Below are 72,089 nucleotides of genomic sequence, written 5' to 3'. Positions count from 1 at the left end.
GGCCTGATTACAACTTTGGTGGAGGGGGTTAATCCGTCCCAAATGTGACAGATATCCCGCCCACCGTATTACGAGTTCCATAGGGTACAATGGGGACGGATTAACCCCCTCCGCCAAAGTTGTAATCAGGCCCATAGTCAGAAACTAAAAACATATGAAAACAATGCACTACCACATGAATGTGTGCGTGGAATGTAGGCATAGTCTGTAGTACTAACAATTTACATTGTCACACACAACACACAAGTGTGTTGGCTTAACATATGCCTGCAGCAATCCTGGAAATGCATGTGAAAACTGCTGTACAGATGTATTGCCCAGGTAGTGAATGAGTAGCAATTACCTACAGTGGCAGGTTTGTGTCTGCTATGTAACCAAGCAATGTCTGAATGTCACTATCACAGGTGATAGCTGAAAACATACTCCTCAGTGGCACTCTCATGTTTGACCAAGACAGACTGACATACAGGGACCAAAACACTTAAATGTCTAGGTCTCTCACACCCAAACCATTTTGGAATGTGCATGTATGTCAAGCAATGTCTAAACAAGTCACAGACTCTTTCCAAATTGTACGTGTGCTGAAGGGCACAGATAGGTTGAGTGTCGCATCTTCTCTACTCATAGTTGCCATGAGTAATCACACAATTTAAATACACTCATAGTGAATGTGACAAAGGTTGTAGAATGGAGATGTGAGTGTGTGCCCATGTTGAATAAATGATGTGGAAGAACAGCTGAGAGATGCGACTTAAGTCATTTTGAGATCCAATATGTGGAGGTCTCTCAGACACTAAACAAGTGCTGTGGGTGGTTTCTGTAATGCGTGGGGGTCAGTCATGTGATCTAGCAAAGCCTAGAAATGTGAGGGCAAATATTTTTAGCCTGTAGAAGAAACTATGGTGGTCATTCTGACCCTGGCGGTCTTTGACCGCCAGGGCGGAGGACCGCGGGAGCACCGCCGACAGGCCGGCGGTGCTCCAATGGGGATTCCGACCGCGGCGGTAAAGCCGCGGTCGGACCGGCACCACTGGCGGGGTCCCGCCAGTGTACCGCGGCCCCATTGAATCCTCCGCGGCGGCGCAGCTTGCTGCACCGCCGCGGGGATTCCGACCCCCCCTACCGCCATCCAGATCCCGGCGGTCGGACCGCGAGATCCGGATGGCGGTAGGGGGGGTCGCGGGGCCCCTGGGGGCCCCTGCAGTGCCCATGCCACTGGCATGGGCATTGCAGGGGCCCCCGTAAGAGGGCCCCTACATGTATTTCACTGTCTGCTGCGCAGACAGTGAAATACGCGACGGGTGCAACTGCACCCGTCGCACAGCTTCCACTCCGCCGGCTCGATTCCGAGCCGGCTTCATCGTGGAAGCCTCTTTCCCGCTGGGCTGGCTGGCGGTCTGAAGGCGACCGCCCGCCAGCCCAGCGGGAAAGTCAGAATTACCGCCGCGGTCTTTCGACCGCGGAACGGTAACCTGACGGCGGGACTTTGGCGGGCGGCCTCCGCCGCCCGCCAAGGTCAGAATGAGGGCCTATGTCTATCTACAAAGTTCACAATTCTGATTTAGTATGCTGTGCATGAATGAAGGGACAATGTTGATGACAAAGATAGGTACTAAAGGTAATCTGCAGAAGTTATGCCATCAATGTTGAACTAGAAGCATACCTGACAAAATACGCCATCAATGTTTGTGAAGGAACACACATAGACTAATACTCACTGTACAATACAACTTTGTTTGCATCTAACACCAGATACATATTCACAGAGATTGTGTAGGTTTGTACATATTCCACTCATATTGGCTACAACTACGTGCTTGACAGCACAAACAAGCGTGACAGATTCAAGTGACAAATGGCAGTATGTGTAGTTTGGATCTGCAGATATGACCCAGTTCCACAATCTATCAATGGCCTAACTAAGCATCATAGGAATCAAACCATAGGAAGTGATCTGACATGTTTAACACAAACAAGCTGTAAGTCCCTAGCAAATAATAGGGCAAGCCTGACATCAACAACCTCAAAGTTAACTAAACATAGTTTGCCATGGGACCACAAATGTGCAGGTGTACGCCTGCAGGTGACTGTGCATTGATGATTGATCTTGCGGATGGCAGATCCCCCCCAATATCCAGAGGAGAGTATATCGACTCTAGACGCAGTCAGGGGCCTGCTGCCGGTGCACAGTGAACTAAGCTAAGGTGACCACAGTCAACCTGTGTCAATACATGCAACAATGGGCCTGTGTGGCCATACATAGTGCCACTGGAGCACTGATGACTAGGGTGTCATCACTGCCTGAAAGCAGCCCTGCCATACAGATGGTATGCTAATAGGGAAATCTGGGTATAAAAAAAGGGGGGGGTCATTGTACATTCCAAGTGTATGTGATAAACATATAGGGGGTCATTCCAACCCTGGCGGTCGGTGTTAAAGCGGCGGCCAACCCGCCAACAGGCTGGCGGTCCAAAAAGTGGAATTCCGACCCTGGCGGGAACCGCCAACACAGCCCGCCACTTTAACACTCCGACCGCCACGGCGGTACAAACAAACAGCTTGGCTGTCACCGCCAACAGACAGGCGGGAGACAATGTACCGCCCACACTATCACGACCCACCAATCCGCCACCTTTTCCGGGGCGGTTGCCCCACCGATAAAAGCACGGCGGAAACAGATTTTTATAACGGAAAACGCTCACCTCTACACACTCCACGAGGAATCTGGACAGCATGGAACCGGAACTACACATCCTCCCAGCCATTGTCTTCCTGCTCCTCTACCAGGAGCACGAACGCCGGCGCAGACGACAACGGTGAGTACTGCACCTACGACACAGGGGAGGCAAAAAATTACGGGAACACACATACGCCACACACCCACCCCCACCCTCACCCACTACAACACACACATCAATGCAGAGCAACAAGTCAGAGTGACACCCCCCAAGCCCCCCGGAAGAATGCAAAGACAAAATAAAATGATCATTAAAATTGAAGTATAATATAGCATATTTGAAGTTAAGTGAAATATGAAATATATAAATAAAATATATTACATCATGAACAATATATACATAGGTCAAAAGTCCGGCCCATATTGGCTATCATCCATTGTTCGTGGGCCAATGGGCCTAAACACATGGGCAAAGCCCACACACGAAACCCGATTCCATTGGAGAGAACACTGCAGGGGCATCAGATAGTAAAACTACAGGCACCTCAGGGGGAAGGGAAGGGGGGGGGCACCTCTTCCAGTTGAGTCCACGACGCCAGATCCACGAGGGGCCTCCATGCCCACTGATCTATCCTGGGGAGTGCAAAGCCACAGTCTCACAAGTCTATACAGTGGATGGGTTGCCCACTGATCCATCCTGGGGAGCGCAAAGCCACAGTCTCACAAGTCTCTACAGTGGGTGGGTTGCCCACTGGACCATCCTGGGGAGTGCAAAGCCACAGTCTCACAAGTCTATACAGTGGGTGGGTTGCCCACTGATCCATCCTGGGGAGCGCAAAGCCACAGTCTCACAAGTCTCTACAGTGGGTGGGTTGCCCACTGGACCATCCTGGGGAGTGCAAAGCCACAGTCTCACAAGTCTATACAGTGGGTGGGTTGCCCACTGATCCATACTGGGGAGTGCAAAGCCACAGTCTCACAAGTCTCTACAGTGGGTGGGTTGCCCACTGGACCATCCTGGGGAGTGCAAAGCCACAGTCTCACAAGTCTATACAGTGGGTGGGTTGCCCACTGATCCATCCTGGGGAGTGCAAAGCCACAGTCCATCAAGTGGATTACAGACTCCACTGGTTCTGGAGGAGCCCAGAGTGCTTCGTGAAGCCCTGGCCGACACAGATCCGGCCCTGCCAATGGGCCAGCGGTGCTTGAGATGAAGGGCCCAGCGGAGCGGTTCAGAGACGGCGGTGCCCAGCGGAGCGGTGCTTGACAGGAAGGGTCCAGTGGAGCGGTTCAGAGACGGCGGTACCCAGCGGAGCGGTGCTTGACAGGAAGGGCCCAGCGGAGCGGTTCAGAGACGGCGGTGCCCAGCGGAGCGGTGCTTGACAGTAAGGGCCCAGCGGAGCGGTTCAGAGACGGCGGTGCCCAGCGGAGCGGTGCTTGACAGGAAGGGCCCAGCGGAGCGGTGCTTGACATGAAGGGCCCAGCGGAGCGGTTCAGAGACGGCGGTGCCCTGCGGAGCGGTGGTTGACAGGAAGGGCCCAGCGGAGCGGTTCAGAGACGCGGTGCCCAGCGGAGCGGTGCTTGACAGGAAGGGCCCAGCGGAGCGGTTCAGAGACGGCGGTGCCCAGCGGAGCGGTGCTTGACAGGAAGGGCCCAGCGGAGCGGTTCAGAGACGGCGGTGCCCAGCGGAGCGGTGCTTGACAGGAAGGGCCCAGCGGAGCGGTTCAGAGACGGTGGTGCCCAGCGGAGCGGTGCTTGAGATGAAGGGCCCAGCGGAGCGGTGCTTGAGATGAAGGGCCCAGCGGAGCGGTGCTTGAGATGAAGGGCCCAGAGGAGCGGTGCTTGACAGGAAGGGCCCAGCGGAGCGGTGCTTGACAGGAAGGGCCCAGCAGAGCGGTGCTTGACAGGAAGGGCCCAGCGGAGCGGTGCTTGACAGGAAGGGCCCTGTTCAGCGGTGCTTGTCACGGCGGGGCCCTGTTCAGCGGTGCTTGTCTTGAAGGGCCCAGTTCAGCGGTGCTTGACATGTGTTCCCAGGGAACCAGATCGGGCCAATATTTTCCGCTCAGTCGCCATCCGACCTTTCGCTTGCGGGGCCCTCCTCTGCTGGAGTCCTGGGCCCGTGGGTGTCCTCCTTCACACCCGAAATGGGGCTGGTGGGGCCCTCCTGGGCAGCTCGCCTGCTGCCGGACTTGTCCGCCCTGCTGCCCTTGCCCTCCTTCGCCGATTCTCTGGGGCCCTTGCCTCCCTTTGTGGATGTGCCAGGTGACGGTGCCTGGGTAGTGTCTTTGGGGGCTGCCGTCTCTGGCCTCTCGCGCCGGCCCTTCCCTTTTTTAGTTTTTTTCCCAGGGGGTGGGCTGGCTGTCCCCTTGCTGCTGGCCGATGTTGCTACCCTAGAAGCTGGTGGACTCCAATAGCCCTGGAATATGGTCCTTGTAGGTGCAGGGCTTGTGGTGGCTGAGGTGCTGTTTGGACTATGACGAGATGGAGGGGGTGGGTCAGGTGATGCAAAGAGGTTAATTTTGGAGAGGAAAAACTTTTTAGGAGCAGTGGGAAGGGTAGGTGCAGTGGGTATGGGAGTGGAGGAAGAGGATGTGGTTGTAGGAGAGCCAAGTGTGCTGTCTTTGGGTGCAGGTGCTTGTGACGGAGGCTGTCGTGAGGTGGATGGCTGTTGGGTGGGTGGCTGCCTGCGTTTGTGTGGTATGGAAGAGGGGGTGTCAGACACACTGGGAGAGGACACAGGGGACGTGTAAATGGCAGTGGGGGTGGTGTTTGCACGTGTGCGGAGTGTTCTGGTGGGTGTGCTGGTGATGGACGTACTGGCTGATGGTGGTGTGCATGCAGGTGTGAGTGGAGACGTCACAGGGAGTGAGGAGGGAGACGAGGAGGAGGGGGACACAGAGGAGGCAGTGGCTGTTGGCATGTCTGCATGTGGATGTTGCATGTGTGAATGCTTGTGTGGTCTGTGGTGCTTATGTCTGGATGAGCTGCCCTTGGGTGTTGATGTGTGTGCAGGCTGGTCTGTAGGTGTGGCTGGGATAGGCAGAGGAACAGGGGAGTGGGACTGGGTGGAGGGAGTTGGAGGAGGGAGGCTGGAGACAGGGACAATGGCTGCCGTCAGTGCTGAGGCCAGAGCGTTGAACGATCGCTGATGGGCAGCCTGACCCGAATGAATGCCCTCCAGGTATACATTGCTCCGGTGCACCTCCCTTTCTACACCCTGGATGGCATTCAAAAGGGTAGACTGCCCAACAATGAGCGTCTGGAGGAGGTCAATGATCTCCTCACTGAGGGCAGCAGGGGTAACTGGGGCAGGGCTTGAGGTGCCTGGGGCGAAGGAGATGCCCGCCTTCCTGGCCGAGCGGGCACGGGGCGAGCGCTGAGGGGCTGCTTGGAGGGCGGAGCTGGTGCGCTGGGTGGCGGCTGTACCTGTTGTAGCGGTGGGCACGGATGTTGCCGCCACCACAAGGGAGCTCCCTTCCGAGGACGTGTCTGTGTCGCTGACGTCTCCACGGGTCCCCGTTGTGGAGCTCCCCTCGCCCTCCGTCTCACTGGTGAACTCGGAGTCGGTTGCATGGCCCTCCGGGGCCATGTGATATGCAGCTCCCTCGTGCTCCGATGCCACTTCTCCTCCGCCTGATGATGCTAATGCACACATGAACAGGAAGACCACAACAAAAGGGGGGGGGGGAGAAACAAAGACATGTTGAGTGCATGCATTGGCGACACCGTTGGCGGAGAGGACAGACACAGAAGCCCCCTGCACTACGCCGCGCACTCAGTGTACACTACTCAATTATTGTGACTTGGCCTACAAGCCTATGGACGACAAATGCACACATAGGTGACCCAGGGCCATGGATAGCTGTACTTAGCACTCTACAGAGGTGGGGGGCGGGGGCACAGGGCCATGCCTTATGGAGGGGCCTAGCCTACTGAAATCGCCCTGGCCTAGAGATAGCCACAGCCCTCCTCCCCCACCCAGACACCTCCACTGTGCGCTAATATAGCAGAATTTGCTGGTACTCTCCCCCTTGTGTCTGCTGTGATGTCCTCACGCGCCCATCCAAATCGGGGTAGGCCACCGCCAGGATCCGGGACATCAGGTGAGTCAATTGCTGTGTGGCACCCCTCCTAGGTTGGGAGGCCATCCCCAGCAGAGCCTCCGCGGTCTTTCTGCTCCCGCGGCGGATGTCCTCCCACCTCTTTCGGCAGTGGGTGCCCCGTCTGTTGTGGACCCCCAGGGTCCGGACGTCCTTGGCGATGGCACGCCAAATGTCGATCTTCTGATGGGCGCTGACCTATGTGACATGCACAGGGTGGGAAAATAAATATCATCATTTTCTGCATGGTCGACGTGAGTGGCCCCCCCTCCCCAACCTTGCCATATGGCACATGCTCTCATCTGTCGTGCGATGCATGCCTCATTCGCTCCCCTCCCCACCATCTTTCATTCACCCCACTCAACCCAGGCATTGGCCACAAAACATGGTCCCAGTGTACTTACCTGTTGGTCTGGAGGACCGTAGAGTAGCACATACTGGGGGAGGACCCCATCGACGAGTTTCTCCAATTCTTCTGAAGTGAAGCCAGGGGCCCTTTCCCCAGTCGCAGCAGCCATTGTCTCTTCCAGACCGAGGTCACAGCAGCACTTGCAGTATAGGTCCTCTCCTGTGGATGATCAGGTCTCGAGTGATTAAGCAGAAAGAAAATGGCGGTCACGGCTGCGGCGGTGCGTACCGCGGCGGTGCGTACCGCGACCGCCGGCGCACATCCTCATTGGCTCCTGAAACCCATAGGGTTCAATGTTAACCAATGCGGCTTTGCACCGCGGTCTTCGACCGCCTACCGACACGGTGTGCCACGCCAGCGCATTGACCTCACATCCCACTATCACACTTCACAGGTCAGGCAGCCGCCATTTCAAGGGCCCACATGGCTTAATTTCTACTGCGTCACACAGGCCTAGGACTTGCATTGCCACTCATACAAGCCATTCAATGCATAGAGAATCGTGTACTGTGCAAGCTGTGTGAACGTACCTGTGGTTTGCTTGACTCTGTGCTCCATGTTGTCCTTCCTAGGCACCGTCCTCTGGTACTTGCGAGGAGATGGAGGAATCCTCCGGTGTACAGACCGCTAGTGGACCTGTCGACAATGGAAGAAAGACATGTCATACTCACATACAGACTTGACCGTGCCACTATACAGGAACTGTGTGCCCAGCAGGAGCCAGACCTGATGTCACCCATCTGCCAACCCACAGGGATCCTCCCTCTAGTGCAGGTTCTGTCAGTGCTCCATTTTTTGGCAAGTGGGTCATTTCAATCTACAGTGGCCATTTCATCAGGGATGTCCCAGCCTATGTTTTCAAAGGTGTTGTCCAGAGTGTTGTCTGCCCTGATGAAATACATGCGGAGCTACATTGTTTTCCCTGAGGTGGGCGATTTGGCTACAGTGAAGGGTGATTTCTATGCCCTTGGACATATTCCCAACATCATTGGTGCCATTGATGGGACCCATGTGGCTTTGGTTCCCCCCAGAGGAAGTGAACAGGTGTACAGGAACAGAAAAAGTTATCATTCGATGAATGTCCAGGTGGTCTGTTTGGCAGACCAGTACATCTCCCATGTAAATTCCAAGTTCCCTGGGTCAGTGCATGACGCGTACATCATGCGAAATAGCAGCATCCCTTATGTGATGGAACAGCTACAGAGACACCGTGTGTGGCTAATAGGTGACTCTGGTTACCCCAACCTGTCGTGGCTACTGACCCCAGTAAGGAATCCCAGGACCAGGGCAGAGGAACGGTACAATGAGGCCCATGGGCGTACTAGGAGGGTGATCGAGTGGACCTTCGGCCTCCTGAAGGCCAGGTTTAGGTGCCTGCATATGACAGGTGGATCCCTAATGTACTCACCAAAGAAGGTGTGTCATATCATCGTGGCCTGCTGTATGCTTCACAACCTGGCTTTGCGACGCCAGGTGCCTTTCCTGCAGGAGGATGGTCCAGATGGTGGTGTTGTGGCAGCGGTGGAACCTGTGGAGAGTGAAGAGGAGGAAGACGACGGGGACGACACAGACAACAGGGACAGAGTGATACAACAGTATTTTCAATAACACACAGGTAAGATTCAACACCGGCATTTTACGATTACTTACAGTCTCCTGCCTCTCCACTGTCTGGCCTATTCCCCCAGTGTATGTTAACTGATTTGTGACTTTCCCTTTAAATTTCAGAGATGTGGCCCCCACTGCGTGACCTCTGCTTTGTTTACCCATGGACTACAGCTGTGTGACAGTGGTATGTTCTCATCACTGTGTAACTGGACATTTTGGCAGCGTTATGTCTAATACATTTGTTCACAATACAGGCAGACTCCAGATGATTTTTGTGCAATAAGTGTTTTTATTAAAGTGCAGGAAATAGGGACATGGTTGCAAATCGGTGATGGGTGATGGTGGAGGAATGTCCATGGCAGAGTCCAGCTTTTCAGTCTCACAGGTGCATTGTCCATATGCCTGTGGAAGGTGGAGCAGGGGCAGTTAAAGGTTGGACAGGGTGACAATGTGGGACAGTGGGATGACATCAGGGGGTATCCTTTGCTGGCGGGGGTCTTGGCATCCTACTCTGTCTTCTTACGAGATCTCAGGCCCGCTTGCGGGGTGGTTCTTCTTCTGCAGGAGGTGGGGTTCTGGTGGCCTGTTGTTGTGTGGGGGCCTCCTGTCCACTAGCGCCGGCGGAGGTGGTTGCCTGTTCTTGGTCCATGCTAGTGACAGGGGCCCTTTGTGGTGCCACATGTCCCGCAATGTGGTGACAATCTGGTTGAGTGCCCCGACGATGGTGCCCATTGCGGAACTGATGCTTCGAAGTTCTTCCCTGAACCCCATGTACTGTTGCTCCTGCATGACCTGGATCTCCTGGAACCTGGCCAGTACCGTCGCCATCGTCTCCTGGGAGTGGTGGTATGCTCCCATGATGGAGGAGAGGGCCTCGTGGAGAGTGTGTTCCCTGGGCCTGTCCCCCCCCTGTCGCACAGCAGCCCTCCCAGTTCCCCTGTTTCCCTGGGCCTCTGTCCCCTAGACCGTGTGCCCACTACCACTGCCCCCAGGTCCCTGTTGTTGTTGGGGTGGTGGGTTAACCTGGGTGCCCTGTAGTGGTGGACACACCGCTGATTGACGTGTCCTGGAGACAGAGGCATGGGCCCGCTGGGTGGGAGCTGTGCTGGTGTTCCCAGAGGGGGTTGGGTCTGCTGTGGCCAGTGGCTGTGCGAGGGGAACCGACTGTCCCGAGGTCCCCGATGGGCCGGGCTGGTCATCTGGGTCCAGGGAGACAGAGCTGCTGTCATCACTGGTGGCCTCTTCTGGGGGTGGGATGGACATTTCTGGACCCTCCTGGGCGGTGTGGTGGCGTTCGGGTCCTGCAGGGGTATAGAGGTATGGTTATTGCTTCAGTGTGTGCCATATCGGTCAATGGGTGGGTGCCCGGGTACCCCAGTGCTGGCATTCCTGTGTGGGGGCTTTTGTGAGGGTGGCTTGTGGGGGAGATGTGTATGTGCGGTGGGCATGCTTTGGTGATGGGTGTCCATGCTTTGTGGACGCATGCAGGGCTAGGTGTTGGGATGGGTGGGTTGTGATGGTGAGACATTTGCAGGGAGTAGGTGTGATGGGGGTGGGGGTGAGGGTGGGGGTATGATTTGGGATGCAGGTGGGGTGGGGGGGATGAAGTACTTAAGATTTGCCTTACCAGAGTCCATTCCTCCGCCTACTCCTGCGAGGCCTTCAGGATGCAGGATGTGCAAGACTTCCTCCTCCCATGCTGTAAATTCTGGGGGAGTAGGTGGGGGTCCGCCACCAGTCTTCTGCACTGCGATGCTGTGCCTTGATACCATGGAACGCACCTTCCCCCGTAGGTCGTTCCACCGCTTCCTGATGTCATCCCGATTTCGTGGATGCTGTCCCACAGCGTTGACCCTGTCGACTATCCTTTGCCATAGCTCCATCTTCCTGGCAATGGTGGTGTGCTGCAACTGTGTCCCGAAGAGCTGGGGCTCTACCCGAACTATTTCCTCCACCATGACCCGGAGTTCGGCGTCTGAAAACCGGGGGTGTCTTTGGGGTGCCATAGGGTGGTGTGGATGAGGTGTGGGGTGGTGTATGTGTTGTAGAGTGTGGTGAGTGTGGTGATGTGTGGTGTTTTGTGCGTGGATATTGTGTGGGTGATGTGCTGTGTGCTGTCTGTGTCTTTTTCATCTAGTATTTGTTGTTATTGTATTGTCAATTTTTGTCCTGTTAATTTGTCAGTATTGTCAGATGTCTGTCTTGTGGTAGATAAGTTTCTTTGGGTAGTTGGGGAATAGGTATTTCCTTGTTTTTTGGTGTATTTAAGTTGCAGTGGAGGGAAACTGCAACATCTCAGGGAAAAGAAGTGCGCAGAGGATAACTGGGGATGAACTGGGAGGGTTCATCTGGTTAGTGTGCAAATACCTCTCAATGGGCAATGAGTGGCCACGTGATCACGGGCTACCCAACAGAGACACGGAAGCTGCACTTGGGGCAAGGTGTTGTACCAGCTCAGATGCATCTTCTCTGTAGAGCGCACTGACCATTAGTTGACATACCGGTGGGCAGACCTCATCCCCCATTGAAAGGGATCTCCTGCATCACCTTGTTATTTGGGTTGGTGGAATTGTTGGTGAGTACCTCTTATATATAGCTTCATCTTTATTAGCATTTGCCTGACTGTAGGACATAAGGATTAGCTCAGCATGTCACGACAAAGGTGAGGACAGCATGTTCTGTGCTCAGCCAACCTGCATTAATGAGAGGTCAGCAATGCACCAGTTGCTGACAATTTGCACATTCCTCTCTTTGTACCTTGTGCATTGCATATACATATTGTAGTGCCAAAAGCAAAACACACATGTGTAATGGTGCAAGGATTCATTTGTCCCAGGCACAACTGGCCATGTCCATCATTGGCTTGGCAACTGTGGAAAAGTGCAAGGTAACATTCAAATGATGACAAACATGGCGCTGCAGTATAGGTAGTCATGGATGTGTATGTTCCTTGAGTCACATATGTGAAGACTGGCACATCAAGAACATAAATGTAAGAAGGATTTATCAGCTCCTACTCCAACATTAGTGTCATAGTTTTCAATGTAAGTGTCCTGACATGCGCAATGGTGCACCGTATGTCAAATACAGCACACACATGGTGGAGTTATGTGGAGGTAGGGAACAGAAGAAAAAGTGGAGCATCTGAGTACGTGCTCCTTTTTCACATCACATAGATTTACTACAAAGTAATAAGCCTCTGACAATTGACGGTGTCCTGTCCCCAAAACATTGTTACATATGTATTTGAGATATGTACGTATGGGTGAGTCCGATATCTCTACGTGTTTTTGTGGGCTAACAATGCCTGTCTAGATGACATGTTATAGATGCCAGTTGCTCATTCCTAAACCTAAGATAACTAGGTCAATTAGCTAAACAAGTGGAATGTGTAACAGTCCATGTGTTTCTTTGTGCAACAATCATAAAGTTATGTTTTCCTGTCATGTCTTGTAAGTGGGCCTGCACCCTACACGATTGGTGAGGTTTCAGAATTTTAAGACCCTGATAAAGCCAGTAAGTGTTATCTTGTCTGTCAACTGTGTAGATCAAGGGTTGTGTGTGAGAGAATATGATGTGTGCAATGCCATGTTAAAATGGCAAATGTGTCAATTAAGACACCATTATCTATCCTTGGGTATCAACATCATGTCTGGTATTATGTTGATGAAGTGGAACGAGATAAAATGATTCACAAGTGCCAACGTGTGCTGCAATGGATTTGTGAGTTTTTGGAAAAGGTAAATATGAGCACAAAGACAGTGATTTCAGTCAAAATATCTGTCAGAGGTGCTAGGTCTCAGACAAATATGGATGCCAGCAACATATTTGTCACAGCACATTACTGCACTGTGTGCCACACATTGCACACAGTTACTCTGGACATGCTACAAGTTATATCCATGTGTCGAGGTCTCCAAGGGGCTTATGCATGAGACACTTGCACCACCGGTGCTTCACTACTCTTGATGATACACCGTGCAGGGAGCTTTTTGACTAGGCCAAAAGTATGAGTACACATTGAGATTTCATCTCTTCTCTGGACGATTGTGGTCCATGTCTATGGATTGTAGTAAATAAGATGTGTGCAGATGAACCTACGTGATGAGTGTTTACCTGGAACATACGAGATGTGTCAAGCTTGTGCACAGATAGTGTGCAACATTGGATAGCCGCTGTCCCTGCAACATGAAAATTATATCAAAGATGCCTGGGTGGCAGATTGGTATAGACTTTGGGCTTGATGTTATTTTATGAGGTCTGGTGGACTACATGAGTCATCTGAAGATGCTGTTTCCATTGCATGCTTGTTCTTCCTCTGTCCAAAGCAGTTTCTGATGCTTTGTTCCTTTCATGTTCTAGCGGCCTCAATGACTCCTGCACAGAAGCATGCCTTTGAAAAGAGGGCAGAAAGATTCCATTACATCTGTGAGGTCCAGAGAGGGTACCGCAGGATGGCTAAATGTTATAGGCGTGAGAAGTCATTGGGGTCGTGGGAGGCATTCCCTCATGGAGGACCAGGCAAACAGAGGTTCTGCAGGTTACGCAGGTTACGCCCACTCAACATCTACGGCCCCTATCACAACAGCTTACCAGCCACAGCCACCACCTGCTTCCACTGCCTCCAATTTAACCAAGAAATGCATAAGAACATGGCTGGAATCAAACAGAGGTTGGCCAAACTGTAGGAGGTAAATGAGAGCAGTTATAAACTTTTAAAGTTTTGAAAAAGAAGCTGAAGAAGCACTGACTTTGATGCCTTCCCTTTCCCAGTACCTTCCCTTCCCCCAGTTTTTATTATAAATAGTTTTAGTGGGTTTTAGATGGGTAAGCATTGGTAAGGTAGCATAGAGTAGGTTAGTTTTAGAACATAGTTGGTATAGTTGGGGGGATGGGATTTAGAAATATTTTTAGTTTTTGAGGAGTGTTGGGATGATTATGTATAGGGGTAAATGTAAACAAATATATATTTAAAAAAAATATATTTGGGCAACAGGTTTAGGTAGTCTATGTTTAGTTTTGGTACATGTTGTCCTTCTCGTTTATTGCCTCTTAAAGAGGGTTTGGGGCCAATGTTTGGCGTTAGATGTTCAAGACAAGTTTAGGTAAAGATAGTTAGCTGTAGGGATAAATTAGGATTAGTTAGGTTTGGTTAGGTTATTCAAGGTTAGTGTGTAATTTAGGCTTTTTGTTAGGTAGTGATTTTTAGTATTAATAACTCTTGTAGTGTTTCCTACAATATGGTGTCCATGATGATTGACTGTCTGGGTGTTATCATGTCTGCACTGGTCACGTTAGACAAATGCCTTTGGGTCTGCATTCAGAATTGATTTACATGTGTGACTATGTGTATCACCTATGACCAAGGACCTGTCTGATTGGCAGCGGTATGGCATCAGCTACTCAATATGCTATTCAGTGCAGTTTCTGACACTCTGATTGTGCATGGATAGAAATTCTTAGACAGGTAATCAGACATCTATTGTTTGTGGAAAATTATGTAACATTCGTTGATGGGAAGTTTCGAACATTGCAATCCACCTCATTTGGGGATGGATGCTGGCACACTAATGGCTGCCACTCACAGTCACAGTCATACATATACCTATTTTGTTGGTCACATCATGGTTGTAATGGTTGTACTGGTACAATCATCATGGATACTTGCAGACATTTGTGTTCTGAACCACACATGCCATATGTAAATTTGCATGATGCCCATTGCATATATGCTTGCAAGGCTCAGAAATTTTGTTGTGGTACACAATGCTTTCAGTCACCTTAATCATGTTTGGGTCTATGTGTGTGGCTTTGTGTTTGACAGAAAGCCACACATGTTCTTTTGTTCTGTAGTCATTGTCCTAGCTTCACACAATGCATACATTTGAAACATTTGAAGGATCACTGAAAAAAGCAGAACATATGTGATGGTAATTTTTTGCAGGTGCAAGTTTTGTATCATATGATGTATAATGTACATCATTGACCTCATAAGAGATCCCAAGCCATTGAATGTCCAGTCAGAGTCCAAGGGTGAGGAACATGTCATGAGATGTGTAGGAAAGGTGAGCATCAGTGAGAAGGCGTCCAAATTGACAATACCAAGGAATCAAGACTATTGCAGCCAAGGCATGATGAGTCAACTGTGGTAGAGTGAAGAGGGTACATGGACAGCTGTCACTACACTGGGGTGATATTAAGCAAAGAACTGTCCATGTGCCACCGACTGTCGCTATCAGGTGGTTTTTCTGGTGAATGTTGTTCCTTCCATTTCTTCATCCTTTGATGTGTGTGGTGCCTCCTGTGCCATGGCTGGCGCTGTTGTTGAAGTTGAGGGGGGCACACACACATCAGTGAATAGAGCTGTGGAATCAAAGGTCCCAGCAGCGGCCATTTGTGGAAGAGTGAAAGGCATCACTGCATCAAGGAGGAACTGCTGGTTTCGCAACACAGCAGCTATGTCACAGTAGTAGGCAACCATGTTTTCAATGAGGGAGGCCAGATTCCGTTGCATGGAATCCAGGACATTTTGGATAGCCCCCAGCCTGTTGTCAATCATGCTCTTGTTCCAGCCTCTGCCTCAGGACAGCAGCTATGCTGGCCAGGGAGTGCTGCAGTCCACGTAGCAGAGAGTGGGTGCCTCTGTTGGCAAAAGAGCTGTTCTTATTTGGACTGAGGCATCTCTGCACTCCCTCTAGGCTGCCCACCATGGTCTCCATCCGCACCCTCACCTGCTGTTCAAGCTCCCGCTGGACTCCTACCGCTGTCTTTTGAAAATTAATGTCTGGGTCCTCAGAGTACAGGGCTGTGGCTGGACTGGTCGGTGCTGTGTGTTGGCTGTTGGGTAGTTCATTTGGAGACCCCACAACGCTGTGTGTTCTCCCTGTGACTGGAGATGGTTTCTGGAAGGAACCCAGGACATCCTGAAGAGTGTCAGCATTGATGGTCGCCAGCTGGTCATCCAGTTCATCAGACAAATGCAGGACAGACAGCTCCTCTGGAGGTAAGGCTTCATCCTTTGCAATGGGATAGTGAAAGGTCAAACTTGGAATGTAGTGGCAGTTGACATAAGTCGTCATTTATTTGCTACAGATGGTTTAGTGACATGGTCCAGACCAACACATCAAGGCACACATTTATGGACCCCTAGTGGCACACTGTGCCATGTGAGAAACATTTCAATGGAGTCACCATTGGCACAATCTGTTAGTCCACATTTTCCAGTTTGTTATCCCGACCTTGATTGACTTATCATGGTCTTCTGCATATGTACCCCTTTCATTGATTTGACAGTGTTACATATGCCTTACATGGGCGTTGTTAGAGATTTCTGCACACACCACAAATGGAGATGTACAGAATACAATGCATTTGGTTTGAAAGATATTTGAGTAAGTAACTGACTCCTCTGCCACCCTAAGTATATTGTAAAAGTGAATGAAGGGTGTGAGCTGTCCACATGCATCCTCCTAGCCACTTTGAGTCACATGCCCGGCATCCCGCACCACCCATTGTGAGATTCAACCACCCCGTGTGCATGTGTGCAAACAGGAATGTCTCCCTCCCTACAGAACAACACTCATCCGTGCATCACAGGTTTCCTTGTTGCAGAGCTGCAAGGATGCCTGATTTTCTGTACTGAGTGTTGTTTTGCTGGAAGGTAGACCTTGTTTGCACACATACACACAAGATGGTTCATCATTACATTGTGTGGTGCAGGATGCTGAAAACGTGACTCTAAGTGGCTAGGGGTATGCATGTGGAAAGCCCACCCACTTCTATCCCTCTAACAACACACGTGGGTTGGCATAAGGACCTGACACTTTTTGAGGCTTGTTGATGTGTGGATGCATCATGTTGGGGCAACATATCAGGGGTGGCATTGAAGTTATAGTACTAAGGACTGGCATTGTTGTAATCGTATTGTGGACTACTTTCATTGTGTATTGCAATCATCATCAACCATTGTAAGTGGCAGACAGCATACCTGTTAGTTGAAATTGCGGGAAGAGTACCTTCCTGCACATCACATGTGCATTAGGACTGTCAAGAGGGACACCCCTACACCATGCAGTTTGTATGGCAAAGTTGGTATTGTCCGTCATATGTTTTGCCGTAAGCAAGGTTAATAGTGAGATGCATTGACTATGTGTGACAACTACACATGCCTGCACATTTGAAATGATGCTGCACAGCACAGCAAGCTGAGCTGTTGCACTGTGTCTTTCTTCATAAATAGGTAAATGTGTGCCACACTATCCAGACACAGACATCATACTGCTCTACCAATGCATATTGTTTTACTGTTCAGTCCAGTGGTGAATAGTAGTAGCTCATTGTAAAAATAGGGTCTCTAGTTGGCAGAGGTATACACCCTTGTCCAACTAGGGACAACAATCCTAGTCAGGGTAAGTCACACACAATCCAAATTATCCTGTGCCCACCTTCTGGTAGCTTGGCACTGAGTAGCCAGGCTTAACTTACAAGACAATGTGTAAAGTATTTGTGCAATAAATCATGCAATAACACGGTGAAAACACCACAAAAATACACCACACAGGTTTTAAAAAATATAAGATATTTATCTGAGTAGATTAGGGTCAAAGCAATCAAGATTTGCTAAGTAAAAGTTGAAATATGACTTTTGCCATGATAAGAGGAGTCTTAAGTCTTTAAAAATCAACAAATGTGTCTTGAGTGCACAAAGTAACTGGTATGCGTCAAAATTACATGCTCGAAGACCCCAGAGCAGGAGATGCGTGGAAAAAGGCAGGTGTGCGTCGGATTTCCAGATACGCACAGACAATGTTTTGATTATTTTCCACGCGGCAAGGACTTCGTGTCGAATTCCGGGAGCAGGCTTGAGTCCTCACTGCGATGCGGTGTCTTTTAATGCCCAGACACGATGCATGGAAATCCTGGGAGTGCAGGACGAAGTCACAGGTGCTGCGTTGATCTGGTGGGTGAGGTGTCGGAATTTCTGTCACACGGCAGGCACTGCGTCGATTCCTCACGCTGGAAGTCAGGCTGCGTCGTTCCGGCTCAGTGATGCATCGATCAGGTGGGCTGTGCACCGAAGTTCCGCTCACAATGTTTGTGCTGCATGGATCTCCACTCGGGGAGCCAGGCTGCATCATTCCGGTGATTCTTTCACCGCTAGGCAGGCTGTGCATCGATTCTGGCAGGCTGTGCGTCGATTTTCACCGCACAAGGAGTTCCTTTGTAGAGATGATGTCTTTTTGGCCCTGAGACTTCAGGAACAGGAGGCAAGCTCAATCCAAGACCTTGAGAGCACTTCTCAGCAGGGCCAGAGGCCATCAAGGCAGCAGGGCAACAACAAGGCAGCAGTCCTTCATACCAAAGCAGTCTAGGTGAGTCCTTTGGGCAGCCAGGCATCTCCTCTTGGCAGGTTGCAGGAGCTGGTTCAGAGTGCCTGTCCCAGGAAGTGTCTGAGTTGGTAGGGTCAGGGACCCAGTTTCTTTACCCAAAATTGCCTTTGAAGTAGGGGAGACTTCAAAGAGTGGTTTTAAAGTGCACAAGGTCCCCTTTCAGTACAACACTGTCTGCCAGGGTCTCAGTAGGGTGTTTGGCAGTGCATTGTGTGATAGCAGGCCACTGTCCTTTGAAATGTAAGTGGCAGGCCCTCCACCCTTCTAGCCCAGGAATACCTATTCAGTATGCAGATATGTGCAGGTGTGACTGAGCAGCCTGTGTTTGTGTTTGTCTGGCTGAAATGCACAAGGGAGCTGTCAACCAGCCGAACTCAGATGTGGATTGGAGACAGGCTGTAAGGCATAGAAGGATTTTAAGTGCAGAGAAATGCTCACTTTCTAAAAGTGGCATTTCTGAAATAGTAATATAAAATCCAACCTCACCAGTAAGAAGGATGTAGTATTACCATTCTGGCCATACTAAATATGACCTGTCTACCCCTTTCTGATCAGAACCCACCACTCAAACAGTACATGAGGGTAGCCTTAAGGTTAGCCTATTAAAGGAGCAGGCCTCACAGTAGTGGAAAACAAATTTAGGGTTTTTAGACTAACAGGACACACAAAACACATATGTACATGTCCTGCCTTTTACCTTCATAGCACCCTGCCCTATGAGTTACCTAGGGCCTACCTTAGGGGTGACTTCTATGTAGAAAAAGGGGAGTTTAAGGCTTGGCAAGTACTTTTAAATGCAGTGTCAAAGTGGCAGTGAAACTGCACTCACAGGCCTTGCAATGGCAGGCCTGAGACATAGTTAAGGGGCTACATGTGTGGGTAGCACAATCAGTGCTGCAGGCCCATTAGTAGCATCCAATCTAAAGGCCCTGGGCATATGTAGTGCACTTTACTAGGGACTTATAAGTAGATCAAATATGCCAATCGAGTATGAACCAATGTTACCATGTTTTAAGGGAGAGAGCATATGCACTTTAGCACTGGTTAGCACTGGTAAAGTGCGCAGAGTCCTAAGATCAGCAAAAACAGTGTAAAAAAAGTTGAGGGAGGCAGGCAAAACATTGAGGATGACCACCCTAAGGCTGTCAGGGCTGACACTCATAATTAACATGTCAAGATAAGGCACCTTGCATACCTTATCCTGTCCTAGATCTAATGTGCCCTTCTCACACCTGACACTGCATGTAGTATGCATTCCATGTGTATAGTTGGGATGTTCCCATGCAACACAGGTGTGACCCACCCAGCTTCTGATGCCTTTAAAATGATTGCACATCTGTATTTGGTTCAGTGTAGTCCAGGACCTCAAAGGTGGTGTGGGAGTGACAAGTGCTTGTGTGACAAGTTGTATTTCCAAAGAATGCAGTTGTTCATTGTGTGTTGCATTGTGCATCACACATAGGGCAAACTTTCTGTCTATTTGGTGCATTGATCCCAAACCACCATTTTCCTTGAATCCCCCTTGCCCCAGCCAACAACACCACGGAAGCACCTTATTTCCCTTACTGGTCTTCATGGTGGACATTTCCCCAGTAGCCTCATGAGTTTAGTCACTATATTTGTGCTTTACTGCGTTGGCCCCATAAATGATGGCACTAGTGTAGCGAAGAACAGGAAGTTCCATTGCTTAGAATGCTTGTGGCACTTTCACATCTGCCTTTGGCAGGCCTCACAAATAGGGGTAACAGATATCACAGTGCAATCTTTATGGAATGTCTGCCCCATTTGTTCTTGCCTCCCTGCATAAGAAATATTTCCTTGCATATATCATATGTGGCACAGGCATATAGTGGTGCAAGGATGTGCAAGGTGGATCTATGCATGCAATGTGTGACTTTGTTGATGTAGCACAAGGGGAATGGGTGGCTTGAATCCACATTGGCATCAAACGATCTGATGCTAATGTGGCAGTAAATATGGGCCCCTACTGAGACAGTGCGATAACTTGTAGCTGATGTTATGCATAGAGGTGCCCCTTTGTGCACAGCACCAACCATTCCCACTACACAGGCAACCTTGCTACATGGTGACATGGAAGCAACTTGTACAACAGCATAGATGACGATCACAGGCATGCCCCATATGTTGTGTATGTTCACTTTTGTGCCCATTCACAATGCGTCTCGCAGTTTTTGTTGGCCCACTCTGTGCAACAAGCATAGTACATGTTGCCCAATGAGTTTTACACTGGGCAGGTGGTTAAGTTGCAACAGTGAAGGGATTGATGTGAGGGTTAGGAAATGGTCTGTGCACATGGGTGGGGGAGGAAGGTGTGAGCACATTCAAAGTGTTTGCCCATTATTGTGTCCCAATGCGACCCTTTCACGTGAATTCAGTGTGTCCTATGTGCCTCCCCCTTCTGCCATTTGTTAGTTTCAAGATTGCCCCCACGGCAACTTACTCTGCATTTATGGTAGGTCTTGGAAGCCTGCTCTGTCCTGTCCTGAGACTCCAGTAACCAGCTCCGCCAGGATGACTCCTGCCACCATCTCCTTCAGGTCATCCAGGTCCTCCTGGGGTGTGGGACTTCAACCTCCAGTCTACAGTGCTGCAACACTGTTGGCTTTATTGACAATTGACTGCCATTTGGCCTCCTTCCTACCTATTGTCAATATCAGATGACAAAGAGCTGGTGTCGGTGCTCCGTCCCCTCTCTGACCAAGATGCCATTCTCCTTCTCACTGAAGCAACACTTTCACTTCCTTTTCCCCTTCTCCTGTGATTTTGTTGGTCCATCATGGCTTGTGCTGGGCTGATTTAGGTCTCTCTAGGGTCTCTCCAGACCTGCATTGTCCATCTTGGGTCCTTGAGGCTTGCTTGGCATGGTTGCAGGCTTTTTTTATGCTAATGCTGCAAAAATGGAGATAACATGATTAGCGTAAAAAAACATGCTGCTAATCATACTAACACCACCTTTGCAGCATTAGCGTCATTTTTCTTTACGATGTGTCACAATGGTTAGCTTAATTTTTTTTACGCTAACCCTTTCTTAGCGCTATGGCACGTCATTTTCTAAATACGGTGCACGGATGGCGCAAGGAAATGTCATTAGCCGGTGTCAATGTTTTTGACACACAACTGCGCTAGTGCAGTTGTGTGTAATTTTTCTTAAATTTGGGCCCAGAGAAATTCTGATCAATCCCTGGGATCTGTGGCACAAGAAACCGGCATATCTCAAATGCACACCAGATTCAAGCAATACTAGACAACATTAAAGTTCAAAACACAATAGAATAATATAAATACATAAAAATGGTTGTTTAAAAATTGAATAAGGTAACCAGAGATATGTGCTTTTAAGGCTAAAGTCAATGTTCCTGACAGACCCAGACCAAGGTATGGTTTTGGGCCAACTGTGATGAAGGATGGTCAGGTGAACCTTGAGGGTCTCACCAACGAATACTTTTAGGGATAGATTTAAGAGCCCCTAGCGCCTCCATGCGCAACATTAGCGTAATTCTTTTTATGCTAATGTGGCCATACAAAGCCAAAATCGCCATGCCAAATTTACAAAGTGGTGCAATGCCTGCATTGTGCCACTTTGTAACCCTTTGCACTACATTATGCCTGCACCAGGCATAATGTATGCAAAGAGGGCATTTCTCTTTTAGGGGTGGACAAAAAAATGGTGCAAAGAAATCTAAGATATTTCTTTGCCTTAATTTTTTCAGCCCTTTTAATGCCTAGAGCAGGCATTAAAAGGAGGCACACCATTGTTTAGAATGGGCCTCAATGGGCTTTGCAGGATTAGCGTTAACATTCTTGCAAAGCTAATCCTGCAGAGCGCCAAACTAGCTAGCCGAATGCTAGTTCCCTAACTACCACCATGGTGTGCTGTATGTTAAATACGGCGCACACATGGTGGCGTTAGGGGGTGCTAAGGGGTGCAAGAAAATTGGAGCTTCATTGGATGCAGTGCCCATTTTCTTAAATTCACCCGTAGGTCCACAGTTGCAAAGCCTGTGGCCAGAGAGGTTATTTCTTCCAGCATGCTAAGAGTTTCAGTTAAAGACTACAATAAAGCTGAACGTCGGGGTGCGCATGCAGCCCACATTATTTGGGTACCCTAGTGTAACATAATGCAGAATAGACACACATCTTTAATAGAGTCATGTCAAGTTTAATAAAATTACTCTCCTTAAAAGACAGCATATTGGTAATTTAGAAATTAAGTAATTCTTAGCTTGATGCGGAACTCAGCGAATGGGTTACTCCATCACAACAGTGAAGGCTATCCCATCTGCCGAAATCTAAATCTCATAGAAGATAACAGAATTTAGATTTCGACAGATGGGATATCTGTCATTGTTGTGACAGAGTAACCCATCCGCCAAGTTTTAAATCAGGCCCTCTGACTTTTAAACTCCGTTGATTTTATAGCAGTTGAGTATTTCACAGTATTCCATGAATTGCTTTCCTTGTCTCTTTCATTATTTTGTGATCTGTTTGGAACTTTTCACTCTGCAAGGTACATATATAAATGTGTCTTATAGCAGTGAACCAAGGTAGTGAACTTAAAGTATTTTAAGTTTTGTCTAAATCACTTGTAATTAAAAAAGAAAATACATTAAAGGGGCTTGCAGCCCGCCCAATACTTACCTTTACTTACCATTCATTATTCAAATGGCACTCTCATTTATGTGCGTCTGACTGGTCAGCACTGTCTGCTTTCACGTCCCAAGCTTCCTGCTCTGCTTTGCCTGTCCTTGCTATGGCGCGGAGCTGGGCCTAAGTACAGCTTCAGATCACTGGCTAGTGGCCAGTGTCCTTCCACTGTCTATGCACTATGAAGGTACTATTTTATTTTATTTGCTATCGAGCATGCCAGGCGAGTGCATCTGCAAGCCATCTTCTCTTCTCTGCGGCATGTTAACCCACCACACCCCACCCACAACTGTTGTTTTCAATGACCCTCTCTGACTATTTTTACCTTGCCCCCTCCTCCTTCCTGCTATCTGTTCTTTTATCCACCTCCCACGCTTCAGCCACCTCCTGCACCCTCACTGCAGTCCCCAAAGGCAGTGTTTCCCAAAGTGTGCGCCGTGGCTCCCTGGTGCGCCATCAGAACTCACCAGGGGCGCCGCACACTTCTAAGGAACACTGAAATGCTTTCATTTTCATACTACCGTAGGGCCCCATTCTAAAAATACATCACATTTAGAATGAGGCTTTACAGGAGTATGAAAACGAAAGAATCACAGTGGAAATAAATCAAACTTGTTAGGGTTTTGCAATGTTATGTTGTAAAGTGTAAAACCCATCAAGTTTGATTTGTTTCCACTGCGAGTCTCTCTTTCATACTACGGTACAGCTAACAAAGCTGCATGGTAGTATGACAGAGAAAGACTTGCAGTGGAAACAAATCAAACTTGATGGATTTTACAATAGACATCATAACATTGCAAAAACCTAACAAGTTTGATTTATCTGCACTGCAATTCTTTCTGTTTCATACTACTGTACGGCTCCATTCTAAGGACAAGTTACGTTTAGAATGGAGCCGAACAGTAGTATTAAAAAGAAAGAATCACAGTGGAAATAAATCAAACTTGTTAGGGTTTTGCAATGTTACATAGTAAATTGTAAAACCCATCAAGTTTGATTTGTTTCCACTCAGTGTTTAAATATTTATAAATAAAAACATGCCTGAAAGCTCTCCTCTGAAACATGTGGCTGCTGCAGTTAAATATGCATGCACAGAATATTGAGGCAGCAGTAATCCTAAAGCCATTTTGGGCCTCTTCAATCCATTTACAGCCTCTCCCTGCCCCTTCAGCTCACTCTTGCATCTTTCTCCCAATGTGGAGCTTTTACGTCCTTCTTTTTCTTCATCCTTCCCATATGTGCCTTTGCTCACAGTAAATGCCTGATGCAGAAAACTAAGGCCCATATTTATGAAAAGTTTGTGCCGCATTTGCGTCATTTTTTATGCAAAAGCAGCGCAAACTCACAAAATATAAGTATATTTTGTAAGTCTGCGCTGCTTTTGCGTCACAAAATAATGCAAATGTAGCAAAAACGTTTCATAAATATGGGCCTAAGTGCCAGTCCTTAAAAATAAGTGCTGTGCCCCCCACTGTATACCCAGTGCTTAATTTGTAGATAAAAATGTGATGGTGATGAAAGCTCTCTTTTGAAACAAGTGGATGCTGCATTTAAATGTGCGAGCCTTCTCGGGCCTCTTTAATCCATTTACAGCCACTCCCTACTCCTTCAGCTCACTCATGCAGCTTTCTACTTTCTCCCTTAGTGATGCTTTTTAGTTTCTCTTCCTCCATGTTTCCCATATGTATCTTTTGCTCTTCCTAAATGTCTGATGCAGAAAACCGGAAACCACCTGCTCAAATTAATCCCTGCGGAAAGTACTGGCTCAAATTAAGCACTGTTAGCACTGCGACTCTTTCTCTTTCATACTACCATACGGCTCCATTATAAAGATGTTATGCTTGGAACAGAGCCGTACGGTAGTATGATAAAGAAAGAATCACAGTGCAAGAATCAAACTTGTTAGGGTTTTGCAATGTGCATTTGCAGCCCTGAGTAACCCATGTGGGAATGCCATGTGGGGATGTTATGGAAGCCACAGCTGTCAGCGTCTGGAGTGGTTTGGACTAGCATATGACGTCTTGCCTAATAAATAAAGAGTATGTCCATTTAGGCAGGGTCAGGCCCAATCAGGACAATGATAGAGTGTCACTTCTGTCAGTGTTCTGCAGCTACTCACGAAAAGAGGGTAATCATGAAATTACAAAAATGTCAACATTTAAGAGGAAAGCGGGAAATTGAAAAAATAAGAATCGGGAGAATGTATTTCTCCCCTTGAGGCCTGAATCAGGTCTATTGTCATATATGGGACTTCCAAGTGTGGTGCTGGAGGATCTGAGATCAAAAATACTAATGTGCTTTTTTTTTTTTAACTTGCCAGGAACAAGGAGAAAGCGCAATGGCAGGCAGAAAGAGTGTGATAAAAATGTTGTGCACTGGCCTTCAGCAGCAGATTACTGGCAGTGCATACTCCAAGCCACTAAAGACAAGTCCCTATCGCAGAAGCCCTTTATCAGCTTCATCCCAATTATTTTTTAGGAAGGAAAATGGAAGTGCTCCCAAATCCTGGCTTACATCCCCCCACCCGTCAAAAAAAGTGACATAACAGGGAGCCGCAGCCAATGGCCAATAGGTCAAGGGAGCCACGGGTCGAAAAAGTTTGGGAACCACTGCCCAAAGGTATTGGAGTGCTTTACATGAGCACCATTTATATTGCACATGAACAATTTCTTTTTGCTTTATTGTTTTTGCACGCCATCTTCTCTCCTCCCTGAGTGTTAACCCATCACCTGCTTCCCGCCACTATTGTTTTCACTGGACCCCACCGCTGCTTTTAATTCCCCACATTCTACTCTTTACTCTGATTTTTTTACCCATCTCCTGCTTCACCCCCCTCCAGTGCACTCACCCATGTCCCTGAAAGGGTGAGTGTTTTACATAAGCACCATTTACATCACACATGCACACTTTAAGCTTTTTTCTTCTATTATATATGGGGGATTAAGTGATTTGCACAGGATCACAGGATGTTGAGCCAATGCTGATGCTCAAACCTGGTTCTCTAGATCCAAAGTGAGCCCTCAATTAACATTAGCCATGTTGTGACATCTGAGAGACATTTTCTCACAACATCGTGAAGCCTTATTGAGGTATCCATGACTTCTTTCGAATGTCTGTGCATCTTGTTTTCGTTTCTCCGATCCTTGTGGCAGTATCTGTGAGCCATGTTGTAATGTTTGTAAATCCTAGTGAGATATCTGTGAACTCTGTCAGTGTATCTGTGGGCAGTCTTCTCCGCTCCTGATGTGTTAATTCACCACCCTGCCTTTGTTTTTTACACCTCGCTGCTTTCAACCCACCATGACCTCCTCACTACTCTGTTGTTTTACCCACCCCCTGCTTTAGCCACCTCATACAACCTCACTTGTGTCCCAGAAGGTAGATTGTTTTACATCAGCACCATTTACATTTCACATAGACACTTTCAATTTATTTTATTTTTTTTCTACCATACATGGGGGGTTAAGGGGGTCATTCTGACGGCGGCAACCGCCAGAAGACCGTACCGCGGTCAAATGACCGCAGCGGTCATTCTGACTTTCCCGCTGGGCCGGCGGAGTTGAAGGGGTGCGACGGGTGCAGTGGCACCCGTCGCGATTTTCAGTGTCTGCTCTGCAGACACTGAAAATCTTTATGGGGCCCTGTTAGGCATGGGCACTGCAGGGGCCCCCAGGGGCCCCACGACACCCGTTCCCGCCATCCTTACCGCCAGAAACAGGATGGCGGGAAGGGGGTCGGAATCCCCATGGCGGCGCTGCTTGCAGCGCCGCCATGGAGGATTCCCTGGGGCAGGGGAAAACCGGCAGGAAACCGCCGGTTTCCCTTTTCTGACCGCGGCTTTACCGCTGCGGTCAGAATGGCCCCTGAAGCACCGCCAGCCTGTTGGCGGTGCTTCCGCGGCACTCTGCCCTGGCGGTTTTCAACCACCAGGGTCAGAATGACCGCCTAAGTCTTTTGCCCACGATCACAGGATGTTGAGCTGATGCCGAGACTCAAACCTGATTCCCCAGTTCCAAGGTCAGCAGCTCTGCCTTCCCCATGCATTAGATGTGTTAACCCACCACCCCCGCACACTCTAAAACATTAGTAGTACAAGCATTGACAAAGACAACAGGTCTTGCATAAGCGAAACGTAGTGGCTTTGCCAATGCTTGTTATTAATTTCACATCATCCACACCTCAGTTTCTTTTAGCTGTCGAAGACTTAATGAGAGATCACTGGAATTATTTATTAACTGTGCACAATGTTCTAATGTTTTTCTGGCTACGATTAATGGAAAAATATATTAATTCGAGATTTCATTTTCCATTCCATTTCTATTGTGCTAGTGTTCCCCTTATGTATTTCTGCTTTTGCCTTTTATATCTTTTCAACATCCTCTGCATAGTCACAGTGAGAAATGCTGATGATATAGAAGTTCTGCAATATGGTCAATCAATGCACATGCATAGCACCAAGTATGGTTATTCCACTAGAATATCGACAACAAAATATCATGGGGGCTAACTATCGAGACCCAGAATATCATGAATGTTTACTATGCTTACATTCACATGAATGTACCTTAAGAAAACCTAAATATATACAGTCCAAAGCTGTAATACTGTGCCTGGAGTGGTAAATGGCTTTTGTCATTTTACAGCTCGGCGAGGATGACACTGTGTCAATCCTATGCTTAAAGACTTTGCTGTACAAATGGCAAAAGACTTTGTCACTATCTAGCTCGGCGAGGATAGCACTGTGCAGATCCAATGCTTAAAGACTTTGCTAGATAAGCAGACATTTGAGGTGAGCAAATCTAGAGTGTCGCTGGTGTTGCAGGGTGCTCCTTACTAGAGCAGCTCTCCACCTAAAATTGGGAACTTCCCAGAGTTCTCCTTTGTTTTTTGCATTATATATATATATATATATATATATATATATATATATATATATATATATTTATATCTTTACGGTAGTACATAGTACATAGATGCAGAGTTCAAGATAGCAATTCTATGCAGCAATCTAGTTGTTGGGGAGGGGACTAGGTATTACTGTAAAAGTTTGAAATAATTTAGAACAGACTTCTCCAATGAGTAGCTCGTCAGCTACTGGTAGCTCTCCACCTACGTGTAAGTGGCTCTCCTCTGTGCAGCCCAGAGTACTAAATTAGAAGTAAATCAACAAATAGGCCTGTTGGGATATGTGTTGCTGCATTCTAGGAAGATGTTCCTAGAAAGTGGGTGCTCCACTAACCCAGGTCAATCATGCCAAAGACCTGCATATGAATTACTAAAATACAAAATGGAAGGGGCACACCAACGTTTTGTTATACAATTAGATAGGGAGCCATGATTCATGACTGGACTTCATATCTAATTCTATAATATATTGTTGGTGTGCCCTTTCCGTTTTGTATTTTACTAAATTAGAAGTGTGTGCTTGGTTGAACGAATATATGTTTAAGTTAATTGAAAAGTGTGTATTCAAGACTAGACCGTGTGTATTTTAAGAACTCATAAGCTGATGTTTTGAGAAAAATGGTTGAATTTCCAAAATATATTTAAAGATTGTATTTGAGTGATAAATCATGGAGTGTTGAGGAGACTCACTAATAACTTGATGTGAGTGGCTTTTATGTATTATCCATGCAGAGGCATTCCACATTGACAAAGCATTTTTTACATTACTGTTGGCAACAGTGTCTGATGCACTGAGATAATTGCCTTTTATCTTGCATATAGTGGTCACTAATGTAATCTTGTGCCATGTGGTCACTAAAGCAACTGTAATAATGTTAGCGGCTCTTGATGATTTTTATTGAACATAAGTAGCTCTTATTACAAAAATGGTTGGAGACCCTTGATTTAGACTAACTAGAATAACAATTCAGGACACCAACATATGGAATTAAAGCTGGAGGACACTTAGGGGCACATTTATACTCATTTTTTTTTTACAAATTCAGCGCAAAACTAACTCTATATTTATATTTTGATGCTAGACACGTCAAATGTCAAAATATTGGAGTTTACACAATTTTTTAGATGCGTGAACCTACCTTGCATCAATGAGATGCAAGGTAGGCATTCTCATCTAAAAAATGGTGCTAACCCCATAGCCCCATATTTATCCCCTGTGCTAAAATGACGCACGGGTGGGAGGAGGGGCTAAATAATGGTGCAAAGCTTGCTTTGCACCATTATTTAATGCCTGGGTCAGATCATGCGTTAGGAGACCTGTGGACCTATTTCCATGGTTAAACACCATGGAATGGGTCCACAGGTGCCCTCCTCAAGCCCTAGGAACACCCTCACCCACACCGGAGGGTCACTGGAGGATGGGGGAGCACATCCCAGGTAAGTAGGGTATAGGTAGGTATTTTTTTTTTATTAAAGTGCTTGGGGCCCCCTGCACGGCACAGGGAGCAACGGCCATGTCCAGGGGACACTGGTCCCCTGGCTGGCCATTGGGGTCGTGGGCATGACTTCTGTCTTTTCTAAGACAGGAGTCATGTGGTATGGATGGTTTTCCATCAGAAAATGATGCTAGGCTGGTTAGAGGCATTTTTTTTGCCTCTAATCAGCCTAGCGTCATTTTTTGGTGCAAAACCCCCTTCTCCCATCCAGCTAACGTCATTTTTTTTAACGCTAGCCCACCCTTTCCATGGGCTTGCATCATTCCATAAATATGGCATCCGGCTGGTGCTAAGGAATGGCGCAAGCCGGTGCTAAACTTTTTGATGCAAAACTGCATTAGTGCCATTTTGCATCAAAAAATATAAATATGCCCCTTACTCTCCTACTGAACTTGTGGCTCTGGGCATTAAACCTTTGGTCTCCACTCCTTGCTGCTGATGGTAACCAGGTGCATATATCTTAGAGTGCCTTGGCAGTTAATGCTAGAATAATAGACTACTGGGGAATATGGCCCCACTCTGAAAGCAATCGCTTGCCTCATAGAAACAGAACAACGAAAAACTGAGGGGCTGGAGATCATCTCTACTTTGTCTGATTGAAGTCTTGCTAAATGGACCAAATCTGAATGTTCTTAGAAGAATAATGTGATCACGCTCTCTTCCTGTTGCGCACATCAGCTGTAATTTTGGCTGCACAGTCCCCTCTCTACTTCCATAGTCCCGTTGTGTCTAAGCCTGTGCTACATTCACTGATTTCCCATTTATTGCTTTGGAATGGGATCGGCTTTAGACAGCGGTTTGAGTTTGTCCGACACTGGTGACCTTACGTGGGAACGTATCTTCCGTGAGCTCCTGGTACCTCAGGGCCAGGTACGCTTTTATTGATTCTTCTTCCTAAAATTGCCTTTTTGTGGCAGATTAGGGTCATTTCTTGAGTGCTACATTGTTGATTTGACCCTGTGGGGTCTGTTGCCATGCCATGGTCCTTTCCATCCTTCTTCTTTTTTGTTGATGAAGCAAGTGACTTCGGTTTGACCCCTGAGGACTACACCATTTAAAGTTTGTAAGTAATAGGCACCAATTCATTTCCCGATTCTGATATTTCATTGTTTTGTAACTTTACAATATATTGATAAATTTTTACAATTCCCCAGAGGTTTAGCCACATTACTTCAACAAGGTTTGCCTACAGCTGTAGTTTGCATGTATGTTCACATTGCTTCACACTTTTTCTCTTCTCACTTAGTCCAAATAAAACCCTTATTCCTTTTGTGCAATTAATTTAGCAGGTTTCTGCTATTGCTGGACATCTTGGTAACAATTTTGATATTTTTTTGGAGAGGAACCTGTTTTATATCAGTGCTACGGCGGTGCATTTCAACATATGTAATTTCATATTTTATTGGGTCTACTTGTGTTCTGGGTACTCCTGATTTTGGGACTGATTTAGAGTTTGGCGGACGTGATACTCCATCACAAGCATTATGGATATCCCATCAGGCGTGTTATGATTTCCATAGGATATAATGGAATCCTAATACGGCAGATGGGATATCCCTCACTTTTGTGATGGAGTAACCCATCCAACAAGCGCTAAGACCCTTTCTCCTGATACTGACCTTGTTGCCATACATAGGTCGAAATGTCGCCAACAATATTCGGCGCAAAGACAAAAAAAAACTATTTGGGCTCATATTGAAACTTATTAATTTCTGAATTAAAATTTTATTTTTGAGATAGTGTTCTGAATATTGATGTCTTAATTTGAGTCTATAGCCCTTTCGTTTTGGATCACACTTTCAGACTTTGGGGGTTATTACAACTTTGGAGGAGGTGTTAATCCGCCCCAAAAGTGACGGTAAAGTGACGGATATACCACCAGCCGTATAACGAGTCCATTATATCCTATGGAACTTGTAATACGGCTGGTGGTATATCCGTCACTTTACCGTCACTTTTGGGACGGATTAACACCTCCTCCAAAGTTGTAATAACCCCCTTTGTCTTGTGTTTTTGTTTGCCCCACTAGCAGCGGGTGATCACTTTTACACAGTGTACCTTGTTATTGTGTTTGTAGACCTTGTGTATATAATTGATAACCACAACTGTTTGTAGTATTTGAATATATATGCAATATATGTCCAGGTATACAATACAGTTGGGACCTCATTATCTGTACAATGCAGTTGCTTTAGATAGGATCCTTCAATATCTGCTGAAGACACCTAGTAAGACATCTGTTAGTGTTTTACTACATTTACCCTGTCTTCCCCCGGGGGTTGCTTTTACACACTCGCAGAAGAGTGGCAGCAGCATACCTGGGTAATCTTGTGAAGGCTGGCAAAGGCAATGATGCAGGTGGACTGTGTCCTTCAAGCACAGGACTGCAAAGGCGGCCTCTGTTGGCCACAAAAAGCCCTAACTCTTGTTTTCTCTAGTGGAAGCTGTCATGAAGATGTTCAATTCTAGAGCTTCAGCAGAGTAAAAAAGATTGATCTGCAAGATCGGCTCGATGGAATTTCAACCGTGCAATTTAACATGTTTATACACATAGCCATAAAGAGGGGACCGTGCTTGATAAGTGCAGTGGCTTGCGTATGCTGGTGTTGGTGAGTAACAAGGCTCCTTCCTCTTTATTACAAATCATGACTCTTTCTACCACCACCCCACACTTCCTGTCTCCTTTGCTCACTCTTGCAAGTTCTTTTTCAGCCTTGCTTTCGTCCTTTACCACTGTTTTCCTATTTCACCCTCTCACCTTCATTGTCCCTTTTCAGTCTTTCTGTAGACTGATGATTTTCACCACCTGTGACCACCAGCTCCGGGCAGAACAACCTAGTTCTAAGACTTTTAGAATAAGAATGTGCTATCTGGCTCTGCATGTCACAGCCTTGTGCTTCTTGTAAACTGTCTCAGTTGTACACTATGTCCATTGATGTCATGCACCAACGCTGAGCAGATCTTGCAAATGTCACCCTCAGTGGCCCCGGCTTTGCCCAGGGCACTTAATTTTCGTTGCAGCAAAGAGTTTGTAGGCATACCCAAGGCAGCTTGATGTGTCACCGGTAATACTATCTAACTGATGGCATCCAGAGGCACGGTCTGAAGCCAACACACGATGGGGACCCGAATGCATGTCTAGTAAAACTCGTCGATCCACAAAGCACAAGCCTGTACCAAGAGCCCTTACCGATCAGGCTGTGCATGGTGCCAAGTAAGGATCCAAACTGCACAGGAGCCAGTCAAGGATTTTGGGGGCCTTAGGCATGACATATTTTAGAGGCCCAGTACAAATAAATTTGAATTTTAGTGTCCCATTGCCCATTCCCTGCTAATTCAAGTCTATATGATGACAAACAATACTAAGTTATATAACAATCTTTACCAGGATCACTCAAAAACAGTTGAAGTAGGTGCCTGGGACGGCAGAAAACCTGTAAGATGACACTGGGTAGAGGGAATTGGAGGTAGAGAAAGGCAGAGAGGGAGAAAGGTACAGGTTGAGAAATATAACAGATGAGTCAATTAGAGTGAAAGTTCGGTTTTAAAGAAGGCGCTTTGGAAAGGTGAGATTCCCTGGACAATTGGCCACTTTGCCCATGCCTTGCACAGTCTCTGGCTGGAAATTGTGACTTGCAAACCGAGGTGCATATTTACGAGCCACTCTGCGTCACTCTTGCACCGCGCACCGTGCCATGCAACTGAAAAATGAGATTTTTGAAGCCACTCAAGGCAACCTCTTGTGGTCCTGATTGGCCTCATAACTCTCAAGAAATGCAACACAGCACAAATCGCTGCATTGGATTACTCTGCACTAGGGAGGCATTGCCTCGGTGTTCCCACACAGCATACGTGGATTTTGACGCATTCCCAGGTTTACCAGTAGTGGTAGACCTGGGAATGCACCTAAAACCTACGCCTCCCCAGGTGAGGCGTAACAAGGAGAAATATCTTTATTTCACCTAATTCTTTCGTCCTTCTATGAGTGCTGCAATCTGCAGAGGACGTGGAAAGAGGAAAAAACCTTGAGGGATTGTTTTTGTCCACAATAACAATCCTACATGCATCGGAGGCACGCTTGCACCACGGTGTAACGCTGCCTGCATTGGTGCTAGGCTGACAAAAGGGCACAAGTATAGGGGAAAAGGAAGGAATGCGCTATAAGGTGACTAGCTGTGCTGCACTGCGTGACAATCTTGTAAATATGCCCCTGAATGAGGGTCCTATGAACGCACCAACCAGACAGGAGGGGGTCACTGGCAGCACTTGGACAGCCTAACAGTGCAAGATCCTGATTCAAATAAATTAGGTGTTTCACTGCACATATTCTGTAATTCTCTAGCAGATGTTTAAGCACTACTCATGCACCACGGTTGTTTTTGCATCTCTTCTGCAATGCAGACGTGCTGCCTGCAGGCATCACATTTCATAAACCGACTGGGGAGTTTATTCCTAGAAATGTCTGTGCTGTAATGTGTTATGAGAACAAACCAGTTCATAAAATAGGCTGGTTTTCTAAGACTTTGACAGGCTTCTGTTTTTACTGGCTTGCTGTTTCTGCTCAGGCTCCTTATTCATGGCAACAGTGATTGCCACTTCTCTGTGCTCCTGTAACAGCTGTAAGGGCACAGTGTCTCAACTGCCACCTGCCAGACACTGTGGGCCAGATTTAGGAAAAGTTGTGCTGCACCCAGGGCGGCGCCAGTTTTCTTGCGCCCCTTAGCGCCCCCCTAACGCCACCATGTGTGCACCATATCTAGGATACAGCGCACCATGGGGGTACTTAGGTAACAAGTGTCAAAATGTTTGATGCTAGTTCGGTGCTTTGCAGGATTAGCGTAAAAAATGTTGACGTTTATACTGCAAAGTCCATTGAGGCCCATTGAAAAAAATGGTGTGCCTCCTTTTAACACCTGCTCTGAGCAGGTGTTAAAAGCGCCCAAAAAAATGACACAAAGAAATCTCTTAGATTTCTTTGCACCATTTTTTCTGCCTCCCCAAGGGGAAACGCCCCATTTGCATACATTATGCCATACACACGTATAATGTAGTGCAAAGGGTTACAAAGTGGTGCAATGCATGCATTGTGCCACTTTGTAAATTTGGCGCGTTGATTTTGGCCTCGGGACATACTAGCGTAAAAAAAGATTATGCTAATGAGGCACAAGGAGGCGCTAGGGTCTCTTAAATCTGCCTGTGTCTCTTCTAACCCCTGTGAGGGCCTTGTATCTCCTCTGATGTTAGTGAGCTGACTGTGTTCACTATCTGCGGGGAGCTTTGGGTCCTCCAAAACCTATGGAGTTACCATGGCTTCTATAACACTTGTGAGGACACTGTCTCAGCTAACATCTGTTAGGGTGTGATGTCTCCACTAATACCCGTGAGGTCTCTGTGCCTCTTTTAACAACTATGTAGGCACTGTACCTCCACTAACACCTCTATGAAACCTGTGTCTCCTCTGACATCTGTCAGGGCAATGTGCCTCCTGTCCCACCTGTGAAGGCAGTGTGCCTCTGTTAACACCTCTGCGGGAACTGGGACCATCTAACGCGTGGCGGCAATCAGTCTCCATCATTACCAATCAAGGAACTGTTTTGCCTCTACAATGTTTAATTGCACTGTCTCTTTTCTATTCTCTGATGTGGCTCTGTGGCTAACTTAACCATACTTGTAGACTTTAACATCCAGATTGACAATATGCATTGCTCATCTGCAAAACCATTCCTATCCTCGCTGGCAGCATTAGATCTTACTCAACATACTATTGGGCCTACTCACTATAAAAGCCACACCATTGACCTTATCTTTAGCAATCTTTCAGATTTCTCTCTCTACACTCCTCTGCCTCTTACTTGGACAGACCACTATCTACTGTCAATTACACCTCTCTATGAAACTATCTCCTGTCATCAAATTGTCACAAAAACTATCGGTCGTCAATGGTCAATACTTGACTCCAAAGAATGGCAGAACATTCTCTGTTCCTCCCTCCTCAATTATAATGAATCCAATCTCATAAATGTAGAGTCCTTTAACAATTGGATTTCCACCTCTCTAGATTCCATTTTGCCAATTAAGTCGAGAATAAAAAAGTCTACACACAAGCTTAATTCCAGGTTTTCTCCTCAATTGATACAACTGAAAAAAAGATGTAAGAAGCTGGAAAGAATTTGGAGGAAAGACTACAGTATTTCCTCCAAGAAAATCTATAGAGAAGCCATTAGAAACTACCATCACAATATCAAATTAGCCCAATCCTTATTCTATAGCACTAAAATAGAGCAATCAGCAAATTCCCAGAAAGAGATCTTTCATATCTTTCAAGAACGTACCCATTTACTCTCTGACGAGTCACCAATAGAGGCCTCTATTGAGCACAGTAATGAGCTGGCAGCCTACTTTCAGGAGAAAATGACTGATATATACTCCTCATTTCCAACTACAACCAATCAGGAACTCATGATGGAGCAGTGTGCCAAGCACCAGCACTCAAGGATTTCACTTGCAGCTTTCCAGCTTCTAACAGAAACGTCGGTTATGGACCTCCTCCACAATATCAAGTCAGGATCCCCTCTTGATCCCGCTCCTCCCGCTATTAGGATGTTGGTCTCTGACATTATTATTCCGCCATTAACAAGGATTCTTAACTATTTTTTAACTTCAGGATTTCTGCCACAACCCCTTAAATATGCTATCATTAAACCACTTTTGAAAAAGCCTAAACTCGACCCTACTCTGCTCAGTAATTACAGGCCCATCGCTCTTCTTCCAATTTTAGCCAAAATCATGGAAAAGCATGTCAATAAGCAATTTACATGCTTTCTTGAGGACCATTAACTTTTACACTCTTCTCAAATGGGATTTAGACCCCAATATAGTACTGAATCAGCCCTTCTGGCAGTCACTGAGTCCACCCAGCAACTTTTAGATCAGGGAGGTCACGCAGCCATCATTTTATTGGATCTCAGTGCCGCCTTTGACACCGTGGATCACAACACCCTCCGTCATAGGCTCTTCAGTATAGGGATAGAAGGCACAGCATTAGCTTGGTTCTCTTCTTTCCTTACCGGAAGAACCTTCCAAGTCCTGGACCGTTCTCTCTTGTCTTGTATATTTCCCTTGACCTATGGAGTCCCTCAGGGCTCCTCTCTGAGCCCTACTCTTTTTAATATCTATCCTCCTTAGCTAAAATTGTCAAACCATATGACCTTTCAGTAGTGGTCACATATGCTAACGACACTCAACTAATAGTATCTCTTTCCAATACCAAGGATTCTCCCTTAACAAATCTTTCCCTCTGTCTAGCGGACATCGGTAAATGGATGAATATGTCCAACTGAAATTTAATGATGCAAAATCAGAGGTGATGATTGTAGGCAATGGTGCCCCTTCTAATCTTTCGGCACTGTCCCCAGAGGCTCTTATACTTTCCTCCTCCTAAGGATCATTTAAAGAGCCTTGGCTTCTGGCTGGATTGTCGCCTTACAATGGAACAGCAATCTAGAAACATTTCTTCCTCCTGTTTTGGTCTCCTTAGAACCCTAAGCAAAATCCTTAAGCTACTATCCCCTCTGGCCAGAAGAATTCTTATTCAGGCCATGATACTCTCTCGACTGGAATAAGGCAATTCTCTTTTTCTCCGTTCTCCTGACTATGTAGTGAAAAAAAAACAGGTCGTACAGAATGCGGCCACAAGACTACTGATGAATTTACCTAGACATCATTCAGCCAAATCATCCTTAGCGTCGCTTCACTGGTTACCAATAAAACAGCGTATTCACTTTAAAGCCCTATGCATGATACATAAAGCTCTGCACAACAAATGACCTCACTTTCTCAGACAAAGCATCTCTCTTTATGCCCCTACAAGAACGCTGAGATCCTCCACCACCCAGCTAGTTCATATATCACGGTTCAAGAGGTCTTCATGGGGAGGTAACTTCTTTTCAATCAAGGCAGCGAGCCTTTGGAATTTCCTACCTCTAGAACTCCGGCAAGAACCCTTGCAACTCACGTTCTGGAAAAAATTAAAAACTGTCCTTTATTCGATCTAACTTTCTCATCTCTTGTTAGTCAATATTTTCTGCATCAGAGCTGTTACTGCCTTTACAGCGCTGGGAGGCCTTTATGTAGCTATGCGCTTTATAAATCTTTTAAACTAAACTAAACTGTGGCTCCTCTAGCATTTGTGTGGAGAACTGTGTCCGCTTTAACATGTTCTAATGCATTGCGTCCTGCCTACCTCCTGTGAGGACAATGTGTCTACGTTAACTTGTGTGATTGGCCTGTGCCTCATGTCACACCTGTGAGGGCAGTGTGTTTACGTTAACTTGTGTGGTTGGCCTGTGCTTCATGTCACACCTGTGAGGGCACTCTGGTGGTCATTCTGACCCTGGCGGTCTTTGACCGCCAGGGCGGAGGACCGCGGGAGCACCGCCGACAGGCCGGCGGTGCTCCAATGGGGATTCCGACCGCGGCGGTAAAGCCGCGGTCGGACCGGCACCACTGGCGGGGTCCCGCCAGTGTACCGCGGCCCCATTGAATCCTCCGCGGCGGCGCAGCTTGCTGCACCGCCGCGGGGATTCCGACCCCCCCTACCGCCATCCAGATCCCGGCGGTCGGACCGCCGAGATCCGGATGGCGGTAGGGGGGGTCGCGGGGCCCCTGGGGGCCCCTGCAGTGCCCATGCCACTGGCATGGGCATTGCAGGGGCCCCCGTAAGAGGGCCCCTACATGTATTTCACTGTCTGCTGCGCAGACAGTGAAATACGCGACGGGTGCAACTGCACCCGTCGCACAGCTTCCACTCCGCCGGCTCGATTCCGAGCCGGCTTCCTCGTGGAAGCCTCTTTCCCGCTGGGCTGGCTGGCGGTCTGAAGGCGACCGCCCGCCAGCCCAGCGGGAAAGTCAGAATTACCGCCGCGGTCTTTCGACCGCGGAACGGTAACCTGACGGCGGGACTTTGGCGGGCGGCCTCCGCCGCCCGCCAAGGTCAGAATGAGGGCCTCTGTCTCCTCTAATGTCTGTATGTTGTATCTCAACTAATATTTGAGGGGTCACTGGGCATCTTCTACCACCTGTGGGAGCACTGTATCTCCACTAACACCTCTGTGAGCCAGGTGGATCCTCTGATGTCTGTAAGTGCACTCTGTCTCCTCTAATGCCCCTGACAGCACTGGTATCATCCACATTTTCAGGGCAATGTGTCCTGTTTACTAACAGTGGGCCCTTTGTGTCCTGTGACACATGCCGATGCACTGTGTCTCCTCTGACGTCTGTGAGAGCAGTGTATATCTACTAATGTTGTAGGGGTGCTATGCCTCTTCTAACATACTTGTGAACACTATGGGGGTCATTACAACATTGGCGGGCGGCGGTTGTAACCGCCGTGTGGCCGCCAATGCAGCCGCACTCCTGCGGTGCCCATTATGACATCCCCGCTGGGCCGGCGGGCCGGCAGAAACTGATGTGGGCCACAACATGGGAGCCGGCTCCAAATGGAGCTGGCGGTGTTGCGGCGTGCGACGGGTGCAGTTGCACCCGTCGCGCTTTTCACTGTCTGCAGAGCAGACAGTAAAAAGCTGCATGGGGCCCTGTCTGGGGGCCCCTGCACTGCCCATCCCAAAGGGGCCCAGGGGCCCGTGACTCCTCTTACCGCCAGCCTTTTCCAAAAGGCTGGCGGTAGGGGGACTCGTAATCCCCTGGGCAGCGCTGCTAGCAGCGCTGCCCTGGTGGATTACTACCGACGGGGCCATTGTGGTGGGAAACCGCCGGCTCTGGCGGTGCGACCGCGGCGCTTCCGCCGCGGTCGTAATGACCAGGGGAGCACCGTCAGCCTGATGGCGGTGCTTCCGTCATTTCAGCCCTTGCGGTCCTGTACCGCCAGGGTTGTAATGACCCCCTATGTATCCCCGAAAATGTCTGGGGTTGCCACAGATCCCCTACATCCTGTGTGGCACTAGATTTCCTCTGGCACCTGCTGGGGCACTATGTCTCCTCTAACACTTGTGAGAAGACTGCACCTCTAACATCGGTGAAGACACAGGGGGTCATTCTGACCCTGGCGGTCATGGACCGCCAGGGCCAACGACCGCGGGAGCACTGCCAACAGGCTGGCGGTGCTCCCATGGGCATTCTGACTGCGGCGGTACAGCCGCGGTCAGAAACGGGAAACCGCCGGTGTCCCGCCGGTTTCCCGCTGGTTTCCCGCTGACCAAGGGAATCCTCCATGGCGGCGCTGCAAGCAGCGCCGCCATGGGGGTTCCGACCCCCTTACCGCCAGCCTGGTTCTGGCGGTTTTGACCGCCAGAACCTGGCTGGCGGTAACGGGTGTCGTGGGGCCCCCTAACAGGGCCCCACCAAGATTTTCAGTGTCTGCCAAGCAGACACTGAAAATCGCGACGGGTGCAACTGCACCCGTCGCACCCCTTCCACTCCGCCGGCTCCATTCGGAGCCGGCATCCTCATGGAAGGGGGTTTCCCGCTGGGCTGGCGGGCGGCCTTCTGGCGGTCGCCCGCCAGCCCAGCGGGAAACTCAGAATTACCGCGGCGGTCTTTTGACCGCGCAGCGGTATTCTGCCGGCGGAACTTTGGCGGGCGGCCTCCGCCGCCCGTCAAAGTCAGAATGACCCCCATAGTCTCTCACTAGTGTATGTGGGAACATTGGGTCGCCTCAAATGTCCGTGATGGCAATGCACCTCGTCTGCCACTTATAGGGTCATTGTGTTTCCTCCAGGGGAACAATGTTCCTATATGGACCCCAAGCTCTAGTGTATACTTCAAGTCAATCATGTTTCTCAATGAAGATTTTACATGATCAGAAGCTGTAGCAATTCTTCCTATACCTTCGTTTCCCACAAAACTATGGAACCTATAAAACATCATTCTGCATGAAGAAGAAAAATTACCCAATATCTCAAATTCCAGATGACATAAAAACAGCACAGCAAGAAAAATCCTCCTCTTCCAATCTACACAGTCATGAGACATAGGCAAATAACTATGGCCCTCATTCTGACCCTGGCGGTCTTTGACCGCCAGGGCGGAGGACCGCGGGAGCACCGCCGACAAGCCGGCGGTGCTTCAATGGGGATTCTGACCGCGGCGGTAAAGCCGCGGTCGGACCGGCACCACTGGCGGGGTCCCGCCAGTGTACCGCGGCCCCATTGAATCCTCCGCGGCGGCGCAGCTTGCTGCACCGCCGCGGGGATTCTGACCCCCCCTACCGCCATCCAGATCCCGGCGGTCGGACCGCCGAGATCCGGATGGCGGTAGGGGGGGTCGCGGGGCCCCTGGGGGCCCCTGCAGTGCCCATGCCACTGGCATGGGCATTGCAGGGGCCCCCGTAAGAGGGCCCCTAAATGTATTTCACTGTCTGCTGCGCAGACAGTGAAATACGCGACGGGTGCAACTGCACCCGTCGCACAGCTTCCACTCCGCCGGCTCGATTCCGAGCCGGCTTCATCGTGGAAGCCTCTTTCCCGCTGGGCTGGCTGGCGGTCTGAAGGAGACCGCCCGCCAGCCCAGCGGGAAAGTCAGAATTACCGCCGCGGTCTTTCGACCGCGGAACGGTAACCTGACGGCGGGACTTTGGCGGGCGGCCTCCGCCGCCCGCCAAGGTCAGAATGAGGGCCTATGTGATTTCAATTGTAATTGTGCCCAAATCTCTCTATTCTAACAGTCTTATGCTTATGCAGACATACACCACGCCTTGCTTGAGGCATGTTTTTGAGCCTCATGGACGTCAACCAACAATTCTCACATACTACATTCTGCATTCAATATCCTTTTAAGCATACACTCAGAAAGGTGGCCAAGACCTACTGCAAATCAACATGCAGGAGTGCTGGGAAGAAGGCAGGAGTAACAGCGAAAAGTTGTGAAACTGGGTTCTTGCAGAAGATTTCCACCAGTTATTTTTTCTCCTGAAACATATAAAAATTACTCTCACACAAGGTAACTTGTGTCTATGTATTTGCTTGTCTCTGTAGCACTTGAGAATAGAGAATTACTGCTAATGGCATTTGTCTGTCCTGTTTTATAGAGAGAAACAGCCAGATTTATACTCCTTGCCCCTTAGCCACACTGCCAAATGCTCCCAATATGTGCACAGCTCTAGTCATGCCTGTGCAGGTGGACCTAAGGTGAGCATCAGTCAGGGTGAGACCTAGAGCAATGAAACTCTAGGGCACGCCAGCCAGAGATAAAAACAAATGTAAGGTCCTGGCCCTTAAAACCCCTAAGAAGGCCTTCCCCCACCCCTAATGTCTCTCTCCTACTACCTTCATAGCCTCTTAGGTAATCTAGGATGTTTGCATCAGTCATTCACCTCTGGTATCTCCTCATCTAACTCTACAACTCAAGGCTCTGCTTGGAAATATATTGGTCAATGATATGGATTCTTCCCATACAGGGTTCAGGGAACAAAGCAACAATATGAAAAACATAGGTTGACAACAGTCCTATTCTTTACTTATCACAGAAAGCAGGGCTCCGCCCTGCATTTCTGGCATATCACACTCCAAAGGCATAAAACACACATATCGCTCTCTTGTGACCTCCAGCAAAGATATCCTTTGTTCAACTTCCTTTATATATCACTGAATGCAGATAGCAGTGCTATCCCTCATTTGTGACAGACAGAAGAGTTATCATTTGCTCAGATGGTTTGTCCATATCCAAGTGGAGCACATGATCCATTGCTCATGGGAGACCAGTTCCTCACAGATCGCATACTTTTCCACTTTCAGGCACACAATACTTAGAAAATATATCTCTTCCTCATTCTATCTGCCACCCACCCATTGGTTCTTAATTTAGGGACTTAAACGTATACTTTTGTGTGACTTTACACTTGCTGTAGCAATTTTACTATATCTTGTATTAACAAACTAAAAAGTGTCATTTTACTTGTAGTAAAATTACTAGTAGTAAAATTACACATGTAGTTTGTAAACAATAAAACTGTAGTAAAACTAACACTTTTGTGTAAGTTTACACTTGTGGTAGTAACTTTACTACTTTTTGGCATTCACAAATTAGGGCCCATATTTTCAAGGAGCTTGGGCCGTCGCTGCAATTTTTTTTTTGACGCACCAATGGTGCAGTACTGTTCCATATTTACAAAGTGATGTAGTTCTAGAAATTTGTCACTTTTCTTCCCCGAGTGTCTTTTTCAGCCTGAGCAACAACCTGTTGCATCAGGTTAAGTTAATCATATGCAAGGTAGGCATTCCCTCTTAAAATCCCACGCAAAACTGACGCATTCATATTTACAAGGTTTTAGGAAAGTGACACATCTTTGGGAAATGTCCAAAATATGTCACAATTCCTACGCCTACTGAACCCAAGCATAAAAATGACACAGTGGCTGTGGCAGAGGAATTTGACCGGCTGAAGTCACTTACAACGTTGGAATCTGTGAGGAAATCACATCCCCCCAACAGATAAGTGAGTACATAAGTTAGGTAACAGAGTACATGTTACACTACACTACATCAATGTCTTATGTCACACATACGTGGGCATAGTGATACACATAAGTACACTATGCCCTCTGTATGTGTAACATACAGGACAGATGTAATAGAGTGCAAGTCCAGTTTTTCACCTTTTCACACTCTATTACATTGGTCCCCATACATTAGTCTATGAATCGGCCAAAACGTATGCATCGCTTCTGTATTTCGACGCATTGCTGTAGTTGCGTCAGTTATCTGATCAACTACAGCAATGCATCACTTTGGCACCGGATGCCTTGTGCCATCCTTCCCATAGATGCATCAGAATTTCTGAAGCATCCTTGGGACCTTGTGCAATGGGCTGCCATATTGTAAATACGATGCATCCATTGTGGCGTAAACTTTTACGATGCAGCACAAGGAAAACTGATGCTTCGCTGCTCTAACGTAGTGATGGGTAACATAGCGATGCATCAGTTTTTGTAAATAAGCCCATAGGAGTGTAATTTTACTAGCAGTGAATTACTAATAGCAAAATTGCACTTGTAGTTTGTGAATACCAGAAGAGTAGTAAAGTCACTACAGCAGTGTAAATGGACACAAAATTGACGGTTTACCCTTGAACCCTTCGAGTTTAACCCAAACTGAGAACCCTCCAATTTCTGGCAGAAACTCTAAATACGGAGTAGCATCTACAAGCTGAATTTCTTCCCCTATACTTCGCTTATTTTGAGGAATGTGGATTAATAGTTGAAGTGGATGTTAGTCGTCTTCAATTAATGGCGGTACACTTCTTTACTAGGTCCAGATAAGTCTCTGTAATATAAACCTGAGCTCAACCTTTGGCAGATGTAACACAAACAGGCAGGCTTAACTTAGGAGAAATGCTTACAGCCTTTATCAGTACCAAAACAGTTAAAAAGTAAAATCCAAAACAAAACAAAAATCCTACTCTAATTTCTAAAAGTAGAATACATTTTAATGAACAAATAGACAGCAAAACGACAAAAATCCAATGTAGGGAGCTGGGGATATGATTTTTCACATTTTTAAATAATTCTAGTGCTAAAAAGCACAAGGTGCCAACCGTGGGTATCTGTTCCCGCCAGACAAAGTCAAAGTTAAAAGTTAAGGCCAATCATGATGGAGCGCGGCTCAACTACAGGGACCAGGTTCATTCTAGTGGAAAGTTTACCTTTGGACTTAGTAGTTTTTCTGGAGAAAAGTCCAGTTTGAGATGTTGTTGGCGGGTCGAGCTGCAGACTCGATCCAAACAGGGATTTGTCAGTGGTGGCTAACTGGAGACATGGGATCGTGCTCACTATGCCACTGGAACCAAGGAACACCCAACTAATGAGCCCTAATCACGGCAAAACCGGTCTTTGGTTGTCTGTGTTCAGGTTCGGTGAGGACTGTTATGTAATTTGGTCTGGACTATTGGAGGAGGGTCAAGACTGATTTGCATATGGCTGGGTCCAAATTGAGGTGGCATATTGTGCAAAATAACTTCCGACTGGGATGCGACCTGAGCAATTACCACTGGCTAAAATTAATTCAAGCACTCCATCCATCACTTTTTATGCAAACTTTCGAAAAAGTGGCCTTTTCAAAATAGTAATTTAAAATCAGACTTGACCATTAGATTGGATTTCAAATTATTTTAATTTGAGCCCTTGTATCACTGTTCTAGCTATTAACAAACTAGAATATAAGGTGTTAAAATATAACCCAGTGGTTTTCTATGGGAAAGACAGCATTGCCACAGTGAAAAATTACTTTGGAGATATTTCCCTGCCAGGAGGTGTAAAACTTAAGTATACATGTCCTACTTTTTAAATACCATAAGCCTGCCCTGTGACTATTTGGGTCTTACCCGAGAGGTGAATTAGTATTAAAAAGCCTGGCAATATTTTTTTGTCAGGTCAAATTTGAATTTGCATTTTTAAACATGCACATTCAGACTGCAGGGGCGTGTGTGGAGTAATGTTTTGCATTGTCGCTTAATGGTGGTACAATCAGTGTTGCAGTCCACTTGTGAGATTTACCTCACAGGGCCTGGGTACACTGGGTAACAAATATTAGGAACGTATAGGTAGATTAAATGTGGCAGTTAGGAATTGACGGGTTTTTGAGGGGCAGAGGGCATGCACTGGGGCCTGATTGGCAGGGATCCATTGTACAGAGTGTAAAAGACAACAGCATCAGTTAAAAAACCGAGAGTGATCATACACAAAGAGGCATTTTCTTACACATATGGTGGAGCAAATTCAGTGTGTGAAAACTACTCCATATTAGTGGCAGCTCGCAGGAGGGAAAAGGGGAGGGGCGGCGTGGTGCATGGCGGGGGGGAAGGGACGACAAAAAATATATATATATTTTATTTAAATGTACCTTTGTCGCCGCGCCTCTCCATCCGCTCCTCAGTCCTCCATTGCAGGCACAGGCTCCCAGCCTGACCTGCGTCCAATCCTAATGCTGCTTTCATGCAGGTAGCTCCGCCATAGCGGAGGAGCCGCCCTTGGAGTCCCTTAATCGTTTCCTGTGCGTCTTCATTCAGTTTAGTCACCAAACCCATTTTTCTGCTCTTTCACAATCTTTTTTAACAGATTAGTCCATTTCTCCTTCACCTCCATTTTTACCAACCTTGGTTTGGCCCCTTCTACAGCTCCAGTTCTCTTCTACGCTTGCCCTTCGGTGCTCATTTCGGTGCAGTGTCCAATCCCACTGATTGTCTGCCTTTTGGAATTTTAACTTTAAAACCCATAATACTGAGATAATCTCACTCAACCTGTCCACTTCTTACCTATTTTGTCACGTGGCCCCTCATCCTGACCTCCTTTGCTCACAGATGTGATATGCAGTGTATTGTTATGTCATGCAAGGTTAGGTTAATTGGCTTGTACAAGGTGGATCTTACCCTGAATAGGTTCCTTCTTACCTTAGAGAAACCAGTTTATACAAAAACATCATCAACAGGTCGGTGGGGTGGCTAGAAATAATTACATATGCAAAAGTCCGGTTTTTTTACGGAATGTTTAGTAACTTTCTATTTTTCTAATATCCAGGGGGCACGCACAAGCCCTAGGATCCGAAACAACAATGTCATGTTTGTAAAAAAAAAAAACTGTTTCTGAAAATGTTACCACTACTTTTCAAGTTTCAGTGAGCCTGCATACATCAATGTATATGCAAAATAGGGTGGAAATTAGCATAGCTGAATCCCAGTGGTGCCAACTTGGGCTTTCATACTTCTCAAGGTATAAAATGAGTACCACTGAGCTGGGTAGTGATAGAAACTCTAGCTGGTAAACATTCTACATTAGGGGGGGGCGAAGACTGTGCTGTAATATATTTTTTTAGGTGAATTCTACTCAAGAGGGTGAGAAATCAGTACGTTCCTTTGTATCAAGGAGTTATCCTGCTGTCCCATACCGCAGGGTTTGCCCTTAACCTTTTCTTCTGTTGTGGTGACATATGAGGTCGCAAAGGGTTTTTAAAAGCAAGGCTTAAATCCAAATGATTAACTGCAGGTCAGCTGAGGTTACAGAGAGTCAGCTGGAGGTGCTCCTGCTGCTAAACCCCATCCAGGAAAGCACTCCCTGTCTGGCTCTGCCAGATGTTCGTGCTGCGGTTTGTTTTTGGGTTTCCATCTGTAGGGTGTTCGACCGCAGATTGGAAGGGCTGGGACCTCTCTGACTTGAGGCTGGTGTTTGATGGATCTTCGGGAAGGTCTCACATGAATGGAGGTCATTAATCTCAGTCTTCCACACCAGTGGCCAGCTGGTGGGGTGGGAAGCCTGACCCTGTGGTCAAGTCACAATATGACAGTCAGATGTGTGGGGCTTTGTGGTTCCAAAGCAGCTTACTGATGCTCTCTTGGGGTTACTTGCAGTGTGTGAGCTGGAGTCAAGTAGGAAGGTGTTTGGTTCTGACCTTGAGACAACCCACAGCTCTTTGAGTGCAAGATGTTGAATTTATTGAAAAGTGTCGGCAGGGTGGATAGAAGAGGTGTGATGTTGGTGTATTTCTGGTGACCAGTCATTTTTCCTGAAATGAATAAGAACAGGAATCATTTTTCCATAGCCTCGGTCCCTGGACTACCAAAGAGCATCTGCCTTTTTGTTTCAAGATTATTCCGTACATGCAATAGTTTTGAGTTCTTTTGGTTGAGAGCATGTCCCGGAGCACAGTCTATACTTTCAGTGCAGAGATGTTTGAAGGCCTTTCTGTGGATGAATCAATGGAGAAGACCAGGGGTGTTTAGGCCTGCACATTCATGGAACGCCCTTAGAGGGATAGTGACTAGGTCTGTGCAAGTTCGATCTGCACAATATAGTCCATTGGCCTTTGGCTGTGGTGTAGGGCTGATCCTTCTTCTATGATTGCCAGGATCTTTCAGTTATTCATGCTGTAGGCCTCTTCTTCTATCACTGGTTTCTCACCATTGCTTACGTCCAGTATAGAATAGCCAACTGTTTAATGAGAAAGGAGTCAGTCAGAATTGTCATTTGATTAGGAGGTAAGAAGCCGCTTTCCAAGGCTGCTAAAATCTGAGGGGCTCATTTACGAGGCCCTAGCTACACACTACACACTCCCGAGCAATTTTTTCTTTGTTTTTACGCTCCAGGGGCGCAGTGTGCCGGCCCATATTTACAAAGCCACGCAAAGACATCTTGAGTGGCTTTTCATGGCCTTGTAAATATGTCCCACTTTCACGCACAACTCTGCATGACAGGGGCATTCCATGGGTGTTGCGGTGGTGGTACCCACTCAATACCCATGGACCCTGATAGAATCTGATGCATTTCTACATTTACAGGGGTGGCATTAAACTGGTGCAATAACATTATTTCTCCCCGTTTTCTCCTCTTTCTATGTGTGCATTCTGCAGCACACTTCAAAGAGGAAAACACCATTAATGATTGTTTATTTTCAGGAAGGTGTCCCTTTCTGCACATAAACAATCATCTCTGCAACGAAGGCACCCTTGCACTAGGGTGCAAGGTACATGCGTTGGCTCTAGGCAACAGATTGTGTGCCAGTGCTGAGGAAAGTATAGAGATGCGTCATATTTCTGTAAATACAACACATCCTTGCACATTCCAAATGATTCAGCGTGGCGTAGCAAGTTGGCTTGCAGTGCCACGCTGCGTCATTTCCTCATAAATGAGGCCCTGAGGATTCAGTAGGGGATTTGCATCAAAATGGATGCAGAGATTTCTGACTAATCTATTGGTTTCAGAGAAGAATCCACAAAGTTGGCCATATACTGCATTCTTAGTGAGGGTACCCAGTCACTTTTAACTTTAAGTTAGATTTGACAGGGTTGAGATTCATACAATTTTGATCATTATTGCAAATAGTAGATGTTATACCTGATTACGACTGCTCAATCCTCTTTAAACTAAAAACATGGATGCTTTCAGTCTGTGCACGTGAATAATGAAGGACAGATATCTCTGATAATAGTTCAAAAGGAGTACTTAAATGACTGCTCCCTGGGGGACTTCATGTGCTACTGATGTGCATGGAGATTGAAACAAGGTTTTTTTTACTGATTGCATTTAGCGCTTTTAAATGGATTTTCCAAAGGAACACTTACCCCTGCTCCAGCCTCAAAAGTTCTGGTTGGGACCTATGGAAAATAAGAAGTACGATAGAAAGTGAGGAAAGACTTCAGGCAGAATATTGGCAAATATGACAGAGTAGAGGGCAGGGGAGAGATAGAAAGAGAAGCAGGAAGCTACTATAAAAAGAAGCAATAAAGAAGTGTTTGACTCTCTTCAGGAAGTGAGGTCACGGAAGCAGTTCCCATAGAAGACGCTATATAGGAATGCCAAAGGAAGGAAAGCCAGAACGCTAACAGAATCTTCACATCTTACCTTCCAAGGCCAAGGGAACCTTGCAAAGCACACAGAAGACAGGATATACTGAACTGGAGACTCTGAACTTTCAAACCAGTTGAACACTCAACAGCCCACCATGGCTTGAGGACCAGCTGTGGTTACCAGGTGACTGAATGCTCAGGGGGTTGAAAATGGAACTGGAGTGGGCCGCTAACTGATCTCAGGTATTTGAAAGGAGACGACATACCAGTTATTTTTTTCATGCCTCCTTTTGCTTTTTTCTCATTTTTAGTTAATTTGGCGGTGTCGGATTGTGGATGAGTGAGGAAGTGGAGGGGTGGGGAGATCAGCGTCGACATCCGTCATGCAATTATAGTCCCCTCCACCCCCAGTATCCACGTCAAGTGCGTCCCATGAGACAGAAGTGGTGATGGAGCGGTGAGGAACTACATATATACTGCCTAGACAGGCTATGGAATCAAACCTTCCCTGAACGAACACTTAGCAACCCTCTCTGTCTATGTGTACAGAGGTTGATTTGAATGGTATTCCCACCCCTACCCAGATGAGGGAGCCTCTTGCATATAAGGACAAACCTGTTGCATAGATCTGTCCCCTCCATCTCTGCTTTAGCTTAGGAATTTTGTGGTGCATTAGGTGTGTCTCCCAGAGGAGGACTACCCCCAACCTATGCCACTTGAGGTATGCCAGAAATTTGTGTCATTTGGACAGTGTGTACATACTACTGACATTCCAGGACAGGAATCAGTAGTTACTTCTGTGATATGTCATGATATATAGTGTGTTCTATCTCTTAACACAGTCAGCCGAGGGTCCCGTGCCATCACAATCCCAGACATCACAGCTGTGCATGTGTGTATGTGGTCAGACATTATCTAGTGAGGTGTAACTGCTACAGAAATGTGGATTCTAATGTGTTTGGGCCAGATATAAACAAAACAATGAACCCCATCTCCCTCTTTCACGGGCAGAAAGGCAACGGCCATCCGCCCAACAACTACAACAGGTATGTAAAGTAAAAAATGTTCTTCTATATTGTGTACAAACATGGAAGAAATTAAAGGAACGCAAAGCTGTATTTAGAACATAAGACCCCCTCAACCACATTTATGGAAGTAGCACTGGGGATTCACCCCACGTCAATCCCTGGGTGTATATTGCAGAGTTACTTGCTCGCAGGAAGCGCAGGTGTCCGATGAAGCCAGGTTGCCCCTAGGCGGTCCGCTGTCACAGGCCATCTGCTCTCCTCGCTGTCAGTGGCGGGCCGCTTTGGACCTCTTCCAGTGGATTGTCTGAGTCCATGTCACTACTTGCGGCATAAGAGGAGTACTTACTCGGGCCCTGTGACTCCAGTGATCGAACGGCATTCAGGTTTCAACTGCGGCAGGTCTTTCCCTTTCCACCTGCTGCTTCAAGGGGCCCATTGCTGTGCGCAACTGCTGTCTACATCTCTTGGGTGGTGGGGCTTGGGTCCCAGTTGTGGCGTTCCTGCCTGCTCCATGTGTTTCCAGCTGGTCCCAGTTACTCTTGGGGTTGTCAAAGAATAGTGTGTTACCGTCCACCATTACTTTCAGCCTGGCTGGGAATAGTAGTCTATACTTCACCACAGCGACTCAGAGCTCTCTTTTAACAGCAAGGAAGGATCTTCTTTTGAATTGCATCTCCTGTGTATTGTCCAGAATGATTGCGACCAAGGTGTTGTTCACCTATAGATGCCCTCGTCTGCAGGCCTGCTACAAGATCAGATCGTGGTCTTGAAAGCGGAGCGTGTGGGCCACTTCTGGTCAGGAGAGGCCCCTCAATGGGGCTGCTGTGCTGGCACTCTGTGGGTGCGACCTAGAGCAAAGAAATGAGACAGTCCTTAGTGCCACTTCAGTAGACAACCATTTCTCCAGGTAAGCCATGACATCAGCCCCATCTGCCCCTCAGGTAGGCCCACAATTTTGATATTGTTTCTCTTTCTGTGGCCTTCTACATCTTTGGTTCTCTTATCCAGGTTATCCACTCTGTACGTTAGTATCTCCATCTACTGTTGAAAAGTGACCATTGATGGGCATGTTTCTTCCAGGGTAATTTCATTTCTCTTGACCTTGTCTGACAATTTCCTGTGGACCTTATTTGTTTTCTCCTCCACAGTGTCTTTAGTGGAGTCAACCACTTCCAGAAATTGGTCAAGTTTGGAGCTCAGAGGTGCTTGTTGCGCACCCTTCTTTCCATCTTCCATATCCAGAGTCCCAGGTTCCCCATCATGTAAAGGGGTGCTGTCCCACCCCGACCTATGGTTGCTGGTCCCTACCTTTGTTAGGTGAGCCTGACCTTTGTTTGTTGACATCTCAGGGGACCCAACGGGGATCCATGGCATAATCTCCAGTTCCCCTTCATGCCGCTGACGATTGCTGGGTCAGGTAGAGTCCTTCCCCTGCTCCCTCACAACTTCAGACTATGCCTCATGAGGGTCATCTTTAGGTCCTAAGCAGGCGAGGGTCTGGTGGGGGGAGCACAATCAAAGAGGCACAGCAGCCCAACTCGAACCCGGTGTGAAGGGGTCCTCACTGCAGCAGGCCCACAAGGCACTCTCATGGAAGGGAACAGTACAGAGGGGCCCCCCTCCCACAGAGTTGGTGGTGAATGTGGCGGAGGGAACCTTCACCTTGTGACCGTGCATAGAGTTCTCAGGTGTGGGAGTGGGGTGGTAGCATGATCCTCTCATAGAGGCTTGCAGTGGGATGATTGTACAGCCAGCCCAGCCTCCCTCCACTTTATTGTTCATCTCGGGCTGTTTCCCCACAGCAAAATTAGCATCTGCTCTCAGTGCTACCAGGTGTAGCAGCTTCCGTCAAGCAATATCAGGTGATTATGGGTTCATGCCACACAACGGCCAGCAGGTACCATATGTTGCAGATATCACCTCTCCTTGTTCTCCGCTCTTTCCTTTTTCTCTGCTCTGGAGGCTGTTCCAGGTGCGCATCCAAGTCGAGGCCCACTGCAGCTCATATGGTTGCTACAGGTGGTGACAGGAGGTTCCTCCGCACAGTATCAAGCGTATTATGCCCCTGTCAGGACACCCTAAGGTACACTGTATGCCAGGTGGGTGGGTCCTTTGTACTGTTGCAGCACCCTTAGAGGACTCTCCACCCCCTTTGGAGTACTCTGCCCTGCTGCATGCTGGGGTATGCCAGTTTGGATCCAGACCCAGGCAGTCCTCAAGGCAAGACCGTACACGAAAAATGTGGCGGGTCCTGTATCCCAGCCACTGAGCTGCTAGGGAATTGAGAGTTCACTCTGCTCCTTTGGTGATGTGGTGGTCATGGAGAGCACCTAAAGTGCTCAAGAGAGCTTTGGTGAGGCAGCATGTTGATGGATTGCGAGCAGGGGCCTGGGAGGTTTCTAGAGTGCCTCCAATTTGCACAGCGTCAGCCACGCCCCCCTTCTCAGCCTTTCTTTGATGCTGTGGTCTTTCCTGCCTTGTCTCTGGTGCCACACTCCCTTCCACTGCTAGCTCGCTTTCCCTGCCCATCTCGCCAAAGCTATTCCCTCTTTCACTCCTACTTAATGGTGGCTACAGTGTGGGCATGCCACTAATGTATACAAAATGTAATCCCATCTCTGCCCATTAGTACCCCGCTTGTGCCCAGAGCCAGGACTTCTGGTCCTCTTCCAAACCACTGCCACTACTTCTACTCTTCCCTCCTTGCCCTGAACCCTAGACATACCTCCCAGCATTGCTGATGAGCATCCTCAGCTGACATCATAGATTCCTTCTCTGGCTGCACCTGCCACCTTTCCTGCACCCTCATGCCACCCCTGCACATAATGCACACAACACACACCTCACACTCACCCAAGCTCACCTGAACTGTACCTCTCCCATCACCACCCTTTCCAACCATGCTTCCTCCTCAACACCCGCTCTCTCACCAAACAACCCACCGAAATATGGAATCTTTCACACAACCTCATGACATTACCTGCTTTCCCTGACAGAAACTTGGCTGCCACGTCTGCTCCAGACACTGTCACAGCTATCCCCTGGATACCCGATTCAAGGTAATCAGACAGGACAGAGCTAACAGACCTGGAGGAGAACTTGTCATCATTTTCCAAGAACACAATCAGTACTCCACTACCTCAACTAGCACCAACAGCAACATGGAAAATCTGACCTTCAAACTCTATATCACTGCCAGCTACACACTAAGGGCCACCCTCATCTACTCACCTCCTGGACCACAATCTAACTATGGAAGCACAATCGTTACCCCTCTGATACTCTACTCCAGTGTCTTCATCCTCCTTGGTGATCTCAAACATCACCTTGAGGACCCCACTGACTCCAACACGGCTAACCCCTGGAAGGACCTGACAAACGTCAGATTTAGTCAGTGAGTGAAAGGCCCCACCCATGCCGACGGCCCTAGAACTCGTACCCCACACCTCAATGATGACCTCCCAAGATCCAGCTCCAACTTCAACGCTTGGACCACCTCCTGCACAGACACCATGGTCCAACTCAGGAACATCCAGATCACTAAAACAGACCACAGGAAACTGGTACCCAGAAGAGCTAAAACTCACCAAACACCACTGCAAGCAGCTAGACTGCATATGGAGACAAAGACAGCATGACACTCACCATGAGGTCTCAAACCAACATAGTGTCATCCTCTGTTTTTCATCTTCCATATGTTACATATGATTTTCAAGTGGCTTCCCCAAAATGCAAGACGCACCATCACCCAAGCCCTCTTCGCCAGTTGACTGAACTACAGAAACACCTTCTTTGTAGGAATTGAGGCCCACCTAGTTCAAAGATTACAGACCACACAGAATGCTGCAGCAAGACTCATCCAGAATCTCTCTCATCACACACACATCACCCCCACCTCAAAAAACACACTGGCTCCAGGTTCAGAAGAGATGCCAGTACAAGTTCCCACCCATGTGTTCAAGGTCGTGCATGACTCTGGACCCCCCTACATCAACCTCCACCTGATATTACGCAGTCCCTCCAGACAACTCCACCTCCCTCGTGCTAACCCATACTTCCCGCAAACAGTGCAGCAGAGGACGCCCCTTCTCCTACCTCGCAGCCAAAGCATGTAACCACCTCCCAGTGCACCTCAGGACTCCCCTACTCTATAGGAGGACGCTAAAAACCTGGCTCTTCAATTGAGACCCAGACAGTGCCTGGATCCCTTCACGAGTGACAAGTCACGCTCTACAAGTTGACTGATTGATTGACACCAACAAGAGGAACTACAGATCAGCCCTGATACTAACAAATCAGAGGCACCTAACACTCCGCTGTCACAAAACACATCTAAAGCAGCTCAAACAGCATCAAGGAACTCTTCCCATTGTGAAAGAGGTCACCTCTCAGGAAGCAAGCTCCACCAGTGTTACTCTATCACAAGACGTCTACACCCAGCTGTCCCTCATATTTAGCAGGAAGATCTCCATCATTTACAACAACTTCAAGTCCAAACCTGACCTTCCACCCTTGCTGCTGGCCCACCCATCACTTCCAGGGCCCAGAGGACCACCCTTGTCAACTGGACCACAACCACAATTCACAAACCTCAGTGACCATGGGCAAGACATATTTTGGAGCACCATTGGACCCCTGCCCTCATCTTGTATTCAGTTACCCAGTGGACCCCATCAGCTCAAGACTCACCCAGATCCTCCACGACTCGAGCAACACAGTTTCCTGTATCCTGTTTGATTTCACTACTGCTGAAAGTCAAAGCCTGAAGAAGGTGTAGTTTCCAGTTCATTGAGCTCCTAGCAGTACCTGATTGCTGTGTTTCCAGTCACAGTGGCAATATTTGTCCCAAGGAATTCCTGGTGCCTCCAATGACACAATTACCAGAGAACGGGCGTGAACCACGGAACCCCTGGGAGATTATGCTAATGATGCAATTAGAAAGCAGTAAAACCACACCACTTGCACAATAATAAGGGTGACCAGATTTTGAGAAGCAAAAACTTGGACAGGCATAGAAGTAGGACTGACAAGTCTGAAAATGATCATGGTTTAAATCTGGCCTGTCGGATTTTCCAATTTTGGCATAAACTTGTAAATAAATTATATACTATATACAGTTCGCACAAAGCTGCAAAGAAGAATTGAAAGGTAGTCTTGGTGCCTTTAAAGTCTCAAATAACATATTTAATGTAGCTTTTTCTTTCAGGCAACATAGGAAGAGGTCAGATGTAAATATTACCTTGCAGAGTAAATGTGCACCTATATACATATATATTTGGCACATGTTTACAAGGCTACATCTACATACCATCACCAAGGGCAGGTCGCGGCCTGGACAGCTCCTGCCTTCTTCCTCTCTCTGCTGGGTGCAGGCGGCTGACCGCCTTCTGCACCGCCTGAAACCAAAAGATAAATAACTTAAGCTATTTCAATTTTTAGAGATGCTGAGCCAGTGGGGGGGGGGGGGGGGGGGGGGGGGCGAGGAGAGAAAGAGGGGGCAGAGGGCAAGCGCTCAATGTCCTCAGCACTTTACATTGTGCATGGACGGCCGACCCCCTCCAGGTACTTTGCGGCGGTCTGAGGGCTCAAGTTTCATTATGCCACTGTGTCGAGCATTCCTTTCAATTCTCCTGTCCAGTATGAGTTGACATTTGCCCCGAAAACCGGGACAAGCATTCAAAAGTAAGAAAAGTGTCGGGACGCCGGGGCAGTCCTTCAAAAACCAGGACTGTCCCGGGAAAATCCGGGACGCCTGGTCTCTGTAACCACCATATACATATAGCACAGTAGTCCCTACCAAGAAAAATGTTTCTCCCACGAGCTACCAGAAAACTTTAGTGTTCCGGGGACATATGTTTTTAGTGGAGGTGGAAGGATGCGTCAGCTGCCAATAGCATTAGGTGAGCGATAAATACTCCTCTGAATTTATCCCAATGCTTGATTGACAGCGTTTCTAGCCAATGAATGAAAGAGACTGGTTGGAGAAAGCCAATGGTTAAAAATGGTGGACCCGTAGGTCTGTTTGACAATTGTTCTGTGGAAACCCAGACATAATAAGAGCTGACAAATCCTCCATGCTGTAGTGTATATAACTGGGCGCCAATATATTTTTCCGGCAAAGTGGCACCCACTGCTGTAGCAACATAAGGCAGATGATTGACCAGCTAAGTTTAAATATTGCTGGGCGGGCAAATGCTAAGCTAAACGATGCCCTAACAACTTTCTTCTGGCTCATTTCTGCCAGTTGACATTTTTAACTCCGTGTTAATATTGCTCAACATTTTGCGGTTGACTATTTCTTTGGGGTAAATGGCCATGATGACTACGCTTCAAAGACTGAGCAGCCAGGTGTGCGCTTCAGTGCTCAATTTGTGCTTGTTTTTGAGGGCCGGCACTTATGTTTTGTGTCTTAAGCATTTTTTTGCCTCAAGCAAAAGATGGGAAAGAAGGAGGAAGAGAAAAACGAAAAAGCGCCCCGAGAAAGCAGTAAGAATGAGCTGAAGGGGCAGGGAGTGGCTGTAAATGAATTGATGAGTCCCGAGATGGCTTCAGGATTACCCTGCCTCCGTATTCCTTGTCCGCACATTTAGTTACAGCAGACTCGTTTTTAAGAGGAGGGCTTTGGGCACCGGCACGTTTTTATTTACAAATTAAGCACTGGCGGTGACCACAACAGGAACTGAACCCAGCGACCTGCAGGGGTGGCCCGGTCTGCCCGCAGGCCCCCAGGCCCACAGATTGCCCGATTGCCACCGCGAGGAGCTGGAGGCCTGCACCCGAAGCTCGGCTTTCTGCAAGCTCCGCTGATCCCTATCACTTTGGAATCGCCGCCCGCACATGCCCCAGGACCCGAGATAAGGAGCGCCAGCAGGTATTAGCGCGGCGCGGCGCGCGCGCCAAGTTATATTTATCTCGGGACAAAGGAATCTGCTGATGCTTGTCGCCTGCCCGTCACTATTTCCTGGGCAGCTCAAGAGGACGCCGGAGATTGTCCGTCCAAGAGCACTTGTCAGCGAGGCCTGGTTCCGGCTGCCAGACACACAGAGATGGACGAGCGCAGGGTCTTCATAGGGCAAAGAAGATGCCCCCGTCACGTGCTTAACTCTTTCAGAGTCAGGCTGGTGTTACACTCAGATGCCTACCGAAAACCGACTCTCAGCAAAGTGAGCAGAGATTGTATGGTCGGTGTAAGATGGTGCATATTATTCTGAAGGAGATGCACAGCCCAGGCGTTGCTATCTCCGTCACCTTGCTGGATCCCGAAGGATTGCCGAGCAGCCATGGCATCACCTTTGAAGCACAGTGTGATCTGTGTAACCTAATGCCAGCCCAGCCGCCTATGGTGTTAACTTAAGAGAGTTGTATGATCTAAAAAGTAGTTCTTATACTTGTTACCGTAGGGTCAAAAGCACCGGGAAAGCCAATAGGTCTCATCATTGGGCCCATTGGATTTGGCTATGGTTTTAGCCCAGTGCTGTGCCGGATTGTTCAAGAATGCAAGAAAATAATGACTTTGAAATGAACAGGCCGCTTCATTTTGTAGGCACAGACTGGACAGACAGTAACATCTAGGCGAGCTTAATTTGTAAATAAAAAGGTGCCGGTGCTCAAAGTCCTCCTTTTAAACACGCGGCTTCTGTAATTAAATGTGGGAACACGGAATACTGAGGCAGTGTAACCCTGAAGCCATCCCGGGCCTCTTCAATCCATATAAAGCCACTCCCTGCCCCTTGAGCTCACTCTAGAAGCTTTCTGTTTTCTCCCTTTGTGACGCTTTTTCTTATTTTCCCTTCCTCCGCCTTTCCCATATGTGTCTTTTGCTCGCAGCAAGTGCTTGAGGCAGAAGAATAAGCGGCGGCCCTCAAAAATCAGTTCCGGTGCTCAGCACCGGATACAACAAGCACAAATTAAGCACTGCATCTAGAGCAGACTTAACAAGGCCAGGAATGACTTCAGGATGCTGAACAGTAAGCGGAGGTCGTCTCATCAACACCAAACTGAGGCATTACCACAGCCGTGTTCAGGCCACACTTTTGTATGGATCCGAATACTGAGCGACATCACCGCACCGAGAACCAAGGAAGAATCATGCACATTTTCTGGCACTGAATCATCTCCAAAAAGGAACTGTTCACTGGATGCAACCAAGAGGGCTCAGCGCCATCGTTATAAAAAAAAGATGGAGACGGGTAGGCCACGGCAGCAGAAGAGAACAAAACCCCATCACAAGAACAGCTCTCCTCTGGATCCCAGAAGGCAAACAAAGGGAGGGAGTTCGGAGATTACCTGAAGGCGAACTGTGGAAACAGAGATGAAGTCCCTGAACTACAGCTGGGCACTGTACAGAAACTTGCCCAAGACAGACAGAAATGGCAGTCCTTCCTGCTGCCCTACATGCCAGTCAGCATAATGGGCAGCTAGAAAGTAAGTCCTCCAACATGGGAACGGAGGCCAAAGACTGGTGACCTTCTGGGTCATCAGTCCACGCACCAGATTCCCTGTTGCCCTCATAGTCTTGTGCATACTCTATCACTGTTGAATATCTACCACTGGTGTGTTTTTAGGTCGAATATAGCAGCGTGCAAGCGCTGCTTTTGCGACGTGTTGGTGTGTATCTGGGCTTTTAACAACGCCCACGTCACGCCCGTCACTACCACACGTTCCTGGGCTTGCCCTTCAAAAATCCTTTGATGACACTGGTAAATGGTTAACGTTTGTCCCTCCTTGGAGAGGTTCTGTTACCGCCTTGGCCATCGCCCCTGTTACATGGCTAATTGTACTTTTGCGATAAGTTTGCGAGCGAGCGTATTTTTCTTTATGTGTCTCTCCACGCTGATGCTCATGACCGCCGTGGCGCTTTGAATCGCCTTGCTTATGGGAAACTTTTTTACTTTTCATTTTCAATTTATGTGGCAAGAAAAGTCAGGTTAGGAGTTTACAACACTAATAACTCTTATTCGAGCAAATGTGAGACCCATTGCATTGCAAATGCTTGTTCTCTTGGTCGCTTCCCCAGTGAGAACATGTGTAGAGAGAGCTGGATCTCCATTAGGTGAAACTTTTCTGCCGGAGGAAACCGCCTGGGTTTATTTCGCAGGAGTACACTCTGGTGGGCATGCATCCAATGCTTCCTATACATTTTTTTTTACTGGGATTGTGGTGAATGTTGGGCACATGGAGAAGGGTTGTGCCGTGTTGTGGTTTCATGGTTGCGCTGAAGCAGGTATTTGGGGCCAAGAATTGTTTTATTCGCTTGGCTTGTAAATGCACATCATTCTGGTTTATTATTGTTCTCCTTTATAAAGCTGTGGAAACTTGTCTTTTATTGACTTCCTTTGTGTATTTCATTGACTGGAAATTGCACGTATGTTGTTCGCTTCTGCCTACGTGGGGTGATAAACGTGCTTTCAGCATTGACAGCACATTCTACTTGTGAGAATGTGAATCAGGTGTTTGTGATGGTGGGTGAGGTGTCAACATTATCCGATACGTGTAATCACTTAAAAGTGTGGGGAGGTGAATATACAAAAGTGAAATTAGTCAGACATAATTTCACATTCCTTTTGGATGTGTATGTGTAGTACTCTAATTCTTTTGATGTACTTTTTCACAAAAGTGGAGATTATATTGATCTTCTTTCCCAAATCCCACTTGTCAATTTCTTAATCCCATGTTCGCAACTGCTCCTTTGCTCAATTAAACTTACAACTGAATGAATATCACATGAATGTATTCGGATGAGACACACCCCCACTGACTGATTTTCTATTTTGATATTTAGAGACACTTTGGTAATATTTAGCAGAAAGAGTACCTTTTTTTGAACCATTTGTGTTTGTAAAAAGAAATGCCACATAACAGTAGATCAATTAGCAGACACACTCTAAACATTTCAAGGTGACCACTATCTAATTATTCCCCCCATACTGATCTGAGTCAACCAGAAATAGTTCTACCAGAGAGTGAACTCTGTGCTATGATGCACTCAGGAGCAGTGTGCCTGGACAATACATAAAGGCTCATTCTGGAAGTAAAAAATCACTTGACATCCGAATTCCTTTATGTGGCTTGCACCAATTTTATCACCTTATGACCCACTGTAAGTTCATAGGCAGAATCATGTAAGACCCCTGTAACAGTCTGAGTAGCTGTCAGAGGCTGAAAGTCTAAATAACTTGAGTTAATGTTCTGTTTAGCCAACTCTGCGCCAATCCAAGCTGCCCTGATTCATGTCACAACACACTGAGCCCTTGAGTCATTGGCTGTGGTATACATGGGAGTGGTAAACTTTGAGATCATTGGTTGTATCTAGGACACGCTGGGGCAGGTTTACAAAGTTGTCACGCAATGCAGCACAGCAACCAAAGTTGCATAAGGGAGTGTAGAACATCACCACATTTTATAAACTATGGACTGTCCTGCTTTCTCCCTAGTGCTGACGCACAATTAGCCTGACTGGGTGCTTTGCACACACCTTTGTGCCACAGTACAAAGCTGTCTGCGTGAGTCTAGCATAGGTTTTGTACTGGAAGTATACCTTCTATGGAACATCCATGTACCACCCATTGAACATGTGAATACAAAGTAATGCAATGCAGCATAAAGCACTGCTTTCCATCACTTTCACGCTATTTTACAATGCAAAAGAAGTTTTGTGCTGGAAAGTGAATTCCAAATGAACATTTTGCATCATTCTTCTGACGAAGCCAGGGGAAAAAGTTAGTAAATCTGCCCATAAATTTCTGTCAGACAATATTTTCGTTACATAACTCTGGTGCCATACCATTTTATTTGTGGCATCCTTAACATTGATCACTTAAGAAGATCTTAATTTTATCTAAGCATTTGTAGGCCTCTGCAGTCAGCAAAATCACTAGCAACTCAGCACCACTTAACCAATCATGGCATATATTTACAAACATATTATGAAACTCATGATCCACTTTGTCTTGACTTAGTTGCTATTCAACCTGATTTTTATTTACCTTTCATGGCACACAGGGTGAAGTGCCAGGTGGGGTTTGCTGGTGCACTGGTGAAGCTGGTGTATCCTATACTAACAAGAGGACATCACTTTCTGCAAACGGAGGTAGGCTCACTGCTTGTTGCACATGCGCAGTGATTAATTTGTAAAACAAGAAATGCCGAGGATGAAAGCTTTGCTCAGAAGTCTGCGCCAGCACTATTGACTGTCGGTGTGCCGAATACAAAGGCTGCCCAGTCATTCCACCTCACAACTCTTTAATCTACCACCAGACACTCCCTGCCTCTTTATCTCACTCTTGCAGGTTCCTGCCTTCTCCCTCTGTCATCTCTCTCTTCCTCCATCTTTCTCACCTCTGTGTTTTTTCCCTTTTTTGCCCTCTGTCATAGTTTGATGCCGAAAAATAAGTGCTGGTCCCCAAAAGTAAGTGCCGGTGGGCCCCACTTACGACCTCTGGCTCAAATTAAGCATTGTGCGTATCACATTCATATCAAACTTGAGGTGAAATGTAAGAGTCAATGCAAAGTTTTCCACCATGCTGTTACTTGTGTTCACACCCCAAGTTTAGGGACACTTCAATAGGCTTTCTTCTCGAGGCCTATCCTCGTGACCGTGCGAGGACAACACCCGCGTATGCTGTTTTAACCTATCCCCATTTTGTTTACAGGAATCACTAGCCTGCTTTGGTATACCTATCTTGACTTCTTTACCTTAGCTTTAGAGGGAGAGCAACACACATCTTTCCTCAGGGAAATTGGATTTCTCACTCTTGTAAACCGTAACTGTTGTCTTCTTTGAAGGTATGCAACAACACAGTGCATGTCTGTAAAATTCACAGTAACTGCCCACATTCCTAAAACTATTAGCAATTCCAACAGATAGAGATTGCTGAGTGATTTGGAAAATAATCTTTCAGAGCAGGATACAGTCTCTGTTGTGTTTTTCGTAGGGCTGGCAGACCTGCCCGCACCCAGCCGTGGCCTCCAGGGAGCATTGGGGACTGGATACAACCAGTAGGCTGGGGCTGTAGTCTGCTTTCTACCTTGTCCTGGCAAGATGGAGATTATGCTTATAGGAAATGGTCTGGGAAGACCTCACAAATTGTTGCTATTATTTTGATAAATTATGAACAATAAGTGAAGGTTGTTAAGTTCTACGGGTGATTTTGGCTTTGACAAGAAAATATTGTCTTTTGCAGTATTGTTTAGTGAAAACTTAAGCAAAGTACTCAGTCATTCATAAAAAGCTCACAAGTTACTGGCAAAACTAGTACTAGCCCTTGCGAGAAAATGTAAGCAAGTCATGCCTTTGTAAACTAAATGCTTGTGACTTACCAGTGCATCACAGTTTGAGAAAGGTAGGCAGGCTATTCACGTGCACATAACATTGACTGATGCTGAAGACTAAGGCCCATCTATATTGGCTTTGTGGCGAAGGGCAGCGCAGCAAGTCCTCTCAATTGGGAATAATATTAAAAAACAATTTACCTCTCCTGCCCCTGCCGGCCACCTTGCCCTTCTCTTCCTGATGGTGTCCCAGAAGTCCCTGGGACACCATCACAGGCTCCCCACCCATGAAAGCAGCGCCAGGATTGGTCTGAGCAGCCTGGTCTGACACTCAGACAGTGCGTAGGAGTCTGTGCTGTTTCTCCAACCCGGCAGTGCAAAACTGCCGGGCTGGAAAAACCTAGGTGTGCATGTCAGTTTGGCTGGTCTAAGACGGCCGGCCAAACTGACATGCAAACTTATGTGCACTCCACCTCCCCTCCCATTACCCAATCCCACCCTTCCCTGCACACACTGGCTGAGCCAGCAGCTGAAAAATAAAACAATAGGAAAATATTGTTTTATTTTCAGCTACTGGCTCTTAAGAAAAAACAAGGAGAAATAAACATATTTCTCCTTGTTACACCTTTTCTGGGGAGGCATATCTTTTTTGCGCATTCCCAGGTTTACAAGTTCTGGTAAATCTGGGAATGCACCATAATCCATGGATGTTGCCTGTGAATACCCAGGCAACACCCATGGAAACTCCTTCTTGGCTCAGACAACTGTAATGCAGAGAGTTGTGCTGTGTTACATTACTCGAGATTTATGAACACAAGGCCATTCAAGGTTGCCTTGTGTGGCTTCATAAATGTCAATTAAGGTTTGTGTCACTCTTGCACCACATTGTGTGGTGCAAGAGCGACGCAAACCAGGCCATAAATATGGCCCTAACAATCATTAAAGAAAAGGACTAAGGTCACAGGCAAACGAAAAGTAGGAACATACCCCAGCTATGAGGAAGCCAATCATCAGGAAGTTCCTGAGACTACCACCATTAGGGCTACATGTACGAAACATAGGTTTTGCGACTCACAAATTGCGAGTCGAAGTGACTCGCAATTTGCGAGTAGCAAAACCTTATGTTCAACAGTGTCAATGACACTGTTTGCGATTCGCAAGGGAGTTGCAAATGCCCTACCTCATGAATATTCATGAGGTAGGTCGCAATTTGTGATCCCCTTGGGAATGGTCGCTCTCACAGGGATGATGGCCTGCTGGAGACAGCAGACCACCATGTCTGTGGCTGCTTTGAAATAAGGCAGTTTTTTTTTTAATGCAGACCGTTTTTCTTAAAGGAAAACGAGATGCATTTCAAAAACAAAAAATGAAAAGTTTTCTTTTCATTTTTTCAGAGCAGGCAGTGGTCCACAGGACCACTGCCTGCTCTGAAAAAATGTTTTTACTGCCATTCACAAAGGGGAAGGTGTCCCATGGGGACCCCTTTCCGTTTGTGAATAGGTTAGCATCAGTGTGACACTGGTGCTAACTGCGATTGTTTTGCGACCGCATTTGCAGTCACAAAACAATAATACATGGGACTGCGACTCGCAATTAGGAAGGGGACACCCCTTCCTAATTGCGACTCGCAAACCCTTTTTGCGATTCAGTAAATAGTTTACAGAATCGCAAAAATGGTTCTGAACATCCCAAAGTGCATATTGCATGTCGCAAACGGCCTGATTCGTTGTTTGCGACGTGCAAAATGCTACATACATGTAGCCCTTAGAAAGGAGCTGTGCAAATCGCTAATGAGGGACCATTAGAACCCTAGACACATCATCAAGGCCAGGTAAAGCCACTGTGAAAACAAACTGTTCTTCAGCCACTGGGGACCTTGGATCCTCAGATACTGGATAAACAGGAATTAATACCTGCATAGGATGTTCAGATTAATCATGTCAATGCTATTGCTTAAAATGTTGGGACTAACTCCTCCTGTTTGCAAATATTCTACATTCAATGAGAGGATGAATTTAAGAAGTAAACTAGGCAGACCATTGACTCCCCCGATTGAGTTGGGTTAGGATGGTAAAAGCCTACAGCATGATAGTGACACATATCCATAGAAATATTACTGTATCCACAGTGATGCTATTGATAATGTTGATGCAAAAGTAATGCACAATGTCATCATTGATGTCATTGGTGCCAATCTGTGTGAGGTCATGAGCCGTTCATTTCGAGAATGGGTTATGATCTTTATGGTGAGGGCGCAAGTTGCGTCATGTGTTGTTAGTCATAAGTGGCTGATTTCATAGGGTTTTGTTTTCGTTTGTAACCATAAATCCCCATTAATAGTGGGCTCTCTAGAGGGGGGCGGCCGATGGGGCCCATGCACCTGCTGCATTTCCCCTGCCTCCCCCTTGAGCCCTATCACCCCACAGCTGTGGAATGTGCTGGGAGGTGACTCAAAAATCAAACAAGACCCTTCTCCTTACCACACAGAATTTATCCAACTACCTTTCACTATAATGCATGTATTTTTTTGAGACACATTTGCCTACAATGTTTAAGTCTGATTTTGAATATGCATGTGCATATCTACATTCAGGTATATGCACACATACAAAATTAGATTTAAACATTTTTATTTTTTATTTTTTGTCTCTATATTCAATTTTCGCAGAGAAAAACAAACAGTATAACATTCCCCCTAAATGTCAAAGACATGTGAACAATACATACATCAATTATTACATAGGTCTTCCTGAGGCCTGGGCAGGAACATGACACCAGGACAGCAATCAGAGCCTTTCTACTTTCATTGTTCACATCAAGATGAAAACCCACCAGTTCAGCTTGTGGCTCAAACCCACTCTACCACCGTCCACTAGGCATATCCCACTTATCCTCATTCTCTCTTTTCCCTCACCTCTCTGCAGGGACCACAGATCTTCATGAATTTCTGTAGGCAACCTCTCGCCTGATACACCAGTTTTTCTGCCTTCATTCACTAACCCATGCCTTCCTCCAACTCCCATATGGTAGGCAGAGTGGGGACCCCCCAATGATACGGGCCACCATCAGGGCCAGGTTGCAAAATAATACGGCATAGCGGTTTAGGGTTTGTTTGCCTCAAATGCCAGTGAGACCAGTTGGGGTTTAAGCCTCACTTCATAGCCAAAACCTTCTGATGTTCTATCACTCACCCATTTCCCGTAAGCCACAATGCATGCATCAGGCGGCCCTTCATTCGGCAGTCCCCCAGGCAGTGGTCGTCTGTTTCCTGACCCATATGGAACAGGCGTGTGCAAGTGTAGTATGCCCTATGTAGGATTTTCAATTGGATCAACCGAAATCCCGCCCAAATCGCTACTTCTCTTGGATACCTACATGACTGTCCCCAGTCATCATCCTCCAGTCTACCCAGATCTCTCTCCTAAATTTCTCTCATAGGTTCGAGTGATGGAAGACTGCTGCCCAAGGGTGTAGAGTAGATCTGGGTCACTGCATGTTCTGTCAGGAGGGCACCCAGTACCCTGTATTCCAGTGGAGTCTCCTCTTCCACCTCTCCCAGAAGGCCCTTATATTTGCCTAGTATGAATAGCATCTGTTGGTATCTCAGAAATTAACCCCCTGACAACTCATATTCAGTTTTCAAGTCAGTAAATGGGATTATTGCACCTTTCCTCCATACATAACCCAGTTTGGAGATCCCCAACAGGTCCCATTTTTGATGTTCTTTGATGACCACAGAGAAGGTCCGAATTCCAAAGTGGAGTCTCAATTGTCAAACTGCTTTACCACTCCAGTATATGCATCACCCTCTTCCATGCGTTGACCACTGTCTCTGTGGGGCAAGGAGTCGTCCTCCTCCGTAGAGTCAATGGAAGTGTCTGTCCGGGGCCATGCCAGTACAGTCCATCATCAAGGAGGGTTCCTGTTGGGACGAGAAGGCCCAATCATTAACAGTCAGCAGCTGAGAGGTCCATGAATAGAGCCAGAGGTTCAGGACGGCAATGCCCCCCTCAGTCTGGTGTCTTGTCAGAAGCCAGAGCAGCACCCTCGTGACACCGTATACCCTGTGGAAGAATGTATCCAGGACCAGGAAGAGGGTATTCTGCAGAATGTACAAGAATTTTGGTAAATAGATCATCTTGTAAAGGGCCGCTCGGCCTAGGAGTGTTAGCGGAAATTATCTCCATCTCTCCACATTCCTGTGATAGAGCTCTAGGATTTTCACCAGGTTTTCCTGAAAATACAAGTCTTGTTTTGGTGTCACAAAAATACCCAAGTATCAGAACCACTAGGTCACCCATCAGAAGGTGCGATCTCTAACCCACATCGGGTCTCCCACAGAGAGCGCAGGGGGCCACAAGATATAGGAAAATATCATCACCATAGAATGAGATGACATCCTCCCAGCCCGGGTCCCATCGAATACCCCTTATTAGTGCGTCTATTTGGATCAACAACGCCAGGTGTTCCAGAGTTACCACAAAAAAGTAGGGTTGAGAGTGGGCAGGCCTGGCTGGTGCCCCTGAATAGACCAAAACTTTCTGAAAAGACCCCATTGACTTAGACTCTTGCCACTGGGTCTTTGTATAGCAGGCTAACCCAGGATAAGAAATACGGTCCAAATCCCATTTTGTGGAGTATGGCCATCATAAATGGTCACTCAAGAGAGTCAAAGGCCTTCTCTGCATCCCGGGCCAGAAGGACCCCTGGCTCTTGTAGTCCCCTACTGCTTGCCATGCAGCTCATCAGTCTCAACAGATTATGACTCGTGGCCCTGTATGGCATAAATCTGGTTTGATCTGGGTTAACAAGTGAGACAGCCACCTGCATGAGACAGTATGCCAGAATCTTGGCCAGGATTTTCGTGTCAGTACTAATCAATGAGATTGGCCTATAGGAGGCACTCTCATATACTTGTTGCCTGTCCTTATGGGTAAGGACAATCGTGGCTTCACAAAGGCCATGCAGCAGGGTGCCCATTTCCCTGCCTCTATTGAACATAGAAAGCATTTGCTTTTCCACTTTAAATGGACTGCTTTTAAAAAGTTCTACAGGGGAGCCGTTGGGTCTGGGGTTTTTGCCATTGTTCAACAGGGAGATAGCTAGAGCCAACTCCCAATCTGTGATCTTCTCGTCCAGTGCTTTAACCTGGGGGGTCGGGGTCCGGAGGAGGGCTGAAAGGTCCCGAACAAAGACCTCCAAGTCTCCCTGATTAAGTGTGATCCGTGTCCGGTGCAGCTACTCTAGATATATCATAAACTCCAGAGTGATATCCTGGGAGTCTCCCTAAACCCCAGTTCCTATGTCTTAATCCCTCTAATCCACCGCTGCCCCTCTTCCTTCTTGGCTAGCCATGTGAGGAGTTTGCTAGCTTTATTGCCTATCTCATATAACCTGCCCTGAGTGGCTCAAAACTAAGCTCTTGCGTCCTGTCGTACCACAGCCATATGGTCCCACCTCACTTCTTCAACCCTGTGGGTCCAGTCTCTAGTTGGGGCAGCTACATAGTCGGCCTCTCACTGCAGCAATTTCTCCTCAAGATTCCGACACTCCTCCTCTCTATCCCTTCTCAAACCCGCCCTCTGTGAAATTAGCTGATCTCGCAGGATCGCCTTGTAGGCCTTCCACAGGTGGGCTGCCGACTGGAAGGAGCCCTCGTTCTCTGCGAAGTATCTGGCAGTGGCCGTAGTTACCATCTGTTTGGTTTCTCTGTCCTTTAGTTCCCAGGCATCCAGTCTCCATGTTACTGTCCGGTTCGGCACGCCCATGTGGACCACAGTGAGCAGGGGTGAGTGGTCAGAAATGACCTGGGGAAGAAAGGTGGTGATGGAGAATCTACTCATCTGGTGTTTTGGCACTAAGAACAGTTCTAATCATGACATAGCCCCCAGAGAGGTGGCTGCTTAAGAGTACTGACATCTCCCAGATGTGTTGCCTGCCATAAATGAACCAGGCCCATGGCTTCTACAAAAGTGGCCAGATATACGTCAGGTCTCGACCTGTTGCCCGTTCTCGTCACTCTGTCAATGTCTCCCTGTAGAGTCAAGTTGAGGTTGCCCCCAATAATAGTCAGTGCATCTGGGGCAGCCAGCTAGGTCTCCATGTGTTCCAAGCCTTTGGATTGTAAGCCTGGGGGAAAGTACCATGAACCAATAACCATGTCCGCCCCAAGACACTGACCGTGGATCGCGGCCTGGCAACCGTTCTAAGATTTAAACATTTTAAGCAATCTATATATATATTTATATGCACTCAAACACTCTCTTACAATTACCTTTTGTAAGTCACCCCACTAGTTTTATATATGGCACAAATTATGCCAGCCCTAAAAACATTTAGAGAGGCGCAACTATGCATTAAATTTGCTTCCTTTGGTAAATTTCCGATGTTTTTGTTAAGCATAAAATATCCTTGACAAAGATTTTTCAGTGAATTCTGCATCCACCTTCTATGCAATCAAATCCCAGTGCGCACAGCCTTTATCTAAACACAGCAAGAATTCACAGCAGGGCTGCACCTTTAGCTAAATCCTATGCCCCACCTCCCACGCAATAACCACTGCTGTGGACAGCCACCTCTCATTTGCATCCACAAATAATCTGAAAACCAAAAGACAAGATGATATACAGAAGTCCCTAGATGAATAATCCTTTGAAGCCCATCAAACACCGATTTGAAATGCAAATAGTTCAAAAACTACAGAACGAATTGACATCAAATCAAACCAGTCAAAGGAAAATATTCTTGTTTGATGCCAACTTAGTGAAATTCTGTTAAGCAATTTACTCTGTAGGCACCAGCAAATTGTGTACATGTGTTAAAATGAATATGAAACTTTAGTTCCATCCTCTACAAATTTATTACCTCAGAAATGATCTGCACAAACTTGGGACACCATACCTGAACTGGATAAACTAAGCAACACAGTTTGTGCAGATTCTTCAAATGGGGATAAAGTTAAAACCATAACTACATAGTCATCATCAACTGCTGTTAATATTAATAAATAACTACCGTAGGTATCACCCTTTTTTTACTGATTGTGTTGCACGTTTTGATACTCCATGCCCTTTCCAAATGATTATTGGACGTTCATTGATTGGTTATGTTGGATGTGTTTGATCAATAAAGATAGGTTTGTCAGAATTATTACCTAATAACATGTTGTATTAATTAATGCAAAAAACAAACTGTGTCCAATCCCATGAATGGTCTTTGAGGTGTTCCATGTGTATGGGTGCACTGCGTGTATCAGAGGTCTTTGCTGTTGTTGGAAATTGGCCTTTCTGCAGGGTTATCCCCAAACAGTTTGTCTTTCTCCTCCTATCTTTCTGACCCTCTTTTTGTTGGCTTTAGGTCTCAAGGCAGTTAAACACTGCTAACCATTGCTAAAGTGCATGTGTGCTCTCACCCCTAAAACTTGGTATTATTGGCTTACACCTGTTTGGCATATTTAATTTACCTGTAAGTCCCTTGCAAAGTGGTATACCATGTACCCAAGGTGTGTAATTTGAGTGCTACTGGTGGGTCTGAAGCGTTGATTGTGCTGCCCACCGAAGTAGCCAGTCTCTGGCCTGCCACTACAGGGCCTGCGTGTGCAGTTTATTGCCACACTGACTTGGCAAGTCAAGCAAGTCAAGATAATTGCCAAGGCCTAAACTCTATTTTTACTACATCTAAGTCACCTCTAAGGTTGGCTCTAGATAGCCTTATGGACAGGGTGCTGTGTATGTAAAAGGTAGAACATGTGCATATATGTTGTACATGTCCTAATAGGGACAAACTGCCTATTTAGTTTTTCACTACTGTAAGGGCTGCTTCCTGAAGTAAGTACACTGGCTCTTCTTGTTATTTCCTTACAAGTTTATTTCCAGTTATAATGTACAGACAGAGATACATGTGCTCGCCATCCCCAAACCGGCACAACTCCAACCTTTCATATGAAAACATTCCAATCCCCAGTCACAGCCTGCCCCAACATTCCACTGCCCCTGATGTCATAGCATTCTTCTTTTACATACAAACCAATACATCACTACACATCCCCTTCCCTTAAAAAAAATAACAAAAAAACAAGAAAAGAAAATTATAATATGTATATAAATAAATATATATATTTTTATTTAATCACACACAAAATTTTCTAATACCTTAGGTTTTCTCAAAACCCTGCCGAAACAACTTTTCTTCACTTCACCACAAGCTACATTTTTATTCTATTCACGCTCATTCACATTACATTCAAATTCTCCCATATTAATACGAGTCTGGACACCTTCCTGACAGCCCCTAGCTCCCAATTCCCCAATAACTCTAGAATCTTTGTTACCATCAATATCACACTCCAACCACCAATATTTGTTATTATTACCTTCCAGCAAATCATACTGCACAAATTGTTGTTTGCAAGGCTTAGCAATAGCAACGCGACTCATGTGACATACATTGCCATCATCCAAAATGACAGTATTTCTCATCACTTTCTTAATTCTTATAGGTTCGCCAAACTTGCTCTCACCTTTAGCCACTTTCCTTACGGATTTCACTCTCACCCAATCTCCCACATTCAAATGTGCTTCTTTAGTACCATATTTATTATTAAAATATTTCTTGTTCTTTTCTTGTGAACTCTTTATGCACTTTCTTACATGTTCTTTCCTCCAAAGTACTTGTCTGCTTCTTTGCATCCAACCAGGGTTAATCTTCGAAAATGGAATTCTACCGCGCATTATATCAAACGGACTTTGACCTATTGTCTCATGAGGTGTCACTCTATAAGCCCATAACATTTTCCTTAACTCAGAATCTATATTACTTTTGCTTCCATGCTTTGCAATTTGAATGATGCCCTTGAAAATCCTATTTATACGTTCCACTACAGCATTCCCCCTGGGATGATATAAAGCTGTAAACCTTTGTTCAATACCAGTCATTTTAGCAAAAGTTTTCATTTCCTCAGATTTAAATTGAACACCATTGTCCGTCAATAAAATTCTGGGAAATCCTTCCCTCAAAAATATTAACTCCAAAAAATTAATCACTGCCTTGGTATCAATTTTTTGTAACACAGAAAATTCAATCCACCTTGAAAACAAATCAACTAAAACCACAATAAACTTTGAAGACCCATCATGCCACGTAATAGGACCCATAATGTCTAAAGCAACTTCTTCCCATGGTATATTAGGACAACTTGAAGAAGAAATTGGCGGGTTAAGTGTCTTCTGAGATTTGTCACTATTCTCACACTCCATGCAGTCACGTACATATCTCTCAATTTCTACATCAATTTTTGGCCACCAGTAAAGTACTTTAATTCCTCTTTTGGTGCGAGATATTCCTGAATGACCTTCATGTCCAATAGCGATAAGTTTATTTCTAATACCACAGGGGGGAATAATCTTCCCACCTCTACACACAAAATCACCTTCAATACTCAATTCATCTCTCACTTCCCAAAAAGCTCTTAACATATCACTGCTTTTGACTTTCTTGTCATTATACCAGCCGAACATCACTTTGTTTTTAACTTCTTTCAACACTTCGTCTTTCTCATACTCCATGATCCATTCTTCTTTTTGCAATGAGCTTAAAGTATTCTCATCAAACACACCAGCTACACACCAGTCATTCCATGGATGTTGATCCAACTCTCTTAAAGGTAAGGACATTCTACTTAAAAAATCTGCAGTAACATTTTTTACCCCAGGAACATACTGCACTTCATATAAGAAATCTTGTAGTCTCATAGATAGTCTAGCTATTCTCGCAGATGCTCTACATAAACCTTCTGTAGTTAACAATTTAGTAAGAGGCTTATGGTCAGTCCGTATGATGCATTTTTGCCCCCAAACAAATTTCCGAAAGTGTTCTAATGCCCATACACATGCCAAAGTTTCTCTCTCTATTACAGAGTATTTTTCCTCTGTAGGAGACAAAGAACGGGATGCAAATGCAACCACATATTCTTTACCCACATTGTCACTCTGTGTTAATACACTACCAAGGCCCTTACCACTTGCATCCGTAGTGATAATAGAACAAGCTTTTGGATCGTACCCATGCAACATTGGAGCACTCACAATTGCATTCTTAATTTCCTGAAAAGCCTTCTGACAACTTACATTCCATTCAAATTTCACTTTGTTTTTTAGTAACAGTCTCATTTGGTAGGTTTTAGCTGAAAAATTTTCTACAAATTTCGAATAAAACTCGGCTAGACCTAAAAAGGATCTCAAATCATCTTTAGATGTGG

Source organism: Pleurodeles waltl, chromosome 3_2, assembly GCF_031143425.1.
Source record: "Pleurodeles waltl isolate 20211129_DDA chromosome 3_2, aPleWal1.hap1.20221129, whole genome shotgun sequence".
Lineage (NCBI taxonomy): Eukaryota > Metazoa > Chordata > Amphibia > Caudata > Salamandridae > Pleurodeles > Pleurodeles waltl.
This window is presented reverse-complemented; position numbering follows the sequence as displayed.